Source organism: Vicugna pacos, chromosome 23, assembly GCF_048564905.1.
Source record: "Vicugna pacos chromosome 23, VicPac4, whole genome shotgun sequence".
Classification (NCBI taxonomy): Eukaryota; Metazoa; Chordata; class Mammalia; order Artiodactyla; family Camelidae; genus Vicugna; species Vicugna pacos.
The window spans coordinates 10829160-10900985 of record NC_133009.1 but is presented as its reverse complement, the minus strand read 5'-3'; the positions used below and the strand labels follow the sequence as shown (position 1 = coordinate 10900985).

Below are 71826 nucleotides of genomic sequence, written 5' to 3'. Positions count from 1 at the left end.
GCTGTGCTGTGAAGGATCTTTGGTCCCTATCTGCCTCTCTGGGTCCTGGAAACACAGGGCCGCTCCCTCTGCTCTGCTCTCTAGATTCATACCTGACTGTCACGCCTTTGGCGTTTGAGGAAACAGGGAAAAGACAGCAAATGTTCCCGAGGGTTCTAGCACCTGATTAGCACTAGATTTACCCACCAGTCCCTCCTGACTAGACTCTGGTTATGCGCTCATCTGTCACAGCTCCTCCTCCACGTTTCACGCTGTGCCTCAGGTCCTCTGTCAAGGTCTGTGGAATCAACTGGAATTCTTTCTGCTGGGGAGGAGCAGCAAAGGAGGAAGCACTGAGGTTTCCAAGAGCCCCGCTGTGCAACATTTGGAGTAGGCTGACCTCTTAGCAGGATATAGGGAGGACAGTGTGACACAGAGACAGCTTACTCCCAGGAATCTCCTGGGGACATCAGGGTCTATGTCTGGAGGTGGGGGAGCCCCCCTTGGGCTGCCTGTAGACTGGAGCCTTCGTTATCAGCTGTCCACTGGTCCTGGGCCTCCAGCTCTGCTCACATATTGAGGAACCAGGAGGACCTCTTCCTGAGAGATTTCTCAGAGCCTGGAGCCAGAAGGAATACATGCTAATTCATCTGTCACTGTCTAGTTCTGTACTTTGGCCCAGAAAATAATTGCACTAATATAGGATGGGGAAGATGTGGTTTAACAGCAGTGCAAATAGAAAACAAAAACAACTTACAGTTTGAGCTTTTAGTAAGCTTTATGGAACTCACTGTTGTGATGTGGCTGCCAAAGGAGCAAACTCTATCTTTGGTTGTATTACTAGAAATATGAGATGGAAAACAAAGGAGGTGATATTTCTACTCTGTACTGCTCAGGTTATACTTGGTTTCTTATGTTCAGTTATGGACTTTGTATTTTAAAAGGGGTCAGTACAAGTCTGAAAGTGAGATAAAGTGATCAGAATGGTGAGTGGACTTGAAAATAAGTCACTCCGAGAAAGGATTAAGAAACTGGGGCTGTTTAGTCCGGAGAAGTGATGACCGGGGAGTCCAGGGAGGGATATGAAAGCTGTTTTCAGGTGCTTGAGATGCGCCACGTAAAAGAGGTTTATATTTGTTCTTAGTGGTCTCCTGGGTTAGAATTAGGGGTAATTTCTTTTCCTATCACCACTTCCTCATAAAAATACCTTCTTAGAAAACAGACTGCAGAGGACACAGGCAGGCAGCAAAAGAGAGCTGATGGTCTGGAGTCACTGTGGCCCCTTGAGAGAGGGTAAAGTCTCACCCCCCAGGGGGAAGGGGAAGGACGAGGCATTCTCTCTGCATCCACTCACCAGGTAGTACAGAACACACCTGTCTGAACAGGTGGGGCCAAAGCCCTACATCCAAGTCAATAAATCAAATTGAAGCCCCTTCCTGCCATCGTGAGTGTGTCTCCTACTTCACTGTATCTCTTTAGCTGACTCGCCTGGTACAAGTGTTGTGCTCTCAAGAGTTTAGTTTGGGGTTGGTTTTCCCTTGCCAGCCCCTTGTACCTTGACTGTTTCCTGATGTCACATCCTGACTCTGCACGTGCAGTCCCGCGATCTGTGCACAGCTCTATAGTACATCACTTCATGGTTATTAATTTCTTGTCTCTCTCTCGACCATGAACCTCTTAAAAGAAAAGAAAGCCAGCACCTAGAAGTTCCTGGCATGTAGTAAGTGCTCAGTAAACATTTGTGAACTGGATGAAGGTGAGGAGAGGCCCAAATGGGGATTTCTGAGCCTCGGTTACTAAGGAGACGTGGGGTCTGGAGCTAGCTCCCTCTCCCCTCGCTCTTCCGGCCCCACGCCCCTCCAGTATTGATCAGAACTCTCCCAGAGTCGCAGGACCTGCGACCAAATGGTTTCCTGCTCTGGGGGGAGGCAGGGGTGGGGAGGGGGCTCTGACAGCTTGTCCATTCTTCTGTTTCCAGGCTGGGACTGGAGGCCCCTCATTCCTGAGGTGGCCGCATTCTCCGGAGACCACAGAGCGAGTGAGGCGGGCTGAACCCTGCCCTGTTTCAGGTCTCCTCTCAGGCCCAGGCCCCTCCCTCCTAAGGCCTAACCGAGTCCTTCCCAAGAGAGAAACAACTTCCAGGCCCGCTCCTGCGCCCCGCGTGCTGAGGGCAGAGGAGGGAGCCCGGGGGCGTTATAGCGCGTGGAAGCGAAGTCACTTGTCTTCGGCTCAGCCACTCCGGACACTTCCTACAGTTATCCTCTCTCTCTCTCTCCCCCTGTGTGTGTGTGTGTGTGTGTGTGTGTGTGTGTGTGTATACATCTATCTGTCTATCTATCTATCTACACACACACACACACATATAGTTTGTGTATATGCTCCAAACAATCTCTCCAACTTGCCTGGAAGTTCTCTGAGTTAGAGAAACTTCCATTTCCATGGAGAATGGTATTTGAGATTTTATTTTTCTACATTACCTTAGGAAAGCAGAGGGGTTGGGGTGGCATCCTTAATAGAAGAGGCCTTGATACGCTGAAGCAGTTCACGTTATTAAACACCAAGAGGGGAAACCCAAAAATACTGAGCTAAAGATAGCATGTACCGCCTTCAGTCCTTGACTCCCGACCCTCATCATTTGGAGAACTAGAAGGTTTGGAGAATGCAGAGGAAAGACAAGGGTCTTTTGTTCATATCTTTACTCAACCTTTATTGTGCACCTACTATGTGCCAGATATTCCACCAGATGCTGGAGATCAGTGGATAACTGAGATTCAGGCCTTGGACACAAAGACTTCACAGTGCATTGATGGAGCCAGCATGGTGACATGTGCTACAAAAGGGAGGGGCAAGGACATAGCCCCTGTACTAGTAGGTAGGAGCTAACAGAGGAGCCTCTATCCCTGCCTTGTAGACCAGGAAGGTTTCATGGAGGAGGTGCTACCCAGATGAATTCAGAAATGCAAGAGGAAATGTGTCAGCTGGAGAAAAGAGAGAATCTGGTGTGAGGACTCCTTGGGGTGGCAGGGCTGAGCAGGGGTGGGCACGTTGCCTTCTTCCTAAGAAGAAGATTGAAAAACGCAAGCTCTACCCTGGGTCACCGCCCAGATGCAGGTTTACCACCTGGGGGGTCTGGAGTGAAGGGTGGGAGGGGATTGAAAGAGCCCACCCTGCCTAGGAGGAAAAAACATCTAAGCCAAACTTCCCCATCAGCACCTCTGTAAGATGGATCTGCTCGGGTAATCAAGTTTGGCGATCTCTGCTGGCTGCCTCACCGCGTGTTTTTGTATGTTTCATGAGACGCCAGTTAGAATTTGCTAAATAAAGAGGGCAGCTCGGCAGGAGAGGGACAAGTTTTAATGGGAAGATCCTGACTGGTGAGCTGGTAAAGGGAGATGGGCGGACTTGAGGCCACCAGGCTGCTTAGCTCAGCACCGGGCAGGATTGGGGCGCGCATGCATGTGCGCGTGCGCACGTGCGCCCTTGTACCTGCCGTTAATTACAAGGTCAGGGTATTTTAGCCTGGTTTGCCTTCTAGCGACAGAAGGGCGATTAAGTGGGCCATATGGATGAGCGAGAAAAAGAGGAGGAGAGTTGAGTAGTTGCAAAACTTTTCTGTTAAAGGTTCCAACGCTTAATGAGCTGTTAGTGGGGGATGTAAGCCACGTTTGGGTCTTTGTTCTCAAACCTTAGACAAAACAACTAGAAACCAAGCCTTCAGGTGGGGAATCGTTTTTGGGGGGCTCAGAGCACAGATCTCTGCTTTCAGACGCTAGCGGGTGCCAGCTCATCCATCTTGGCTGAGTTGTGGAGAAGCAAGCGCTGGTGCTGAGCTCAGCAGTTCTGAGCAACAGAGCAATAAACCAGTCCAGGAGCCCTGTCGCTGCAGTGGGATGAGATAATCCTACAGTTTAATAAGCAGGAGCATGCAGCAGGACTGAAGCAAACTGTTTCTAGGTGATGAGACTGTGTACCTTCCTGGGCCGGAAAGAAGCATGCGAGAAGCAGTTTGGGGTTTGTGTTACTGGGTAGGGGAAGGGATGATGGAGAGCTGAGCAAGAAGAGGGCCCGAGCTTCACCGGTGACCGTGGGGATTCACTTTCAAATGCTGGGGGGACCGATGACCTAATTCCACTCAGCATCGTTGGAAACTCAGAACGGGGAGGAGCATGGGAAGGGACTTTCATTCTAACTGAGCTGAAATGAACCAAATGTTAAATGATGGGCTCCTCTGGGGTAGGGAGAGGGATCAGAGAAGTCTGAGCCAGACTCCATTCATTGCTAATTGTGCAGTTTAGTCAAGTCACAAGTCACTGTTTCCTCACCTGTAAAATGGGCATAATTGTAATGCCTGGATAATGCATAGAAACATTCCCCTAAGACTAGGATGAATCTCAGAATCGTTGTGAATGTTTATCACAGACGAGATTCCAAAATGGTAGAATGCAGAGTTTTATGGACTCAGGGGTTGCCAGGTGCACTCTGTTTCTGGGCTCCGTGTCTGCTACTGAGGACTTGGCTGGTGCTCCTCAGTTTTCCTCAACCCAACCCAGAGATGTCCAGCAGCTGGCTAACACCTGCTTGTGACAGCAAGTTGCTAACATTTCAGGACACAGTTTCCCATCTGGTTGTTGAATGTGTTGGTAGCTTGAAATCAGCCATGATGGGAGTGCTTATACCAGCCATGCCACGAGTCAGGGTCCTCCTGAGAGCCGGGGGGCATTCGTCAGCTCAGCCCTGACCCCACCCTTCCGCCTTCACTGGTTCTCCCGCTGCTTCGCTCGGGCTAGCTCCCCTGCCCACTGGGTTCCTCAGCAGCACTCAGCATGCTGGGGCTGGGATGCTGAGGGCCCTGGTTCTGGTCCTGCAACCCAAACGCCAGTCTCACTGGGCTGCTGCTTGTTTCCCGGAGCTGCTGTCCACACGTGCCTTTGCTCTGTGCTTTTGATCACACTCTCCTCTCCACAAATGCCTCTCTTAGGACGGTTGTGCCAGGGCTTCCCGAATAGCCCTCACACACAGGTGGTTTACAGATATGGACGCGGAGGTTAAGTAACCCCTATGAGGAAACCTAACTGGGAAGTGTTAGAACCGAGATTCGAGAACAGGTTCTCCTGACTCCTTGGCCAGGGCTTTTGCCATTGCATTTTCCCATCACATTTTCCTACTCTTAGTCATTTTCCCCTTCCCCGCAGAACCCAGCACGATGCCCTGCACAGTGTCAGGGTTTAATGCCTGTGCGATAAATTGACGGCGACTCCCCTTCCTCGCAGTCACGTACTTTGTGACCAAAGTGCGGTGGGGATTAGGAGGGAATTAGAGTGCGATATTACTTGTACAGAATCAGCCTTGTCCTCAGCACAGCCCCGAGGATGTTTCTCCCCCATAGGTACTCGGCCCCAGAGTGAAGCCTGGAGCTGGTGTGAAGGCAGTTGAAAGAGTTTCAACAGAAATGGACATGTCTGTGGATTTTCAGCGGAAGAATGTTATTTAACGGAAAGTGCAGTTGCAAGACGGCCCCCGTCAGACCTTCCAAGCTTTAGGAAAGCTCTTCTGCCTCTTAGTGGTGGTGTAGCCGGCAACCACAACAGTCCCACATTTCCCTCAAATCTGAGGACCATGGCTCCACGTAAGAATGGAAAATGAACAAGGAAACAGGCTTCCTGCAATGAGAGACACTTCTAAAGGTTCTCCTTGCAGATTAATTAATTAAATCTTGGTGTGCCCTTCATTACCATCTCAAGGAAAAAAAAAAGCAGGGGATGGTAACGACTTAAGGATGAGAATTTCCTATTTCTCCATAGGTCTAGTGTCTAATTCTATTTGGGCTTGGGGATATGGGTCCACCCTTATTCCTTGGCCAGTTTGAAAGGAAATAAGACACATCTCCTTGCTATTGTCTTTTTTTTTTTTTCTTCTTTTTTTTTAATTGAAGTAGAGTTGACTTACAATGTTATGTTAGTTTCTGCTGTACAGCACAGTGATTCAGTTGTACATATTTATATATATACATATTGTTTTTCGTATTCTTTTCCTTATAGGTTATTACAAGATATTGAATATGGTTCCTGTGCTGTACGCTAGGACCTTGTGGTTTATCTAGTCTATACAGAGTCATTTGTATCAGCCAATCCCAAACTCCAATTTATCTGTCCCCGCCTCCTTTTCCCTTTGGTAACGGTAAGTTTGTTTTCTATGTCTGTGAGTCTATTTCTGTTTTGTAAATAAGTTCACTTGCCGCATTTTTTCTGAACCGTCAGAGCTGCAACGCCACACAGTGGGGCGGGGCACTCGCTGGGTTGTCCTCCGATGGAAAGTCGAGAGCTACGTGTATCTTCTTTCCCAGGAAAGTTTTGGCAGGATGACAGTAGTGAAATTATAGGTTTACCTCCAGCCAACGTTTTGAAGAACTGCCGTGTTCCTATTCTTTTCCAGCTAAGCTCTGATGTGTGTCGACTCCCTGTAATTATGGTATAATTGGATTTAACTATAGGGGTAGAAGCAGTTTTCAACCAAGACCCCCTCAAATAATTTGCTGCTTATTAGAAAAAAGGGACCTCTTGCTGGCTTTAGTGGCATAGGCTGCCCCCAAGTCCCCAAGGGAAGAAAAGAATTGCTGCCGGTATGAGCGCCAGCCCTTTAGTGGGTTGGCTGAGTCACCGCGCCCTTGCACCCTAGCTCTGAACATTCCAGAAGGTTCACCTTCTCTAAAAAGGAAATCAGATTCGAGGCCTTCCCCGGGGTCCCAAAGTGAAACATTTCAATCTCTCTCACTCCCGTGGTGAGGAAATTATTCTCAATGTCCAGAGTTTGCAAACTTGGGTTGCACCTGGGCGTGGTCTTATGTTATTCAGCTTGTGCAATGTTTAAAGTTTTTATGAGCTAGGTGCCGCAGATATAAATTAGGTGGCTTTACATAAAATTCTGAATTTCAGCTTCCCCTTAAAAAAGAAAATAAGTTGGTCAATCCTGGACTGGAAGTCCTATGTTACCACACTTTGCTGGACCTTGAATCTCATGTCCTTTCAAGAAGGTCACATGTTTACCATTTGCCTTCCAGACCTCATCACTCATGTACTTAACCTTCCTGACCATTAGCATGTGAGTGATTTGCATCCTTGGGTCTCTCTCAGTCTCTCAATTTGCAACCCCCCCATCTCTCAGTAACATGAACCTGTCTTTTATTGAAGGCAGTGTGATGTAGTGCAAAGAGTAAGGGCTTCTGAGTTAGAGAAATTTATTAAATCCTGGCTCCCTCGTTCACCAACTGTGTTACTTTGGACGAGCATCGTTAAATTTCCGATCACAGTTTCTGCATCTGAGATTTCCCTGATCCCACGTCATAAGCTGGGGTTAGCCCCAGCAGGACCCTTGGCACATGGAGGATGTTCCACATTGGTTTCCCATGCTCTCATCCTGCCCTAAATGGAATCAGTGAAGGACATCAGTATCTGCCAACGTCACAGACTCCTTACACCGAAAGGCACCTAGGGAACTTATGTTTACTTCTCTGCCTCCAACGTAACGCTCCCACACAGGGGAGATACAGAGAAGTAAAAACCACTTGCTCAGGGTTACTCAGTGAATAACAAACCCAGGTGTCCTGGGCTATCAGCCAAGTGCTCATTTCACTCAGGACAGCCTGCCTGACCCACACAGATTCTTTCCAGCAGAACTGAAGATGGAGTGAGCGTGGGATTTCTGTTGCTTGCGGCTTGACAAAAACGGGTGGAGACAATGAGTGGTTTGACTGTCTGAGAAGACGCATCAGGGAGTGATCTGAATTAATCACACGATTGTTGCAAGATAGAACCAGGGTGTTAAGAAGCTCTGCTTTGCCATTCTGCTCTTTAATGATGCAGTTTGCACAAACTTCCCTTTAATGTGCCTTTCCTTCCTCTTTGAGGTGACTCTGCAATAAAGGTGCAAGATCTAGGTCAGCACCTTAATCAACCCCGGCTGAGTCTTACAGCGAAGGAAAATAATATTGCATAGCTTCCCCCTCCCAGGATCCCTTGTGGACCATGTGGACATCAGACATGAGTTTCACTTGCAGATGGCTCAAGGGATATGGTTAGGTGGGGGCCAGGTAGGACCTTGGGCAATAATACCACCTTTTCATAAAGTGATTCAAACTCCCTGAGGTCTGGGAGTTAGAAAACCAGGCTACAACCTGAAAACCAGGTTTCCAGCCTACACCCACACCACGAAACTGTGTGACCCTCGACAAGTCACCTCACATCTGTAGATGTTAGTTTTCTCATTTGTCAAGTGATGGGGCTGGAGAAGATAGCCTTTAAGGCTCCTTCCAGGTCTAAGTCTTCAACAACAATTAATGTAGAACTTAACTCCTCAGAAGAAGAACTTAACTCCTTAAAGTTATAAATAGACTTTGAAGAGGACCCAAATCCATTGGCTGGAGGACAGTTGGAAAGTTTGATGCTCAGATGGATCATAGATGGGGGGGGGTGTCAAGGAACCAGATCCCCCGATTGGTTATTTACAACCCTTGGGAATCCCAATGAACTTGAACAATGCCAGGCTGCCGAGTTGCTTTGGCTGAACGTGGTGCGGGGGTCAGAAGACAATGCCGTGAAGGTAGGTGATGAGGCGGTGAGGCCATAAGCAGAGGGCTTTGCAGTTCCATCCTTAGGTTTATAGACTGAGCAATGCCTCCTTGGGAAGTAGATTTCACTCAGCTTTATCAACCTCAGAAATGCAGATGTGGGAAGATGTTGTGTGAGGCAGGGATCAGATTTTAACAAGGCTCACTCTTGCTCTTTAGTGGGGGTCAGCCCAGAGATAGGAGTGAGTAGCAAAGACATGCTGAAGGATTTCTCTTTCGTAGTTGACTGGTTTCCAACAAAGCATTTAGTGTCTCTGAATCTCCGGGCTTGATGCTTTCCCTGGGATTGACTTGATTCTATTCCCTGGGTTTATCCAAGTCTTTGAATAGAAAGGCTTTAGCTAGAGCCAGAAGTAATGCATGGCTATTGATTTTTTTGACATGGTGACCTTGAACTTGGATCAGGACCACCACGAAGAGAAGCTCAGCGTTTCTCCTGTTGCCTGTATCTTGCAGAACTCTTGGAGTTGCCCAATCGCTTGAGAAATTAGAAAAGCCCTTAGGAAATACAGAGGTAGATGTGAACTGAGCTGGATGGATTGGATCAGCTGTGGATCTTCTAGGAGTCTCATTTCAAGGCAGCCAAGCCCTCCCTTGCTCTCTTGATGTAATTCATGCTGCCCCCCTGCATATGCTGTTTATAGCACCCACGGGTTCCCCTGACCACGTGGCTCACCACCCATGGCTTATTTCTCTCCTCCTGTCTCGCGCTACCCAGCCTTCCTGCTGCCGTGTGGCCATCCATCACACTCCCCCCACATGCTCAGCCAGTGGTGATCTCTCTTGCCCTGACCTGCTGTGGCTGTTACATTCTGAACTCTTCCGTCTAGCTTTTAATTACATGCTGTTTTGTATTGTTCTCTAATTGTTTCATGTGGATTCCTTACCTCTTCACAACCTCTCCAGATTATGAGATTCTTGGGGCCAGGGACCACGTCTTCTTGAATCACGCCCGGGCCCAAGCTCGCTGGCCTCAGAATATCTGATCTTTCAGGGTCACAGGTTTTGGACTAGACATTCCCCCTGCCTCCATGCACTTCCCCCAGCTCCGGCTTTACTCCTGCCCGTGACAAACTTTCCTTTTCAGCTGGGGCCCTGCAGCTGCCCTAGCATGCCTGCTGCAAATCAGCTTGAAGGAAGCTGTCTGGAAGTGCCCTGGTGAGTCAATTGGGCCCCTCCTTGGAGACAAGGAATTTGGAGGTCTTGCAGGCACATGCCTGCCCATCTGTGGCACGATTCTACAGCCAACCCGTCTTGCCTCTGGGAACGCTTCTTACTTTTACCTTGCTTGAGTAAGCTTCTTCCCTCCTCCACTGGCTGTCCTGACTTGTCAGGTGAAGATGGCAGGACAGCTCTGAAGAGCCAGCCCCTGGTGGGGACGGCTGCCCTCTGAGAGCCAGGCACTGTGGGATGCTGGTGGGCTTCCTTAAATAAATCCAAAAGAAAGAGGGGAAACCACTAAGTCATGACTTTTTAAAAAAAAGTATTCCCCCAGAGAGAGCAAAAATAGGATGGAGAAGAAGAAAGCAGAGCTCTGATTTGGCTCGTTCACCAATTAGCTGTGTCATCTTGTGTGACTCACGTACCCTCTTACTTTCAAACTCCTCTTCTGTAAAGTGAGACAGTTGGACTAAAGCTGTAGCTTTCAAGCTTATAAAACAAAGGAAATCTTTTAGCCAGTGGAATCTTAATGAAGGATTTCAATTTCTACAGCAGAAAAGAGAGCCATTCTGGTTGAAGCTGGGGTGCAGAGAGGCTCTTGGTTTCTTACTGGTCTTTCAAATTCTCCCCCAAAACACCTTGTGAGAACTTCCTAGGAACCCAGCTCGAAGAGCACGGAGAAAGATGATCTCTATGTCCATTCTAGCTCGGACATTTTCCACACCCGTGCCACTCACGGCGTTGTCCTCGGGCCAGCAGAGGCACGTGGGGGCTTGTGAGGAAGGCAGCATGTCAGGTCCCCCTTGAGACCTACAGAATCAGAATCTACATCCCCTGTTTCACAAGATCCCCAAGTTTGAGAAGCCCTGGTCTGTCCAGTTCTACGACCCAGAGCACTAGGCGACCTGAGAACCGAGGGGGCATTGTGTCTCTCAGTGTAGTCCGTGAGCCTGGTTAATGTTTTAATGGCCACTTCTGAAAAAAAAAAAAAAAAACACCTCTTCCCGAAAACCTAAAAGCATGTTTGTGCTGTTGGAGGCGGTGGGGGAGCTGTTACAGGAGATTTGTGTATTTCTAGTGCTTTTTGTATTGACAGAAGAATTTAAATGTCATTTAATAAGACCTTTAGGATTTTCTTCTGATTTCTCATTTCCTCTCTCTTTTTTGAAAACCTGGACTCTTTCTCAGCCAAGAATAAATAAATTTTAGCCCCAAAGGGGTGGGTTTGGCTTGACATCTAAGCATCTGGAGCTGAGGGAGGCTCATAACTTGGCAGGCAGCTGCAGCCCCGCCCTGGCTCGTCATGCCCTGCGGTACCCCACCCTTCTCCCTTCTCTGTGCCCCGACCAGCCCTGCTATTTCATCCCGCCTCACTTACTATGGTCTTCTTTCCCAGGGCACTCACAGAGATTCTATGCCTTTAAAAGAATGCTCCCTTGATGTCCCCAAGACTTAGGGAGAAACCCTCTGTTTATCGTGGTGCTGTTACATGGACAGAGGCAAATCCAGGACAGTTTGGGAAGATGTTAAGGCTCTTGGGATAAAGCCAGGTCAACAGCCCTTAAAAAATAATTTTAAAAAGTACTGAGTATCTTTAAAAAGTACTGATAAATCCCTACCCTATGAAACCATTCTGGGGGAGCTGGGTTTGGGGGTGCTCTTCACTGAGCCCAGGGGACTCTACCTGTAAAGTCATCTTTACCAGGACCTTGTGTCATTTGAAAGGTCATGCCCTCACTGGCTCAGCCTGGCAGGGTGGGGAGGTTTTGTGCAGCCACCTCTTCCCAAGGTTCAGCTGGCCTGTTTCTGAAAGATGCTGACTCTGTGGGCCAACCACGGATGCCTTTAGTGACTTCACGGGGTTTTCCTCACTAATTCAGCATCTTTCTTTGCAGTCTAAGCTAGTGATCCATTCCCAAGGCACTGTGTATCTTTTTGTCTCTTTGGGGGCTGGAAAGATACAGACACCTTCTCCATCCCTTCCTTTCTTCCCACTTTACAAATTGCCTTATGCCGTGCCCCCAACATTTGTGTCTTTAGCCCAGGTCTTTGTCCTAAGCCTAAGACCTTTGGTCCAACTTTCTTTAGAACATTTCTGCTTGAGAATCCCACATGCAGTTCAAACTCAATAGGTCAAAATTGAATTCATCATAGTTTCCCCCAAACTTGTTCCCATAAACACTCCCATGTTCCCCTTCTCTGTAAAAGGCATCACCTTTCACCCAGTTGCTCATGCCAGAAATTTAGGAGTCACCCCTGATTCTTCTCTTCCCCTGCCTCCTCACTATTTGTCATCAAAACCTGTCTATTCCACCACCTTAACTGGCCATGAATCCAACCATTTTTTGGTCCATTCTCATTGCTGCCACAGTGGTGCAGACCACAGACACAAATCACCTGGAATAGAATCAAAAGTAGAAGCTTTCTTTTCCTTCCTCCCAGTTCCAAGTGTGGAGACTGACACAAGAGATGCTGAAGAAATGATTGCCAAATCAAGACATGGAGAAAGGAGGGAAAGAAAAATGAAGCTATTACCAACTACTGCCTTCTGAAAGCACGAGGCTAGATACAGGAGAGAGATGAGGAGATGAGATGAGGTCTTCAAATAGTAAGACTCCAGATGAAATGTTTCATAATGTCCCTTTGTTGCAAGACTCATTGCCAATAACTTTATTATCTAACCTGGGTCCCAACTGCTACAGTATAAGCCTGTTTTCATTGGCTCTGTCCTTAAGGGAGAATAGCTCATCCCATTTCTTCTGTATGTGACAGAAGAAGCTATGGGGATTATAACACCTTTATGCAAAGCCTGGTTCTAATCCAGGCTGGAGACCTGAATCCATCTGCTGGGAGAGTAGCTGCCCCAGTGGTGGCTTCCTATGCCAGATAATTAGCAGAAAAAAGAAATAAATCTGAGGGTTGGGTTTAATTTCCAAAATCTTTAAGGTAATCATGTACAGCTCAGCTTCTCCCGTACACTGTCCCTTCACTCTTCTCTGTGTGGCCCCCAAGTCCTTCGCAGTCATTTCCTCTTCCCACATCCAGGAAGAAAGGAAACAGCATTACTGGAAGAGCAGCCAAGAGTCTCAAAGCCCCACCCATTGCAAAATGAATTCTCTTCTCTCTTTGTCTCCACACCAGAACGTGACATAACACGTTTTGCTGATGCTAAATCCTAGAACTGCTGGGAAGGGAAGCCTGACAGAATGCATTGTTTTAAAAGTACTCCTTCCTATTTTTCACCCCCTACCAAAGGCGAAAACAAAAAAAAAAAAAAAAAGAAAAGCTAAAGAAAAAAAAAGAGGAGTATTCAGTTCCACAATCACCTCTCTCTGTCTGGACTAGCTCAGAAGCCTTGGAACGTGCCACATATTTTTGCAGGAGGGTGGCCTTCTGCTTGGAGGGGAAAACGCTTTCTGCCCATGTTGGCCACAGAGATCCCTCCATTGCCCTGGAGTCCTGCGGGTCCTGCTGATAGGAAGACAGCCAGCCAAGACTCTGGCTTTCCGTGGGTGGTGATGGTGGCAGTGTCAGTGGTGCTGATGAGGGTGAGGGAGGGCGCTGGTGTGTCTTGTGGGGGAAGGTGGGGACAGGAAGCTATTGCAAAAGGGGAGGATGAAAAATAAGCTTCCTTGGAAGGCACAGTGTTGATGGACTAAATTCTTTGCTCTGAAGACAAGTTCTGAACAGGAAGATCTTTCTCCTGGGTTTGGGGAAATCCTTTTGATCTGCCGGAGAATTTCCAGGTTCAGGAGAGAGTGAAAAGCCTGTCAGGCTTTCCCTCCTTTAAAACAAAGGAAGACATACGGCTTTAGTAGTTTTCTCTTCTTTGTTGTGATACTGTGATACAAATTTGTCAACATTTTTATTCATCTAAGCTCTCTATCCAATTGACTTGATTCATTGTGTACCATGTTTTCTGAATGTCTAGATTTGTAATTAGTCACTCCTGCTAATTTAAAAAAAAATTGGATAAAAATGTTGCGTGTCTGCTGAAATTGAATAGACTATTTCATCCAGAAAACGACTTTCAATAATGTAATATGTTATTGACTAAAACTTAATGTAAAGTTATTAATGATTTAAAACTTCAATGTCTCCGTCTGCAAAGAATTATAGACTCAGAAATTCAGAGCTGAAAGGGGGCATTAAAGATCATCTGTCAGTGGGTCTCAAGCAAAGGCAGTTGGAAATGTATATGGTTGATTTGAAATGTGACAATGATAATGATTGAGGGGCATAATTAAATGCAGTGCTCTGAAATTATGGATGCTAAGCATTCTACTTGCATGCTTTGCGGTGTGCTTTGCAGTGTGATATAGTGCCACACAGCCAAGAATTTCTCTGTCCAAAGTGGGAGTGCCCCTGTTTAGAACATTGAGTCCAGCTCATCATGTAAGTTATGGTGATACTGAGGCTTGATGTTCCCCAGGTCAACAGAATGTCAATGAAGGGGGCCGGTTATCATGTCTAACTTGGACGCGATCCAATTTCTTTTGTCCCCTTATGCCAGTTTCAGTAGTAGTTGCACAGTTAATATGAAGCGAGTTTCTCCATTAGAGAATGGAGGAACCAATCCAAGCCTGGTGTAAGTCTTGGTATTTGGATTTCCATTTTTTTCCTTCTTATCCACTGTGGACCACAAATCTTATTTTCCTAACCAACAAAAGAGCTTAAAAGTGCAAGAAGAACAATGAAAATTACAATTTCCAAGAATAGATGAGCCAATTGCTCGGGAAAAATTGTCATGTTAACAGATGAATGAGAGACGATGGAAGCCCAATGGGAGTTTCAGTTCATCTTTGTCAAGAATTGGGAGTCAAATAAGAAATGGTAAAATATGGATTAAGGGTGGATGGGGAGATATTAACATGTAGTCATTTTGCAACAGATCACAGTCTCCAAGTCCAGGTGGTGGCACTTCGTGTATTAAAGACATTTGCAGATGAAATCTTAAAACTCATTTTCAGCCATCATGAAGAGTAGAAAAGTTCCCAGAATACTAGAAATAGAAAAAATATTCTTCTAATTTTCGAAAAGAGAGAAAAAGTAGTTTGCGAAGCCAGTTCCAAGGGAACTTGACATTAAATCTGATGGCTCCTCAGCAGTACATTAAACTCATGCTTTACGCAGACTTAGGAAAGAATGAGGTGATCTCAGGCAGCCGCTATGGATTCCACTGCCATAAACTGACCCAATATGACCAGCGTCTTTGGCAAATTTGTGAAGACCCACATACCAAGCATATCTTGATTTCCACAACATGTCTTCCATGATATCCTAGTGGCTAAGACTACAAGAGCCATATTAAGCAATAGTTCAATTAAGTGAACTTCCAGTTGGTGGAATTTACATATTTAAAGAGTGTTAATAAATGATAACCTGGAAGGAGAGGTCAGTGAAATTTGCCTTTGCCTTTACCATGTGGTGTTCAATAATTACACTAATATTTTGAAGGAATGTAGTAACAAATATGATTTCTAATTTCTTTGTATGATGTGGAGTCCTATGGGATAACATTCAAGTGATCTCAATAGCCTGGAAGTCTGAACCAAATTCAAGAAGATGAGATTTACCAAATATAAAATATTAATCTGTTGTATCGAAACTCAAAATATCAATTGCACAGCCACAGCCTTAGGGGACCTGTTTTTGCAGATGTTGACATTGAAAGGGAGAGGGCTTCCTAGGTGAAGGGCTTTTTACTGGACAGTAAGCAGAAGACGAATCAATAGTGGGATATAGTTTCCATGAAATTTATTGTAATCTGAGATGTATGCAGAGAAGCACATTACTTGGATGAGACGCTTGGAGAATGCATCCTATGAAGGATGATTGGAATAACAAAAGACTTTGTAATAATTGGGTTAAAGAAGAGGTAACGAAAATGTCAAGGCTGTCTTCCAATATTCCTGGAGAAAAGGGAGGGGGTTTGCCTTGTAAGAACTTAAGGTAGTAGAATGAAGACCAACAGGCAGAAGTTGCAAGGAAAAAAATTTTAGTTGAGTATAAGGAAAAACTTACTAGTAGTCATGAAGAAATGGGCTTCCATCCACGTTCACAGCAGCATCATTCACCATCGCCAAAAGGCAGAGGCAACCCAAGTGTCCACTGGTGGGTGACTGGATAAACAAATGGTGTATATACATGCAATGGACTATTATTCAGCCTTAAAAAAAGAAGGAAATTCTGACATACGCTAACAACATAGATGAACCTTGAAGACATTATGCAAAGTGAAATAAGCCAGTCACAAAAGGACAGATATTGTATGATTCCACTTATATGAGATACCTAGAATAGTCAAATTTATGGAGACAGAAAGTAGAATGGTGGTTGCCAGGGGCTGAGAGAAGTGGGGAATGGGGAGTCATTTAATGGGTATAGAATTTCATTTTGGGAAGATGAAAAAGTTCTGGAGGTGGATGACGGTGATGGTTGCAGAACAATGTGAATGTACTTAGTGCCAGGGGACTGTACACTTAAAAATGGTTAAGATGGTGAATTTTTATGTTATGTGTATCTTACTACAGTTAAAAAAAAAAAAAAACAAGAGCTCCATTGCGTATAGTATCAACCCTAAAAGGCAAAGAAGAGATGGGCTGCTATGAGAGGTACTGAGCTTCCCATAACTGTAGGTAACCAAGCAGGGGCTGGACAGCCCCCTGTGGCACTAGAGTGAATTTCATGGTTAGAAGGGATAATGCCAATGAGTTCAGAACTTCAGTAACTCTGTATGAAAACAGAGGCGTCCTCCATGACACACTGAGTCAGACTGCATGCTTTTAAAAAACTTTGTCTTATTAAATGTTTTTTATTTTTTAATTGAAGTATAGTTGATTTATAATGTTGTGTTCATTTCTCAATCTTGTATTACAAACACAGCAGTATTCATATATAACATATCATACAAACATAAGACCATGTTTTATAACAAATATTCATTTCAATATACACAATAATATTATAATATTATTATACATATAATATTAATGAATATTTAAAAAATGGGTACCCATTTAGGCCCCATCCAGTTTCAATATTGGAACATTGTCAGTATCTTAGAAGCCCCCGTCCCCCACCGTGTGCTTTTTCCCAATCAGATTGCTTCCCTCCTCCCTGAGATGATCCTCTCCAGAGTTTTGTGATGACCTGTTCCTTACCTTTTAAAAAATAGCCTTACTACCTATTATGCAACACTAAACAACATAGCTAACTTTTGCTTGTTTTGAATGGTATATACACATATATATATATATCATATGATAAGTTTTCATTCGTTACTTCCTTTGGCTCATTATGCTTACAAGATTTATCCACGTCGATACAGGCATGCAGCTGTAATTAATTTATTTTCAATAGATCAGAATATTCCCTTGTGTGTATATGCCACCTTTTATTTATCGTTTCTGCTGTTGATGGCCAGTTTGGGCTGTTTCGAGCTTTTAGTTTTTATAGACACTGCTGCTAGGAACATTCATGTGTGACTTCTGGTACTCATGTGCAAGAATTTCTCTAGGGAAAGTATCCGGGAATAAAAATTCCAGCTTATAGGGTACACGCATCCCCAAATATTCAAGATACTGGCAAACCATCTTCCAAATGATTGTGTTGTTTTATACAACCACCAGCAGCATACGAGGGCTCTCGCTGATCCACATGCTCGTCAGTTTCAGACTGCAGTCTTTACATAAGAACTAGAGAAGGCGGTGAGCTTGGCAGCTTGGCTCTAAAATCCATCATAAAGTAGGAAGATGTACTTGCGTTGCACCAAGAATTTAGATTCCAGATCAGTATGGGTTCTTCTTTTGAGTTAAATGGCTTAATAGAGATGGGCTTCCAATTCCACCCTCAGCACCTGAAGGGCAGGAAGTACCACATGGCTTTTGATCAGCTGGCGGTCCCCACTTTGCCCCCTCAGCCCTAGGTTTATAGTTTCTGCTCATCAGGTGCTGATGACCTTAGGTCCGAAAAGCAGCCTTCCAAGAAAGAAATTTCAAAGTAAGACATAATTTTCTGAATTGTAGTTAAGTCACCATTTGGTGAGACTGAATTGAACTGAAATGAACTGGCCTTGAGGAGAAAGTTGCGGGCTACACAGCATTGTGTAGGCTTGAGCTCCAGCACTGATAGCCTGAACTTGAACTCAGTCCTGCCCAGCCCCTTTCAAGCTATGTAACCTTGAGCCAGTTAGTTGATCTCCCCAACCTCAGTTGTTTCAGCTGTAAAATGGGTAGAGTAATAGGCCCTCCTGTATGTGGGAGAATGTGTGGGTTTGTGAAGATGAGAGAATTCACGTAAAGTGCCAAGCTCTGTCCCTGGCATTCGGTGTTCAATAAATATTACACGTGTTATTATAATCTGTGTCCCTGAGGAAGTACTTTTATCACAGCTTCTTGGATAATCTAAGCATGAATTTGCCTGGGCAGATGGGCCAGGGTTTGACCTCTTCAGGTTTTTTTTTTTTCTCCCCCAGTTCCCCACCTTGGTAATTTTCAGCTGCAAACATTTAGAATAAGCTCTGGTTTTACTCTCATCAAACCCAAAGTGACAGCAAAAACAGACTTTTTTTCCCAGAAAGAAATTAATCTCCTAAACAGGGTGATTTTACCCTTTTCTTTAAATACTTCTAAACTCATGAGGGAAAGGCACAGTGCACATTATCCATCAGAATGAGACATCACCCGGCGCTGCTGGGTTTCATTGACTTTAAGATTGCCCTCTGAGCTATAGGCCTTTTTTTTTTCCTTTCCCAGAGCACAGTTAGCAGGGATATTTTTCTTTAAATGGCCCCATTTCATTTGCATTTTTAAGCTTTCACTGCAGAGAGTAGAAGCAGTTGTAAATGGTTCCAAGAAGGCGGCTGCGATTTCAGCCAACTCTGAGCCGCCTGCCTGAAGCTTCGGAAATTGAGTGTCAGTTTCCCTCAGAGTAGAAAGATATTACTTCATATTTGTGTGCGCGGCTCGCCGCTCTGCTCTGGGTTTGATGGTCTCATTTAGCCACAGGCATTCTCTCGCAATGATCCGTTCTCCCCAATAAAATTAAATATCACCTTTTTCTTCCCCCCAGCCCACCCCCCCTTTTTTTTCAATAAGACTTTTTTTGTTTAGATGGAAACGACACGAGGTGATGAGAAACTGTGAGTTCTTCTCTGATTCCTTTTATTACTCTTTTTTTTTTTGATAAGAAGAGAAGAGCAAAAAGGTAAAGAGGAGGAAAATCTGTCATTGGAAATCTGAATGGAAAGCTGTACCAAGATCACAGATCAATTTGAGCTTGTTTAGGATTCCATAGCCGGGTATGGAGGGAGCAGGGGTACGTTAAACTGTTGCAGAGCGAGGGACCAACTGACCAGCATTCTCTCCAGGCTGATTCTTGAGTTCACACCTTATACCCCAATAACCCTGCAGGTAGAGACCAAAGTCTGCAGTGAAGCCCGCAGGTGTCTGTGTCCATGGGGTCCTGACACCTCCCAAGCCATTTCAGGAGGAGGCTGGGTTGAGTCTAGAGAGGGATGGGCTGGTAGCTCTTTGTAAGCTGAGCAAACATCAGGGGAAGAGGCTTTAGTTTAAAAAGAGAAGGGAGCCTTTGATGCATCCATAGTTATTGTCAGAATGTGGAAGCCACGAGGCCTTGATTGATGGGATCCTTGAACAAAACAAATGGAAACTCACACGTTTTCTCACATCTGGTTTAATATATAGGCAGTTTTCATGCTGCTGAGCTGTGTGCTTGGAGTTTACGTGTGGGATGTTTAGAACCCGGAACACAATACATTTGAAAATGGTCCATTAATGGGATGGTCAAGTTTCTTGACCTGCTAAAAAAAATCCATTTAAGACCTACAATTTTGGCTGAAACGTACTGCTAAGAATTTTACTGGGATGGGGACATGGATCCACGTGGGGAGGGAAGAGGAGACAGAAGAGTGTTCATTCCTTTGTCCAGGTTCTTGAACCATGCTCTGGCGAAATTTTGAAGTCGATTTGGCATTTGGGTTTCTGCTCAACGTGCTGCTTCTTTCTCTCCTGGCCGGCAGGACCTGTGCTGCCCGCAAGGTGACTAAATGGCAATGCTGTTGGGGATTTTAGAAAGAGGACTCTTGCATCAGATAACGGCTGTGTTAAGTCAGCCGAGACTTCTCTTACTCAGACTCTGGGACCTGTAGACAGAGAGGAAGAAAACAGTGATTAGAAATTCAGTTCGATTCATTTCTTGGTGATTTGGTACCAAGACCACTCTGTGTGTTTCTGATCTGTCCTGGTCGGGTCTTGCTGGGGTGACTTGAGTGCCCAGTGTCCAGGTGCCCAGTGTCCAGATCAGTGACTCCACCCCAACCACCAAGTTGTTCTCAAGAATCATTAGTTAGCAATGTCTGAGGTTTCACAATTGATGCTTCACATCTTCAATATCTCTTCCCAGGGAACTTCCAGTCACCTGCTTTTTCAAGTACTGCTCTGTTTCCTGTCACCTGGCTCCGCGTCTTCCAAAAATGTCTGTCCTCTGGAATTTCCGTAATCAAGAAATCCATTCACAGCCTCCGACTTCTCACTGATCACTCCCTCTGCCTTCTTGTCTGAACCTGCCCCTCCCTTCTCCGAGGGAGCTGTCCTCCTTCTGTCTCTCAGGGCCAGCAGACAGCACGGGCACCATCTCTGCTCCCCACTACGACTCCCCTACGTGACTCATGTGAAAATTTCTGCCCCTTTAAGCTCATGCTCTTTGGCATTGCCTGTCCTAGGGGTCGCCCGTGAAATACCCATAAGGGCAGGCTGGTATCTGAAATGGGTGAAGCAAGCTTGTGGGTGCTGTGGTGAACCGGAGACCACAAGATACTCTAAAAGGGCACGGTCGCTCCTCAGCTCCAGAGGTGACAGTGGAGGGAGAGGACCCCTGTGTTGCTAGAACTTCATAGTTTTTAAAAGCAGCCTTCCAAAGAATCCAGATCTTTATATGAACTCTTCTGAATTTTCAAGTGATGGGAAGCAATTCATCAGAAAACAAATAAGCAAGAAATCTTGCACCGGCCAAATAAAACCTGGCTATTTATCCAATTGGCCAGTAAGCCTCTGACTTGTAATTTCTACTCTGTATTTCTCGATCAGCATGTGACAATCTCTTAGTCATCCTCCCCTGTTCACTAAAGACGTCAGCACGTGGCTCACAGTATCCCTGCATCTTTGTCTTGCCCTGGCTTAGCTCCCGTGTTCACAGGGGTGCACCCACAATGCTCTCTTCCTCATTTTTGGATCTTCTCACATACAGTGACCTCTGCTTTCCACCGTACTTGAGCCCCCATGTGCATGTCCCCACCCTGCCCTTAACGCCTGAATCACATCCTAGTCTCTGACCACACCTCCTATTTTTCTGCTTCTTTTTACTTAGTCATTCACACGACTTCTGTCTTTTAACACAGGGGCTCCCAGATCATTGCTCTCTTTCTCTCTGTTCTTCAGATCTATAAGCCCCACCTGCTCCCTCTCCAGCTCCATGTTACTTCAGTCTCGGTCTAGCCAAGAGCATTTCTCCATGCCTTCCTTTCACACCTGACTGACCAAACCTCAACCCAGGATCTAATTAGCTATCAGCCCTCTCTACCGGGGTTGCTAAGTGCTGGAGAGAAACCGGAACTAATGTGCAGATTAATTGACCACTGCGTCAGAGTTCTGACGCTACTCTTCCCTGCTGCCCTGTCCCCATTCCATGGTCCCAATCTCTCTCGAGTCCTCTAAGCTAGCATTTTCGTGGCTTCTTCATTTCCCTCCTTTCTTCAAATGTTTGACTTTCACACGTTAAGCCAAGGCCATTCTTCCTACTTCATGGAGGAAGCAGAAACTGTAGATGGGAACACTCCACCACCCTCCCCTTAACTTACTGCTACCAAACCTCCAAATTAGCTACTCCTACCTCCATGCGTCTGTCTTTCACGGCTGTTACAATGGAAGAGGGGCAGCCCTGTCTGGGCTGATCCCTTCTCTTGTCCTCTGGAGCCCTTCTCCCCAGTCCTTAGCAGCCTGGCTTGATCGATGTTCCTTTTCTCTTCCTTAGATTGTCACCCTGTCCCTTTCCCTCTTGGTCTCTTCTTATAAGCACGTGAACATGTTTAAATCGTTCATCCTGAATATCCAATTACTCTCACATCCCACAGCATCTTTCAACCACTGCTTTCTCTGTAGTATTTTTTAAAATTAAAAAAACAAATTGGGGGGAGATAGTTATGTTCATTTATTTACTATTGTTATTTTTTTTTAATGGAGGTGCTGGGGATTGAACCCAGGACCTCAAGCATGCTAAGCGCTGCACTCTGCCGCTGATCTATACCCTCTCCCACCTTGCCTTCTCTTTAAAGAGACATCTATATTTGCTTCTCTACTTCCTTGTTTCCCATCCTCTATTCTACCCACTGCAGTCTGGCTTCTGCCTTTATCGTTCTACTGAAACGGCTCTCAGGAAGGTCATCCGTGACTATTTTATTGATGAATCCAATGGAAACTTTTAAGCCATTTTCTTCCTTGACCTCCTGGTAGTAGCTGACACTGTTGGTCCTTCCCAGCGTGTTGAAAGCGCATTTCCTGAATCTCCACTGCCGTATGCAGGGGCGGAAGCCCCCTACCTCTCCAGGCTCCTTCTAGGCTGGTCTTCCTCTGTTCACTCTGAAATATTAGAGACAGTTCTGCCCTCGGTCCTCTTCTCGTCTCACTGTCCTTGCTTCCCAGGTTATGTCAGAATTCCATGACTTATCTGGGGAGGCTGAGTTGGAGCAGGAGGGGTAGGGTATGGATTTCCTGATGGGAAATAGGAGAAATGAGGTTGACCAGTCACAACAGCACCAGAAGATAAAAAGACTGAGAAAGGGAGTGTGTGACTTGCTTAAGTTGGCAACAGGTGAGCACGCACAGGACGTAGAGTGTGAGCACTGAGTGTGTCAGAGCTTAGGCTCCTTCCTGCTGTTGTACAACAAAGTACTGGTCTGGTCTTTGTCCTGCGGAGCTTTGAAACCCTTGGAGTTTCCAAAATGATGGGAGTATCTTTGTTATTCATGGCGAGCCCTTGGGGTCACGCTTGAATTCAGTGTGAGGCCCTACCTACTTTCAGGATGGGGATGGCTGTGCTGAAAAGACCAGTCCTATGATTCGAGTACTGGGGTTTTGAGCCACGTAATATTGGCCTGACCTTAAGGAGTGGAGGGAAGCTGGAGACTGAGCTCAAATCCATGGCCAGTGATTCAATTAATGATGCCTACTTCATGAAATCCCAATGAAATCTCTGGATACTGAGGCTTGGTGGAGCTTCCGGGTTGGTGAACAGATCGATGTATCAGCAGAGTTTTGCATCTTTCTTCCATCAGGGAGGACACAAAGCTTCACATTCAGGACCCTCCTAGGCCTGTGCCTCTGTTTATTTGTCTGGCATGGGGGGGTTGTATCCTTCATGATAAAGCTTTAGTCGTAAGTATCACATTTTCCTGTGTTCTGTGAGTCACTCTGGATACCTGAACTTGAGGGAGCTGGGGGAACCCCTGCATTTCTAGCCAGCTGGTCAGAAGTGCAGGGGGCCTGGGGACCCCTGAACTTATGGCTGTTGTTCCAACTGAGGGCTGTCTTGTTGGAGACCACCGTGTCCTTAACTCGTGAAATCTGAGTAGTTGTGTCTGAACTGCATTACAGTAATTGCAGCTCCCCGGGAGAAAGTGTGTGGACCCAGTGAGGGAGTGAATGCCCCATCACTAAAAGAGATATGGTTATAGAATTCAGAGAGATACAGAGGACTACCGAGTCACAGGGGATCGGAGGTAGAACTGACTTTATTTAGAAACAGTGTCTTTCAGTTTTTGGATAGGATAGCAACAAAGACACTTTCAAAAAGGCAGGAAGATTGTTCAGTTTAAGTCTGTTCATGCTTTCCTGTAACAGCCTTTGTGCATCTGGGTTCTTGGATCTGTCCCTCAAAAATTCTCGAATACTATACATTTCCAGGTTAAAAAATATGACTGTTTCTTTTGTCCCCTAGAAAAGGCAGAGAGCAGTCCTTGGGGACAATAATGATGCCATTTATGCTGCGCTCTCTTGTAGTTAAAATTGTGTCAGCCATTTTGACCCCTGGTGGGATTTATGGTGGCTCAGATCTCTGTTGGAAAAATGAGTTTTGGTCGGTAGACAGGAGGAAAAAGGTCTCAGGCTTGGAGCGTATTATTTTAGTGAAACAGAGAGAAAATTCACTTGAGCCTTTTCCCTCTCTTTTTAGCTATAAAATCTCACTGTCCACATTCTGCTACTCCCGTGTGCACCCTGATCTCACTGGACTCATTTGCCTGGGATGCTGGGGGCTTCTATTCTTAATATGAGCTCCTGTGATGTGCTGACACCCTGCTAGGTGACTGGTCACTTGACCAGTTCCAGGACCCTCACTCTGTTCCTCCCTTCCACATTTGCAAATCAGAAATTTTATAGATGTCCATTTTATAGATAAGGAAACTACAGCTAATTTTTTTAATTCTTATTTTTTCTTTGAAGTGTAGTCAGTCTACAATGTTAGTTTCATGTGTAGAGCAAAGCAATTCAGTTATACCTATACATACATATATATACATATTTTTTTTTCAGATTCTTTTCCATTGACAGCTCATTATAAGAAATTGAATATAGTTCCCTGTGCTACTCAGTAGGTCCTTGTTGTTTATCTGTTTTATATATAGTAATGTGTACCTATTAATCCCAAACTTCTAATCTGTCCCTTCCCCTTTTCCCCCTGGCATCCACAGTTTGTTTTCTATGTCCGTGAGCCTATTTCAGGTTTGTAAATAGAATTTGTATCTTTTTTAGATTCCACATATAAGCGACATTGTATAATATTTGTCTTTCTCTGTCTGACTTATTTCACTCAGTATGATAATCTCTAAGTCCATCCATGTTGCTGCAAATGGCATTAATTCATTCTTTTTATGGCTGAGTAGTATTCCACTATATATATACCACAACTTCTTTATCCAGTCATCTGTCAGTGGACATTTAGGTTGTTTCTATGTGTTGGTTGTTGTAAATAGTGCTGCTGTGAACACTGGAATGCATGTATCTTTTCAAATTAGAGTTTCCTCCAGATACATGCCCAGGAGTGGAATTAATGGATCATATGGTAAATTTATTTTTAGAAACTGTAGCTTACTGATGAAGTTGAATCTCTCTGTCAATGGCACCTGTTTAGAATGGCACAGAGACTGGAGCCCAGGTCTGCCCAGCTCCACTACAGAGTGCCTCTTCGGGGTGGTGCCGAACTGGGCGCTGGAGAGCAGTGATGAGAAGGACACTGTGCTTATGCCTCTGAGGAGCCTGCAGTCACATCAGAGAGACTGACCCGTATGTTCTGATCAAGGTGCTGGCTTGGGAGAAGAGTCGGTAGAATGAAGATTTTAGTTAAATCCATGGCCTGTTGGTAAGGCTAAAAAGATTGTCAAGGAGGGTCTCCAGCAATAGCTCAGTTTAGAAATAGGTTGCCTCTACTTCTCGAGCCTTCTAATGATCATTGCGTACACTTGAACTTGAATCTTCTTGCCTTTCCTTTGTAACCAAGCCGAATTCTACCTAGACTATGCCGTGGAGATGGAAGACAATAGTGTTTTTTCAAGTTTCCACATCAAGAGACAAGAAAGTAACATTTATTGACATTCACTACATTCAGAGACTTCATACACTTAAATTTAAAAAAAAAGTTCTTTTAGAGATCAAGATACAGAAGTTCTGTGTTCGGCTTCCCTAAGGCCTTATAGCTTTTAAGAATGAGTCCATGATTCAACCTGACTCGAAGGAAATATTGGTCACCCGTCTCAAGTTTCTCCTTTTTGTATTGCCTGGATAGTAATCATGTCATGTCAATGGCACTTTTAACTTTTGCAAGCATCTTCTACTGACTGTTGGCAGTAAATATAAAATCCCCAACTTTACGAGGCAGGGACCTGTGTCTGCATTTGATAGAGGAAATGGAAGAGAACGCATGGTGTTTAGCAACTTGTGAGAGGCCCCTAAACTGCTAAGAGAAGAGACAGAAGGAGAACACAAGTCCTTCTACCCCACCAACCTCTAAGTGGACATCACCTTTCAATTAAAGATGGAAAAAAAAAAACAATACGAACTTCAAAACCTCCCAGGAGCAAATCACTGCACTAGACAATTTTTATTCACTTATTACAACCACCATTCCAGTCAAGGGTGACTATCTTTGCTTTACAGATGAGAACTGAGGCTCAGAGAGGTTCTGCAACAGTCCCAGAGTCACACAGTATACGTGACAAGTCTGCTTGTATCATCACAGCACACTATCCCACATGGCTAGCCTTTTCTACCGGATTTTTCAGTTGAACACATTTTTAAAAAAGTACAAATCTAACTTATCTAAAAAGAAAAAAGAAATCTAACCTCCTCTTAGCCCCATTACCGTCACTACCATGTCACCTCTCGCCTGCCCTTTGAAGGCCAAGTCTCTTGACAGATGCATCTATGTTCCCAGCGTTCCCTCCTGAGTTCACTGCCATCATGTTTCTCCCTTAGCTCTCACATGCTTGGCTTTTGCCAGATTGCTAGTGACCACCTCCTTGTTATCCAACAGCTGGCTTTTGTGTGTTTCCTTTGCTTCTTTCCGGCCTTTGATACTAGTCCCCTGTTTCTGAACACTCTCCTCCCTTGGTTTCTGGGCCACTAAATCTCCTCGTTTTCTCCATCTCTCTGACTCTGCTTCTCTCTGCCACTTCTCTTTGTTGGCCTTTATGTGTCCACATCTCCCCAGAGCTCTGTCCTCAGCCTTCTGCTTGTTTTCATTTATCCAACCAATAGTTGTTACAAGTTTATTATGTCAGTCTCTGTGCTCGGAGCTGGGGATCAGAGGCAAGTGAGTGGTGACCAAGGTTTCTGAAGTGTGAGAAACTCATCACACTCTGGTCCATCCCCACTGACTGTCCAGCCCCTTCGCTGCCCCCAACTCTTCCCTGCACCACCACTGCGGTTCCCAGGCCTCAAGGAGCTCTCTCTTGCCTTGGGGCTTTGCAGGGGTCGTCCCCTCTGCTAGGAATGTTCTGCATAGCTGTCCCTGTGTTTGCTTAGACCTTTCTCGTCTGTCAGAATGTGGTTTGGGCACCGTATCACCTGAAAAGGCTTTTGTGACTTACCAGAGGGGTCCAGGAGCTGCTTCTGTGCTTAAGTTCATTATAGAACCTACATACAGAATAATTGCACTTGTCTCATCATCCTGTCTACCCTTTGATGGCAAGAGCGAGCTCTTAGGCAGCTTCATATGTCCACACCTCACACAGTCCTTGATACACAGCCCTCCACTGAGTGAATCAAGCCATGACTGGTCCCTGCGCCTTTCCAGCCTGGACTCCTGCCTCTCCTCCACCTCTGTTATTCACCGTAGCCCATGTTTATCCACCTTGACTGCGCACGAACTTCACTTGCAGGGGGTAAAAATGGGAGGCCTGGACGCTAGCCCATTTCCATTGAATTAGATGATTTAGTGATGGGACCTAGTCACCTGCATTGTTTACAAACTCTCCAGGTGCTCCTGATGAACAGGAAATAATCACATGTTGGATCTGTTTTGGTATTTCAGCACCTAACACAAAGCGTTGCCCGTAGTGGGTATTCAATTTCTAGAATAATTTCCAGATTTCTGGAATAATTGAGTAGATGCCTAAAAGCCTACCTTTGCAGATTAAGATTTAAGCCAGTCATTTCCAGTCTCCACGCACTCCCCTACAGAAAGCCATTTCTCCAGGAAATTTTGCTTTGGAAGGATTTGCCTCCCTAAATGTGTTACTTAGTGTTTTGTCCTCTTTTTACAAAAAGAAATCAAGTTTTCAAAGCCTAGATTAGCTGTTGATTTGTGTAATTATGCGACATATCATTTTTGTTTTAACCTCCAGTAAGACAGGAGTCAGGTAGGTGAGGTTTGGGTGAGAAAGGAGCAGATGGAGATCATTGGCTTTCGTTATATAAGAATTTAGAAGATTTGCCATGGTTTCTGGTAAATGCTGGCAAGTTCATTTTGCCCCAGGCCCTGTAAAAGCACTAACCTGCTTCCTTTCTGATGTTACTGGCTTTTCTCCGGCAAGGGAATGAGACATAGCTGAGTCTGGCAGGGCTGGAGCAGGGCACCAACAGGGTGGGTGCAGCCCCTATCTCTCTCTGCCCTGTTTCCAGGTCATATCTGCACCTTGAAGCTCTGAAAACAACTTGAAATCTCAGTGCTTGCTGCTGCGTTGTGAGGGCAGATACGTGGGGGCTTTCCCCCCACCTTCCAGTTGCCATCCCACCTCCGAGTTCGGAGGACAGAGTCCGGCTATCCGGGGGCTTGGTCATTGTCATTGACCAACTTCAACAGCTGCTACCTGTGCCAGACACTCTATAGGGAAAGTTCATGGCCATGAACTTATTGAAGCTTCACAGAAAACACTATGAGGGAGGTCTCATTATCCCCATTTTAGAGACGACAAAACTGAGACTCAGAGAAGTCCGGTGACAGTGTCCAGCTACTAAGTGGCTTGTGCTGCATTGTCATTCCAACCTCCCGGCTCTCCATCTAGAAGAGCTCAGCCCACTGCCAGGAAGGTGATCTCCCCGGGCTGGGGCAAGAGCAGGGCACAGACTGGCCAGGAGACGACTCTTCTTGGAGTGGACCCGTGAGGCATGAGGGGCGGCACTGGAGCAGACAAGCTGAGGTTTTTGAGATCTCTAGACAGGCTGACGTGCTGGGAAAGCTTGGAACCGAGTTTACTGGGCAAAGACATGAGAGCGGTCCTGCTGGTCCTGCTGGCTGCCTCGTTCCATTCCTGGAGACTTGGTAAAGACGTCCGAAGGCTTCTTCCCTCTATTTGGAGTCTGGGGGAAATGCAGAGGAAACAGGCACATGAAACCTCCCTGAACGTGTCATTATAATCCCATAAACGGTTAAGAAGCAGTTGAAGAGTGGGAAGAGAGAAATCAAGCGACCTCTTGGTGCCGCTGGCTTGTTCACTGCTGGCTTCTTATTTATCGGTGCAGCGTCTGCCATTTGTCAGGCTCTAACGATAGCAGCTTTTATGAGTAAGCATTTTTTTTAATGAACTTGTTCCAAATGTGTATTCCGTTCTTGGAACTCTCTGTGCTCTGAAGCAGCTTTATAATTATTGCCTCTGGCGGAATAGCCAGGCTCTATCTGGCTTTCATGTAAGCAGTTTCACTCGGTCTGCCTCTTCCACTTCTAGCTTCAAATAAGGAAGATGAAGGGGTGGAAAAATACAATAATGATAGCTTTTTAAAAAAGAGTGCTTATTATATGCTAGGTATTGTTCTAGATGTTATGCATTCATCTTTTTATTTTATCCTAACGTTACTTGAGTCTAAGGTATTTTTTATAGCCCCCATTTACAGATGAGGAAACGGTGGCTCAGAGACACTGAACAAAGGGTTTAAAGTTACTCAGGTCGTAAGTGGCAGAGACAAGATCTGAACGCATGTCTGTCTGACCACACAGTCTGTGCTCCAGGCCCCACTGCGGCCTGTGTGGGCTGCTTGTGCCAAGGTGGGCGGTGGGAGGAAGACCTTAGGACACATTAATGCTGTGGAGTCATTCGCCATGTTGGCCCATGCAAGAGATGTTGCAATTCTGTGCTGAGGGCTCTGTCATTATGGATCATTTTCTTGTCTTTTGCTTTTGTAAAGGGAAATAGAAGAGTTTAGAGATCACCCTACACTTGCTGAAGCCCATGGTAATGCCACTTTTTGCTTGGCATAAGGCTGCGTCATTTATCTCAAAGGTCAAAAAACGTTCATATCATAAATTGGCCTCTACTTGGCGACGTGGACTGTTACCATTGTATTCAAAACCCTGATCCTGCCCAACCAGGCTGAGGCTGTTGTGAGTCCCCTTCCTCTCTGTCCTGCATGCTGCTCCAAGTGGACAAGGACAAGGAAAAGGACAAAGTATTCGTCCATCACCTCCATCGGCTACTCAAGTGATGTCGGCCATGGAAGACCTGCTCTGGGGTGAGCTGCAGCCCACATTTCTGCTCCACCACTTTCTCTCTCTGTCACTTTGGATCAGTCATTTAACCTCTCTGAGCTTCTATTTCCTTGTTAGTAAAATGGCAATAGTAAGGAGAAGAATGTCTACATCATAGGTTTGTTGTGAGGATTAAATGAAGTGATGCCTGTAAAATGATTGGCTCGATATGTTTTTTTATATAAACATTTTTATTGAGTTATAGTCATTTACAGTGTTGTGTCAAATTCCAGTGTAGAGCACAATTTTTCAGTTGTACATGAACATACATACATTCATTGTCACGTTCTCTGGCTCGCTATGTTTTGACACTGTTCTTCTCTCAGCTCCTATCTAAGTATTGGGAACCACCAGTAAATCGCCCCTAGTATTTTGCCTTATTTCAACAAATGTGCACAGAGTGCCAGGAGCAAGGCTATCTCTAGGACCCTGTGTCTTAACGCATCGTTATTCCCAATGTCCCTTTACGAGGTGAAAATGTGCAACAAGCAGAGTTTGTTTGGAGAAAGCCCTTCGATCTTGCATTCATCATCTCTTTCCTCTTGTTGCAAAGGTTTCCTTCTTTGGCACCTGGTACCTTCCCAGTGCCCCTGGGCTCCCCAGAGTGCCTCACAGGAACACGCAGGCACCTGGACCGTTACCTCTTGATTAAGACAGAGCCAGGCCCTTTACAGAGAAGGGGAAATTTGCTTGGTTTGACCCAGGAGTGGATTTGTTTCCCTCCAATTAGTTGGAGAATCGAATTTGATCTACGAAGAAGACAGATTTATAGCCTGAGCTGATGCATGGCTGCCCTCGCTTTGCTGTAATAAAAGATGAAATCACTCCAGTGGGGGCTTAGGTGGACACCAGGCTGGGGGTCTAATGACTGATTCCTTCGATTTTCAGAGCCTGAGTGAAGCTGGCCGGGATGATCAAAGAGCCCTTCATAGTAGATAAAAGATAATTTGGGGCGCTAGAGAGAGGAAGGAGGTTGGAGAGTTCTTTTTTTTCTTTGTTTTCCTTTCCATCCCCTTTCCGTGGGACTGGATGATGCTCCTCTAGGTGCAGGAAATAGATGTGTTCCGGCTGGTTTTCCACAGAAGTCTGTTGTAGACCCCGTGTCCTCAGGACGGATGGCGGCCAACATGGCCTCCACCCTGGATAAAGGCTGTTTCTCTCCACTTTGCGTCTGAGCTTCCTTTTCTCTGCTGCTTTTTAGCTGTTGATTCTCTTCTGTTCCATTTTGCTGCACCCTCCTTATTGCTTCTGTCTTTTGCTCTGTCTGCTGCCGTCTGTCCTGATAGCCTCCTGCCTCTCTCCCCCACCCTTTGTCTTCCCTCCTCATCCTCTTTGCCTCTGCTTTGCATTCTCTGCCTCATTTGCCTCCCTTCCTTTCATGGTCTGATTTCTGATGCTCCCCTTTACCTCCTTTTCTCTCTCTGATTCTGGTTCATAACATCTTAAAAGAGCGTTTGATAACGTTTGCCTGACCCGGCCTGACATCGGGTGAGCGATTCTCCTCAGGCAGCTTTTGATGTGGTCTGTGTGTGATTGATGAAAGCTGTTCAATTTGCTCTTCAAAGCGCTGTTTATGGAGAGCTTGGCTGCATCTCCTCGGGACTTCACTCTTTTTCTCTTCAGAGACAAATCCAAATGATAGGATGGAACCGCGCCACTGCCCATGTCTTCATCATCCTCCCAGATCCCTTAATGCTCACGAGAGAAGGACCACGATGTACAATCCAACTTTTTCTTTAACTGTTGTTATTCCCAGCGTTCTCATGTCAGAGATTTTTACCCACAAAGGAAGTTCCTTGGGCAAACTTTAATGTGAATGCAACCACTTGCAGCCCCGAAAAGGACACTTGGGTTGGACATTGAATTATAAAATAGAAGAAAATGCCATCACTGTTAAGACGAGCATCTTAGCACGTTAAAGCTACCGACCTTGGATGTGGTCAGCGTAAAACAAGAGGACCTATCATCAAAAGAACTGTCTGCAGCTTCTGGTTCTAGAAAGAAAAGTGGGTCAGGTTCTTTCCAGGACTGACCACTCTGGATAAAAGCGTATGGGAAGATGAGGTGTATTTTTCACCCAGCTCCGGGTTCCTGTAATGCTGTTTCCGTTTTTCCACCTAAGAAGAGGATTCCAGCACCTCTGCCACAGGCTTCCACATTCAGCAGCTGGAAGAAAGAGGGATGAGCAAAATAGCCAGTAGGAGATCTTTCTAGATCTTAGATGCGCCGATTCTGAGAATCCAACACTTTAGGAATGGTACATACAGTGCATTGACAAGATTACTGAGTTTTGTGCTAGAATTCTTGAGTTGATATGCAGATTTGGACACTTATGAGTTGAATGATCATCAATAAATTTTTAATTTTTTTCCTGTTTTTTAAGAAGTGATTTACTGAGGAATAATATGAAAGTTAGCCATTGTCAGTGTACAGTTCAATGATTTTTAGTAAATTTATAGCACTGTGCAACCATCACCACAATGCAATTTTATAACATTTTCGATAAATCTTTGAACCTCTCTCCATTTTTTTTCCTTCATCTTAAAATTGGACTCATGTGGTGGATTGATTACAAAAATGACTGCAATCCTAATCCTTCCATGCATTGCAGCGTGACCGTGGTGCTCCTTCCGCTGAGAGGTAGAATTGATTCCCCCAGCCCTTGACTCTGTGGCTGGCCTTGTGACTTGCTTTGACCAATAACGTGAGGTTGCCGTGAAGGCGTGCCCGTACTGAACCTAAACCTCAGAGGACCTTGCAGGCTTCTGCTTGCTCTTTTGGAACCCTGCTATCTCCACCGTAGTATCAGGCTAAGCTAACATGCTGGAAAATGAAAAATCATGTGGGGAGGGGCCCCAACCATTCTTGCCTCCCCAGCTCAGGCCATCTTAGATCAGCTTCCCCCAGCTGCCCTCCAGCCGGCTACCCACCCTGGATCAGCCGCACTGGGCAGCCACCAACGAGACCCATAAGGTAGAGCAGAAGGGGAGTTTGAAGCCACTAAGCTTCAGGATGTGATATTGTGATTTATAATAGGAATATGTATTTGGTCTTAGACCCTGCTTCTGGCACAGAACTCCTAAAACCCTTCCTAAGTGTGGAGAACCATAAAGGTGTCTTTTGTTATGTTAATGAGGTGGTTGACCGTAGCGCCAACCACGTGGTTGTGGTTAGAGGGCTGAAACTTTCAGTCCCATCCCCCTGACCTCTAGGGAGAAGTGAGGAGCTGGAGGTTGAATCAATCGTCAATGGCCAATGAATGATTTAATCAATTGTGCCCATGTAATGAAGCCTCCATAAAAACCCAAAAGGACAGGGTTCAGAGAGCTTCTGGTAGGTGAACATGTGAAGTTGCGGGCAGAGTGGCAGTGGCACACCTGGAGAGGGCATGGGAGCTCCGCCCCCTTTCCCCACGCCTGCTCTGCGCACCTTTTCCATCTGGCTGGGCCTGAGCTGGATCCTTTTATGGTAAACCGGTGATCTCATAAGTAGAATGTTTCTCTGAATTCAGTGAGCTGCTCTAGCAAATTAATCAAACCCAAGGAGGGGATTGGGTGAACCTCTGATTCACAGCCAGGCAGTTGGAAGTATCGGTGACAACCTGGCTTGTGATTGACATCTGAAGTGGAGGACAGTCTTGTGGAAATGAGCCCTCAACCTTGGGATCTGATACTGTCTCCAGGTAGATAGTGTCAGGATGGAGTTGCATTGTAGGACATCCAGTGGGTGTTGCAGAATCGCTTGGTTGGTGTGAGAACCCCACCTCAACACACACACACACACACACACACACACACACACAATGGAGTTGGAGTCAGAATTGTTAGGGTGGCTTGTAAAACATCACTAGTATGGCGATCAATAACTGATGGGTGGTCATGAGAATCAATTTTTTAAAAGCTATGAAAACATTTAGCCCTCTGCCTATCATATAGTAGACTCTCACTAAATTTTAAAATATTCAATGTAACAAACATTTATAGCAGCCTTTTATGTGAAAAGTGGTACGTTTGGGGTTGTGAGGGATGCAGAATTGAAGAAAAGGCATGATGTCAACCCTTTGGGAGTCAGTCCCATTGAGACAAAACAGATACTTACCCAAGCAGTTATAATATAGGACATTCTGTCCCTCTACGATAACATTTATGTCTAAGTGGTTCCTCCATTGTCTACAAATAACCACATTCTCTTCTTGGTAGTTCACTTTGTTTGAAAATGTGTTCCAGGAATATGGTTTATTGAAAAAGCCTCAAATAGCACATGGGCCAATATTAAGTTTTATTGGTGTGTCCAAAACAGTGTTTGCATTTACAGGAAATAGTCTGTATGGAAGCCTGGCCGTGTGAAATGTCTCCTGGAGCTAAGAAAGCAGAAAAGTAGACATGAAATCAGAGCCAGGGTGGGGAAGAGAAAGAGAACGGGAGAGAGAGGTGGGTGGGAAAGTCTTAATGTCTAAAATGACCAGGGGCTTTAATTCTAAGGATGCCTAAAGAGTGGAAGGCAGGCTGGTTTTGCTTGCCTCCAAATTATTCTAGAGGTTTGAGAGGCTGGGACTGAGATAAGGAGGAGAGGAGGAAGGAGTGGTGTTTGCAGACAGGATCTTTGGAACCCATGAGTCTTGGGGTTGGTTGGGCTCAAGAAGATTGTTTGATCCATCCTCTTCAGGAAGCCAGCTGTCTGGGTAGTCTGCCAGCACAAAGAGCACTGTACAAAGAGTCCTGGCTTGGGAGCCAGTGGTCCTAGTTCTAGTCCTAATGCTGACACCAAAGAACTTTTGTTGGTGACCAAGGGCAAGTCACTTCCCCTTCCTGGGTAGTTGAGTTGGGTGATTTCTAAGGTTCCTTCTAGTTCAGAGAGTCTGTAACTTCAGGTCTAATTCAGCCACTAAGTTGAAGGAGGCTATTAAAATCAGAGCAAACTGAGACCGATGGAAAGGGCTTCTGACAACATGCCTGGACCTTTGGGAAGTGGGGCTGTTCAGAAAACCAAAACAGGTCGACCACAGGTGAGCTCTGCAGATCTGGGAACACACCCTGCCAATTTCTCCACTGACTGTATAGAGGTCTGACCATGCCTGTCCTCAAGGACTCCAGACGTCCTGGGTGCTCCCCAACGTGGGCCCTGACTGCTGGGTGAGCTCTCAGGCTCCCACCTGGGCCCGCTGAGGGACCTCCTCTCTTTCCTCCTAGAGCAAGGGTGTCAAAGGTCTTTCTTAAAATGCTCTTGAGCTCTACTAAGGGGCTGTTTAAGCAGGATAAAAATTCCTTGCTGTCTGGTGGGAGGGATGCGGGGGGTGAGAAGGTGGTCTTTTTTCTAAGCAGTGGAAATGGAAGAAACTCAAAGAGTAGAGAGCTTTTCAGTAACCCCTGGAAGCTGGGATGAAATCAGCACTTTCCATGCTGGCTGGGGTCTCTTTTAGGATGGTGACTGTCAATCATCTCAGGGATAACTAAGCAATTTCTGGGACACGTTTGGAGAGACACAGTCCTTGTCACCTCCTCCGGAAGCACCCTTGGACGGCAGTGAAGGAAAGAAACTGCAGAAGCCCCTGCCCAGGTCTGGATCAGCCGGAAGCGACCTTCCTCTCTTGTTGTGAAGAATGAATTCCTGACTGCAAGTTTCCAAATTGGGTTCACAGCAGCACTGAGGTCCCACTGTGAAGTCATTTGACTTCCCTCCATGGGGGGCCCTCTGAAATGCTTGAGGCTCCTGTCTTCCCTGAGTGGAATGGCAGGAAGGGAGGGGCCATGCCACTGAAGACGGTGGACTTGCAGGCGTGAGTGCCCCCTAGATTATTGCAAAGCTGGGCCGCCGGAAGTTAAGCCTAGGGATGGCTCGTGAAATGTGATTACATTCTGTTTCCCTTTCCACCTCAAAAGAGAAAACAGTACAAACAGCATCGTTCAGGTCATGGTCCCCGTCTCATCGTGTCATTCTCTTGTTTGCATCTTCTTTCTTCTTTTCTCTAGCACCGTTCACTTGCACCTCCAAGATCATTGGATCTCTGAGGCCCAGCCACTCGCTGCAAACTGCCCAGACTCCATGGCATCAGACAACCAGTTCATTCTGCTCATGGATTCTGTGAGCCAGGGATTCAAACAGGGCATGGCAGGGACTACCTATCTCTGCTCTGCCACGTCCAGAGCCACAGACTCAAGGCTGGGGGCAATTCAAGGCCTCGGGGCTGGGATCATCAGGAAGCTTGCTCATCCATTCACAAGTCTGGCCCGCGCTGCTGGCTGGGGGCGGGGACCTCAGCGCGGCTGTCGGGCAGAATACCCACACATGGCTGCTCTGCATCCCTGAGCTTCCTCACAGCATGGCAGCCTCGGAGCTGCACAGTGGCTCGGGGTTCAGGGCTCAGAGTGCTGGTGTTCCAGCAAACAAGGTGAAGGCCGCCAGGCCTTTTGCCAACTAGCTTCAGAAGTCACAGAGCATCACTTCTGCCACGTTCAATTGACTACAAGCAAGTCAGAAGCCTGCCTGGATTCAAGGGGAGGGGCTATAAACCTACGTCTCCCCGGGAAGACCACATGAGTGTTTTAAGACATCTTTTAGAACCTCCCAAGTTGCCAGATCCAAACTAGACCACACCATCACTCTCTGTCGCTTTCCCTAGAAAAAAGTTCCGTCATCTTGACATCTGGGACCCTAGGACACTCAGGAGGTTACCATAGGGAAGTTATTTCTCGGTTCTCTGGCCATGGTTGAGTGGCAGAAATTCTGTAGGAAGCCCTCCTTCTCTTTGCTCTTCCTTCAGTCCTTGACCCTCTTATGCTAACTTGCCATCACACCCAGGCTCTGCTTGGGTGGCTGTTTGGTGGGTCCCTGAAAGCAGTTTGGCACCCCCTTGTGCATCCTTGGGGAATGAGCTGGATGGTAATGATTCACTCCTGGTTCAGCACAGCTCTCTTCTTTGGCAATACCTCCAGGCCAAGCCCTTGTCTCACCGACTTTCTGACTAAGATGCTTTCTCCGCCATGGAGTGGTTTGGAGAGGAAGGCTCTCAGGCATGTTCTAGAAGATTTGGCGTCCAGGGTCTCACACAGACCCTGGCACTGGCACTTGCTCAATAAAAGACTATTGAATAAATTAACCCTGACTGGCATGGGCTCCAGATGACTCACAAGGTCTGATTCAGCCTGATTTACCAGAGGATTTGGGCGGATTTATCCAGTGGAGGGCCCTGTGTGTTCCCAGAGGGAGGCAGTGTGTGTGTGTGTGTGTGTGTGTGTGTGTGTGTGTGTTTGGGGGGAACTCGGGGCACGTGGGGATGGTCTTGTGGCGTGACGTTGTGGGCCAGGCCGACAGCACTTGCTGCCATAGCAATTGTCTGCTTCTGCTAAGCTGCCCCTGCTTCCTTATGTCCATTACCAGAAAACTTTTCTGGACACCTTGAGCAAATCCTCCAAATGTCAGGCCACTTATCAAATTTCCAGGAGGCTCAGGCTACTGCTGCTTCCTCATTTCCTCCGCAAAGTGTGCAGATAAATCACCAGAAGCTCTCTGGGTAAGCCTGACCTCACCACCTGAAAGGATCTATTTACAATAGAGTTGCAGGTTGGGGAGTTTGGGTTTATCAGGGCCCCACATCAATGGGAGAAATGACAACAGTAACTGCTAATCAGCCAGTCCAGCAAAAGGGATGATCTTTTAGGAATGATCTGCTATTTCTCATTTAAGAAAAAGCAAAAAAGACTTCCAGGCTTCCTTGCAGTGGGGGAGCCACTGGTTGGGACAATACATGCATGAAAAGGGTCGCAGACTGACTGTGGGAGTCTTTATGGCTCTAAAACGAGCTTGCTTCTTTTCCTTCCCCTTTCCTCATTCCCTGGCAGATCCCCAGACTATATGTAGCAATTCTCCATGCCCGTACGTCAGCACTGTGCTAGGTCTTTACGAATGTTACCTCCAAATCTGAGCAACAGCTCAGTGAGCAGTGGATTGTTATCTCCAGGCTATCGATGAGCAAATGGAGAGCCAGAAAAGTAATTTAAATTTCCCAGAACTGCTGCTAATAAGCGGATGAACCAGATCATGTATTCATTCAATAAACATACTAGATTATGCATTAAGCTATGGAGAGAAAAAAGATGAGCAAGATGACTTGGTTCTAGTGGACAAGAAATTCAGAGTCTAGAAGAGGAAGACAGCAGTTATACAACAATATGGTGAGTGCAATGACAGAGCTACATACAGGGCATTGGGCTGAGTAGCAAGGGAGCATCCAATACAGCTGGGGAGGGTCAGGGAAGACTTCCTGGAGGAGGTGATGTTGAAGCTGCGTGTTAAAGATAAGCAAGAGTTAGCTCAGTGAAGAAAGGCTGTGGGGTGAGGCAGAGTATTTCAGAAAGAATAGGCAGCACAATCAAGGCGTCCACTGTTCAAAAACAGCAGAGTATGTGGCACTATGAGCAGTTCCGTGTTGCACTGGCGTTGGTCGGACTAGAGTTTATCTGACTTCAAAGTGCAAGCACTCTTCCCACTGCTGCATCTTCTCAAGTGGCTGATTTTGGAGGGCGTGGCATGTGTGACTTGATGGGGGCTTTGGATGCCCAGTTTTTACTCTTTCAAAGCCCCGTATGGAATTAGCAGAATGTGGGAGGTTTTCACTAGAGCTTCTATATTGTGACTTCTCAGGAGCTCTTAAGAGGGATCAGGAGGGAGCCGGGCCAAAGCCCGATGACTAGCTGAGAGAAAGCAATTCACCCGCACTGTGCCATGACTGCCCCGCAGCATTTTGGAAGAAGTAGTTCAGAGATCACCAAGAAACAATGGCTGCTGGGTTCACAGCCACAAAGCAAGTTGTGATGAGTCAGAGTGAAGCAACAGTTACATACATCAACAGGTCTAGTTGGCAGCAGATAAAGATATTACCTCAGTGAAAGAAGATCGGGGCTGAAAATGGGTGAGGTTTAGCCGTGCCAAAGATTTTGCTGTGTTCTTTCTTCTTCTTTTTTTTTTTTTGGTGGTTGTGGTGGGAGTGGGGTGGTAAGGAAGGGCATGGGGAGATACATATGCGCTTATGTTTTAGCTACTACATAAGTGGATCCTTTTCCTACAGGCAGGCCCCCAGGTTGTCCTCAGTTTTGGCTTTTTGATCTCCTTTCTTTAATGCGTCTTTCTGTGGATCACTAGGAGAAGACCTGTGGATAACCCTGAGGTCTGTTGGAAATATTTTATTCCACAACCCAGACCTCCTGCAAACTTGTGGGTTTTCTGTCCTGCTGTGACCAGGTATATAGGAATGATAAACACGACCAGATAAGCTGATTAAGTCAAGGGAAATCCTTTAGAAGTCCTCTCTGAGGGTGGGGGAGGGATAAATCAGGAGCCTGGGATGAACAGATACACACTACTATATGTAAAATAGATAAACAACAAGGACCTACTGCAGAGCCCTGGGAACTAAAGTCAATTTCTTGTAATAACATGGAATAGAAAAGAATCTGAAAAGAAAATATGTATGTATGTACATGTATAACTGAATCGCTTTGCTGTATACCTGAAACTAACATTGAAATCAACTACGCTTCAATAAAAAAATACAATGAAAAAAACAAAAAGAAGTCCTTTCTGGTATGGGGCCCAGGATCATAGCGCTAGGAGCTAGAAATAAACTTGGTCATTTTATAGGTCAGGAAACTGCACTGAAGGTAAGAGGAAGGTGACTTGCCAAAAGAAAGAGTCAAATTAGACAAAGAACCAGGATAAAACCCAGTCTCTTGACTCTAAACCTAGCGTTCCCTGCACACACTGGTCTGCGCCCCATGCGGCTGTCACAAAGCCTAAAATACTGTTTAATTACCCTTTAAATGAGCACTGCTCTTTACCTTTTCTATACTAAAAGCTGCATGAAGGACCATATTTTATTAACATTCGTACGTTCAGTCTACCACACATTGTCTAATAGCGATGTCCCTGTAATATTTCTACCCTTGAATATGTACACAGGGGCCTCACTGGGAGCTGAGATTTGGGGGATCATTTTGATTTAAATAAGACCTCGCATTGCGCAGGTCTTCCTGTCCATTATCTTGCCTGGCCCCTGTTCAAATAGAGCTATATTTTCTGAGTTATTTTTGCATTCGTAATTCTTGACAAGAAAATCCTCCCATCTAATCTTTGCTTTATTTCTTTGTTTCAGGAGATTTTCTAGCGTGTCTAATAGAGCAACAAGTCACGTCCCGCGGCTCTGGGCCTGCAATTCCTCAGCATACCAAAACCAACCGCAGGACTGTGCCTCCAACCTCACCCAAGTCAAGGGCGGGGGTGGGGCTGCTCTCTTCCCCCCGGGGGAGGCGGGAAACTATGACCAAATGGGTACGTTCTTTCTCGGTTTTTCCCGGGTTCCCTGGAGAGGTGGCGTTTCTGGATAATGGGGTACAGAGGGCTCTGAGATTAACTCTCAATGAAGCAACGCCAACTCAGACCTAGAAAAGAACTGCCCACCTGAGAGTTGCTGGAATATTGGTGAAATATCACTTCTTGCTGTTTAATTCATTCATCTGGGATAGAAAAGACATCTCTTGGGGCTGATTTAGGTCAGTGGTGTCCAGCCTTTTTTAGTATAAAGAACACATTTTAATCTCAAAAAATTTATAGACCTGCAGACAAAAATACTCACACTTTAGCAGTGTGTCGGTAGAGCAAATACTTAATAACAGAGGCTGTCACCTTTAAAGGAATTTGAATGCTGTTAATCACCACCTTATCTACATGCCAGCCCAAATCCGAGTTACTGCTGTCCCTCTGTGTTTCTGTAACTCTCTGTGCCTGTCTTCACCACTGGACCGGAAACTCCACAAGGCTGTACTTGATTTGCCTTGTTCACCATCTATTGTATCCTCAACACCTAGCCCAGTTCCTTGCACAAAGTAGGCACCTTATGTATATTCATAGAACAAATAAATATGGTAGAAGTATCAGAATAGATGTATATGAATCATACTATTTGGTCAATTGATAGGTAATGATTCACACAAATGCGGTGCTCCCATGGGGTCCTGGGACCCACAGATTGGAACTCATGGATTTAAATCCACATCTTTGTGTCTAATATTTTGTTCCATTTTTTTTTTCTTAGAGAGCTTAATGTTCAGTGGTCCACAAACAGCGGTCTCTGGGTTTAGAGACACATGATGACTAAAGGTGGGAGTCTACACCAGTTGACAGCTCAAAGTCCAAATGGAAAGCCTATGATGAGGACAGAATGTGCAGCTTAAAGCAGGCTGGGACTTCCCACCACCCACAGAAGCCGGGGGGTTGGTGACGGCTCCCCTCAAGCACTAGTTTCCAACATTTGTAGGAGCAAAAAGTAGGCTCATCTCTGGGAGCCTCTAGGCTGTCTGTTATTTAAACCCCAAATAGGCTTACAAAGATACTTTGCTTCTTTCTAACTTGAGTGGAGCATTGATAAACAAAGTGACACGCAGTAAATACTCTTTGTCTTGTAAGACATTGGCTGGAGTGGAGATGAGGAGGGAAATACAGAAGTTGAAAGACAGAATGCTTTATTTGAAATATGTACGTGTCCACGCCTCATAGAGTGTGTGTATTAATATTTAACTGCTGACATCTCTCTTCCCTCTTTACACAATGGCTTCTTCTCTCGGTTCACCCTGCTCCTTTCCATATGCTCCAAACAAAGAGAGGGTGCTATTCCAGGTGTGAACAGATCAAGGAGGTTTCCTGCTTAAGATTCAGAGATTCATAGCCCTGAGGAAATGAGTACAAGAGAGGAGGGGAGAGAGCAAGAGAGATGAAAAACAGAATCTTCGCCACCTGCTATTTAGTGATTAGCCCCCAGATAAGGAAGGCAAAGATGCATTCCAGGAGTGCAGGACTTGCCCAGACAGAACTCAGAGTAAAGGAGGGCTTGGTGAAAAGGGAAGCCAGCAAGAGGGGCAGTGGGTGGGCCACTGAAAACAGCATCTGTCAATTTCTCTCAAAGCCCCTCCATGGCATGAAGCTCTTAGAAATTTAAGGCCCTCGTGTTACCCTCTTTTTCATTCCCCGCTACCTCCCCTGCTCTGGTTTATGTAGAGGAGTCTTGTAAGGGCTAGCTGTGCCACGAACTGTGTGACCCTGGGCAAATCACTGACCTCCTTAGATACGGGTCTAGTGGCTGGGATCTCTTGAGTTTAAAAAGCTTCAGCCAACGTACAGGAAGAGAAGTCATCAATCACAGCCAGACAAGCAAACCCCCATCCCCTCACGCTGGGCGGGAGGTGCCCCGGTGAGTTTGGGGCGAGCAGCCTGTGTTCTGGTTCTTCCTTTCGTGTACACTGGGCAGTTGCATGAAACCACAATGAGAGGCCAGCGCTTATTCATTCCCTTACGGAAAAGCAGGCAGCTCAATCGTGATGTTTTCCTTTCTCAGTAGAAAGGGGTGAAAATAATTTCTGAGCAGATTACCCTTCCGCACGTGGTACCTGTGGCCACAGACGTGACCCCAGTCTCAGCAGAGAAGGCAGGATGCTGTGTGCTTGTCGGGGGTGCCCGGCCTCTTCCCTCATTAGCCTTTCCTGTTCCCTTTGTTCTGTCTGAGAGGGTCTTGTCCTTGACAATGGCCGTGTGTTCACTTTTTCCAACACGATGAGGTCAGCACACCGGCTTTTAGCCTCTAGAGCAGGTAAGAGCCGTTGAGCCTTGACAGCTATAAGGTCAAGATACCAATTCACCCTGATTTTCATTTTGCACAGCTCCCATCAAAAATAAAAGTGGAGCCATGGACAATTATGTTATGGTAGAAAATAAACACTCTGGTGATTAAAAACCAGAAATCACTAGCTTTGAAATTTTGCCAGAAATACAGCCCCAGATGTCATGCAAACTCCAATCAAACATGGGCTGTAAAAATCAAACCGTAGACATTGCCTTGTAAAGTGCTCACAGATGTAACAGCTGAAGACATTCTCACAGCCTTGAAAAGCAAGACTTCCGCTTTTTCCCTTTCTTTCTGTCTTTTTTTTTTTTTTTTGGTGGCTGGCAGGGTGGGGCAGGTGATGGAGCGGTTGTGCATCAAACTGTTCATTTCAATATGTAATTTGTCTCAAAGAACTTCTGACTTAATTTATTTTCTCACCAACCTAGATCCAATTCAAAAAACATTTATTGAAACCCGAACAATCTACTTTTGGTTGACGAGTGCTAATAGGTGCAATGTTACCCCTGTCAAGTTCTAAGATCACGTACTGAGCTTGGAGCTAAACAGGAAAACGGAAATTAAACTGGAGTTTGAATTTGTTTCCTTCTGAATTCTCCGCCATAGTGGGACACATCCAGTGCTTAATGAGAAACAAATTGCATTGTGGGCATTTCTGTATTAAAAAAAACCAAACAATTTCTTTTTTTTAATTTGGAAGATGTTTATATCTTAATGCCAGATAGATCTCTAAGGCAGAGGGGATATAACTGTCTGAAAAAAAACGATATCAAAAAGGCTGTGTTTTCAACATTTCTTTGCTAGTTCTTGGACTAAACAAATATTTCCAGGGAAAAATGACAAATATAATTGTTTGGGGACCCTATTTTAGTTTTTCCTAATAGACCAGCCTCTCTACTTTCTTGGGTTCCATGGAGAGGTGGAATCCCCTGAGATTAACATGTCATTTTTAGCTTGAATGTTTTTCTTAGAGTATTTAACAGGCAGGAGGCAATAGGAGGGTGCGAATGAGTATCCATGTTTGGGCATACTCCCTGTGTGCATGTGTGTAGTGCCAGTCACAGTGTGCCCTAACTGGACTAAAATTCCATAGCAGCTCTTTGAATAAATCAGACAATGAGGTCAAAATGTGTGGCCCGACATTGTCTCCTTTCCCCCCTTGATTTGTAGTTAATGGAGAGAATGTGGCCACTGTGTTAACATTCTAGTCTTTGCTGGCTAGTGGGGCCCATTTAAAAGATCACTTCCTCCCTCCCTCTGTGTACAGCCTATTCCTGTTTATCTGTAAGTGACAGCCAGAGTTCCATTGCTTTCCATCCATCCATTCACTCATTTACATAACAGGCACTAACCAAATACCAACTCTGTGCCAGGCAGTCTTCTAGGTGCTGGGAACACCACAGAGAACTAGACAGAGGAGGTCCCTGACCTCCTGGGGCTTTCATTCTGGTGAGAGAAGACTAAATAAACTAACCAAGTAAATAAATACCATAACGTCAAGTCACAAAAATTACCCCGGAGATTGAAAAATCAGAGAGTTATGATAATCAATGGCTGTGTGTATGCAGGGCACAATTTCAACAGGGACCCCGGAGAAGTGCTCTCTGAGAAGCTGATGTGTGAAGACAGCCAGGTGGTGGGAGGTGGGCGGCGTGCGGGGGAGGGTGTTATGAGCGGAAGACTGTGGCAGCCCTGCACGTTAGCAGGACGAGTCTGCTCGCCCAGGTGAGCTGTCCCTGCATGGACTACATTTTTACGGAGGGGACTGTCTTGATCTATTTGTAAAGCAAGTGGGAGGTTGTACTCTGATAGGGATGGACGTGAGGATCTGGGATGCTCGACACAGGAAAATGAACTATGCTTTCCTTAGAGATGGAGGACTGGTTGGAGATGCTGAAAAGCTTTGAAGCTCTAGTCCCACTTTGGCCAGTAACTGATTAGGTCCCTTTGGGGATGTCCTTTCCCCTCTCTGACTTCTGTCTCCTCCTGAAATAAGGTGTTGGATTGAGTGATCTGAAACTCTGTTCCAGCACAAGCCATCCTTGAGCCCTCTAAGAACAGAAGCTGGAATTGAATTTTCCTGCTGGAGAATCCCTGTTAATATGGATCCACTCACTAGGATGTTCACAGCCAAGGCCTGGGTGAAAATAAGCATATGAACTGGAGTCACACCTGGCCAGTTCCTCCTAGAGTCCAAAGGAGCCACGTCCAGACACTGGACATCTTTTACTGTCATTGATTTGATCTGGATTATGACTTCAGTCAGTAGGGAGCTCCTGCAACAGGCAACCAGTAAGAGGGAATTCTAGGCATAAGCCAGATCCGCCAGTGTACTCCGAGCTAAGGCATCCATCCTGTCCACATGCAACTGTGTGAGAAAGGGCAAGTCTGACAGCAGAATAAGGCCAGACGGGGGTCCCGGGGTGTCAATAAAAGATGATCCCTCTGAACAGAGGTCTCTGGTTAAGGTATCCATTTGTTGTGATCCTCTGCTTGCTGGCATGGAAGCAGCCTTCTTTAGATCCTACTGAAAGGATCAGAGAATCCCATGACTAGTTCTTCCTCCGTAGGGTCTGTTGAATGATGTTCTATCAGTTCAGGGTGAACAACATCCCAAAGTCCAGTTAAGGTATAGGATGCGGTGGGTATTGTTATATACGTGTTCTGAACATGCTTGCTATATGGAAGAAGACAACTTCAGGCACATAGTGGGTCAGACATAGTCCTTGACCTCAAAGAACTTTCTCAACACAGATCCATCTGCAGATACCTAACGCCAACATAGGTCAGAGAGAAGGGAGTGTTGGATGTAATGAATAGGATGGTAGATGAATTGACACTTAGAATTGGTCCTTGGGGATAATTAGGACTTCAAAGTTCAGAGACAGGGGTGAAGAAGGGCAGTCCCATCCAAGGGAACAAAGCAAGCAAAAGCTGGGCACCGACGGACTTCCCAGGGAAAACATCAATGTATCTGGGCTTCAAGGGGAGGGACCCTCAGTTTAAATTTAAACTCCAAGAGTTGGACACAAAGGAAGCCAGAGCTCCACCCTTTTGGAACGCAGCTACTTTTGGGCCTGGTGTTTCCAGTTTCCATTCCAGGAGAAGCATCGCACCCTCCTTCCCTCCTTTCCTCCTCCACCCCCTTCCGCATACACAGGGAGCCTGCAAGGAGAGCAAGGGTATGTTTTTCAGTAATTAAATTTGCATCATTTAGGATCAGGGAAATATTTGAAAACTCCATCCATTTGGGCATTCTGATGATTTGCTTCACAGTTGGCAATGAACTTCAGCCTCAGGATTCTTCACTGGTTCTTTGCTGTGACCTCTAATTGCCATTTCTGCCTCTGCTTCCTCGAGCTAACCTACTACATCTCAGACACAAGCCTTTGGAAGTTTCTTTTTTCCTCTCTGATTTCAGTCCCCAGATCTTCCACAAAGATAGTTACCTGTCTGTGTCCCCACTCACCAATCCTCACCATCCAGATGCCTCTGAGAAACAAAACCACATGCTACCTGGCAGCCACCCTGGTCTGATCATTCACACATCACCGTGGCTTGGTCCCAACTTAATTCTACCTTGTCATTCCCATCAAAAATCTTTCCATCATTCTGGATGTCAACCAACTGATTCATATTTACTCTGGACATGTTTCTTGATTACACAGAATTTTACCAGCTAGTTGTTTGCTGGGCTACTTAGTTTGTGGTTTCCATATTCCTTCTCTTAACAGTAGCCATGCTGTTAGGTAAACCAAGTTATCTTTTATTATCATAACCTTGTCCTTAGAGTAACAATAATGGTAACAAGGACTAACATTTTTAGAAGACAATCACCTCCTCGAGGCTCAAGGCAACCTGTGAAACAAATGATCCCACTTTATACATGAGAAAACTGAGGCTTAGGGAGATTGACTTCTGACTGTATTAAATGATTAGGTTTAAGGTCACTCTGGTGGTTATAGAAAGAAAGGGCTGGAAAACAAAGACTACTGAATAGAGCTAGGGTTTCTTGGGATATGAAGCAAGCTCTGAATTCTGTCCTGGTCCACCTATACTTCCCGGAGACCCTCCAAACCAGAGGTTCTCAAATAGCAGTGAGTTTTAGAATCACCTGTGTGCTTGTTCAAAATGCAGAGTCTCTCTGTCTCCCCCATCACATTCTAATTCTGATTCTGAAGTCATGGGGCCCTAGAATGTTCTTCATTAACACGGTCCCTTGGTGTTATTGATGTAGGACTGTATGTTGAGAAATTGTTGAACAAAGTAGAGAAGCTTCAATCTAATAGCCTAGAAACGCCCTCTTTTTCTTTTGCCTTCCATTGTATGCAAATCTGAATTCATCCAGGGAGAAGCAGTTTGTATTCTGCTTTAGTTCTTATAAAATATCACTTTAATCTTATTTTAAATGGCTGCATTTCTGGAAAAGACCATTTTATCCCGAAGAGAATTTCATTTCTGATAGTTTCAGATAGGTCTCTTAATTCTCTTTTCCCTTTTTTAAACATGACATCATAATCCTCTTTGCACCTAGATTTTATGTTACGTTGGTGTTTTTCATGGAATATCGTCAGAGCTGGCATTAGTGATGGAGTTGTCAGGATTGTATTCTAAATGAGAGTGAAATTCAAATAAGGACTCAAATGGAAATTATGCCAATAAATATTTGAAAAGACCTCCCTCTCCCTCTTTTGGCAGTTTTCCCTTTGAGCAAAGGAAATGTTGATTTATATAAATATCTTACAGGATGTATTTTATAGTTATATGTTCCATCTTAAGAAATATTCAGCTAAATTCTGCCTGTCAGAACTCTGATAGAGGTCAGAGCACTGGATGAAATACGAGTCCAGCTTTGATTTCCTTATGTAAATATTTTCTCTAGGCATGTCCATTATGCCAGATCTAATGGTTCTAATAACCACTCCAGACCCATCTAATTCAATTTAATTCTCCCCGATCAAAAAATGCAAAACAACTTTTTGAAAGACGGAAATTAGCTCAATTTCAACCACTAAAGTAAATGAGAAATGTATTACAGAGATGAGATCCCAGACAGGGCTTCAATATTGATCTCATCTCCCCTAAGTTTGGTCTCGTGTACAGTACGTAGAGTGAGATTTGGTGTGAACACATGCATTTGTAAAGCCCAAGGAAACCGGAACAGATCATCCATATTCATCTCTTCTTTGGTGGGAATAATCCTTTCCTTAGGATCAGTACAAAATTTGAGCTCATGTCTCTCAAGATTTCAGATCTTTGCCCAAGAGCCATATTTTCTCACAAGCGATGCCTTTGGCCTCTTGCACAAGACGTCATATTTTACAAAAGTATCTCCTTTCTATGGAACAAAATGTAAATTCTTCTCCTTACATATTTAACCCTGTCTTGAGAAAACTAACAAAGGTGAGTTCTGAGCAACGCATCTGAAGCCCCTGCACAGTCTAATGGAAAAAGTCCTTTGGTCATTCATCCTCCTGCTTGTACTGATGCTCTCTTTCCAACCCTCACCTGGCTCTTAAACCATCTTTAGAAAGTTGGTGGGATATTTTTCCCACCCCTCCCACTTGTTGGTTCCATCCGTGATGCCAAGTGCAAAAGCAATAAAATTATCTCACAACAGCCCTTTATGTTAGCTACTGTTAGTCTCATTTTACACATGAGGAAATTCAGGCTCTTGGTTGCTCTGTTTTCCAGTGAACCGGGGTCAGAATTGATATTTGAACCTTGTCTTTCTGACATCAAAGCCTCTTCACTATGTATTTGCTATTTTGGCTGAAAACATAAATAATAGTCAATGACTGAAGAAAAGGTCAACAGAAGAAGAAATTCATCTCCAGGGTCAGAAGGATTAAACTAGAAGCTGGAAGGCTTTGTCCATTCCGGTGCAACAGGCCTCCTTTTTTAATGATTTCCCCTTGCAGGTGGAATCCCCTGGAAGAATCCTGTTGACAGCCTTCAGTGCATCATAAATAACATCCCAGGTGCTTTAACTACCCCCTCAGAGAACCTCTGTAAGGACCCCTCCCACCCACATTCCTTCTCATTCCCTGCCCTGCAATTTGAACTCGGTGTCATTTGTTCGTGTTTGATGATTGCTTTGTAAGTACTCTTAATTTTTTTGGTGAGCAATTTTTAGTGCAAATTGAATGCTCCCTCCACATAGCCAGGATCTACTGCTTCTATGTCATTAGTATAGTAACAACTCCACCAATATTTTTGTTTGTTATTTGGTGAAAAAGAAAGGTTACCTTAGCTGCAGGTTCCTTTGAAGATTGGATTGTGTTTTCTTTTTCTTCCTTGGTCCCTAGCTGAATAGGACCCAGGACAGGTGCTCATAGAGGTTTGATAAGCTAAATCAAATCTGGAGCCAACTGTCCTAAGCTCTGCAAAGGAGAAATACAGAAAACCCTCCAGTAAGTTACGTTGTAATGAGGAAAGACTTGAGTGTGAAGATCAATTAAGACAAGTCTATTTCTAACCGTAATACATCGCAGAACAAGGTGAAGTATCATAAGAGGGATACTAAGTGGCAGGGCACTTCACAGGTTGGAGAGATTGTATCCACTTACCAATCACATCTTCGTCCCTGGCACCAGGGAGATGCCAGCTTGTTGTTTTTGGTAGTGGTGGTGGGAGATATGGCATGGAGAAAGCTTTTACTTTATGCTATCCTGATGTGAATGAGAATTTTTCACGTTGTGAAGGTCAAATATACCAGCACTGGATTCATCTAGCGTGGTAGCCTCTGGAGTTATCTGAGCTGTAAGGCATGGTCACGGCTGGGCTTTGGAGGGTCCTCCTGGCTTCTGCTCAAGACTTGGATTTGTGCTGAAGGAATTATTCATGACCTTAATGGCCTGGAGCTTTTTTTTTTAATTGAAATATAGTTGATTTACAATGTTGTGTTAGTTTCTAGTGATTCAGTTATACATAAATACATATATATACATTCCTTTTCACTATAGGTTATTACAAGCTATTGAATATAGTCCTCTGGGCTAAATAGTAGGACCTTGTTGTTTATCTATTTTATATATAGTAGTTTGTATCTGTTAATCCCAAACTCCTAATTTACCCCTCCTCCATTCCTTTTCCCCTTTGGTAACCGTAAGTGTGTTTTCCATGTCTGTGAGTCTGTTTCTGTTTTGTAAATGAGTTCATTTGTACATTTTTTTAGATTCCACATATAAGTGATATCACATGTTGCTTGTCTTTCTCTCTCTGACTTACTTCACTTAGTATGATAATCTCTAGGTCCAGCCATGTTGCTGCAAGTGGCATTATTTTTTTTTATGTCTGACTAATATTCAATTGTATATTATATATCACAGCTTCTTTATGCAATCATCTGTTGATGGGCATTTAGGTTGCTCCCTTGTATTAGCCATTGTACATAGTGCTGCTGTGAACATTGGGGTGCATGTGTCCTTTTGAACTAGAGTTTTCTCCAGATACATAATGACCTAGAGCTCTTGATGCCAGATCTGGTCTCTGCTCCATGTGCCAGTGAGCCAGTGCTACAGCCCAAAGGAGTGACCCATGGTGAGTCTTCCAAGAAGACTGACCAGAAGAGAAGATGATAGGCGTCATCACAGCACCCCTCAGATTACCCATAGGTCCTCTTGTCCTTCTCTGGTCAGGGAAAGTCAATGTGGACATTGAGCTTCCTCACTTCATATGGCACTTTTCGTTTCAAGAAAATAAAGCTTTCTTAAATATTGATATCCTTACCCTTCTCCTCCCTATTCCTTTCTCCTTCATTTAAATATGTCTCAAATATAAACATATCCACAGTCGCACACTCAGAGTATTCACTCACTCACTCTTCCTCCTCCCCCAGCTACCTGAGTTCCATTGAGAGCAATGAGAGCAGAAATTCAATTAATTTCTATGAAATATCCATTAACCACTTTAGTCAATAACAGACTTTTCATCTGTCAGGTTCTCCATCAGCCACCTCCTGGACTATAATCATTTTCTATCATTTCAGTCTGTTCCAGGACGTCCAGTCTGAAGGCCCAAAGCCCCTCCCCTTGCTTTTGTTTTTAATTTTTTTCCACTCTGAAATAAAAACCTATTACCTGTTTCTTGAGCCTAACCCCTTCATTGATGCACTTTTTTTGTATTTTAAAATATTGCAAAGTATTTGTTTGAGTAATCTATTTGTTTGGTCTACTAAAGGCCTTTTAAGCAAAAAGAACCTAACAGCAAAAAGAGGTGCCCTAGTGAATATGATTCTGTTGCTGGATAAGACACTGATGGTCTCTGTGATGGTTAATTTTCTGTGTCAAATAGGCTTGGCCATGGTACCCAGGTGTTTGGTCAAATACATCTGGATGTTGCTATGAAGGTATTTTTTTTAGATGAGTTTAACGTTTAGACAACAGAGACTTTGAATAAGGTAGATTGTTTTCCATAATATGGGTGATCCTCATCCAATCAGTTGAGTATCTAAAGAAAAATGCTGTCCTCTTCTGGGGAAGAGAGAATCCCCCGGGCAGAGGCAGACTGTCTTTGGGCTCAAACTGCAACATCAACTCTTCCCGGGGTCTCCAGATTCTACAGATTGGGACTTGCCAGCCTCCACAATTTTATGAGCCACTTCCTTAATCAGTCTCTGTGACTTTCTTTCTAAAAAAGAACCTTGACTGACACAGTCTTCACATCCATTTTTTTCCAACATGATTACTGTTTCTTCTTCTATTCAGGAACTACCTGTTGGAGAGCCACAAAGTGCCAGTAACACGGCTCTTCACCACATTGACAATAATCCCTTCACCCCCTCCATCTCTTTCCCCTGCGTGAAAACCCATTTACAAGAGAACCACAGATATCACCCCAAACCTTGTTACCTTCTTACCTTGTTTCATTTCTTTTTCTTTGCTTTTACCATCAGTGGAGGAAAGCAGAGTTTGGCTGTCATCGCTGATACCACAGACGTCACACCTTTGAAGACCCCTGCCTTCTGGTTGAAACCTTCATGGCTTCCTCAAGCTCTCCCTCCTAAGCGCTGTTTAGCAGTGCTTTACTCATCTTCATTTCTCTCCTCTGAGCCCTCTTCAAGTTCACTCTTTGATTTCATTGGGACCTTCACTTTGATCACAATCATAAATTTGATGGGATTACACAGTGTCCTCGGGGTGAAGTCAAGTCCTGGGGTTGCCAAGATCTCCCACTGAAATCTCCTGAAATCTATTCCTGAGTGAAGTTAACCATAGCAGTCATTAGCATTTACCAAGCACTACCTACATGCTAGGCCCTGAAGCAGATGATTTACAACTATCATCTCTTTTTGCCTTGTAAATTAGATGGGAGAGACTTTATTGACTATTGTCCCAGTACTGAACCCCTGCTTTTAATAAGAAGTGGAACTGGTTACATGGACATTAGGAATAAAAAGGAAATCTCCCAGTGCCTCTTGCATGGAGATGTAGCCATGTGACTAAGTTCTGGCCGATGAACCATAAGAAGGTGGGCTCTGGAGAACTTCTGAGAAATATCCTTTAAGAGGACATGGTGCCTTCCCCTTCTGCCTGATGACTGGACTTTGGACAGAGTGCCTAAAGATTTCAAAGCCATCTTGAACTATGTGGTGTAAGCGTGTGCTGCAGGAAGTTGGGGCAATCCGATAACAGGAGCCTGGAGCCTGGAGCCTGGATCCTGACGGCTTGTGGACCCACCCTCCTCTTCTAAAACTACCTGTATCCAGGTTATTTTTTATTCTCTCTAATGTCTGTAAGTTACTTGGGGTTTTAGAGTTTCCGTCACTTGCAGATGAATCTACTACAAATTGATACAGTAGGTGCAAAATCTTCCCATTTAAAAGAAGAGGAAATTGAGGCTCAAAAAGGTTAGACAGCTTTCTTAAAATAAGTAGCAAGTTGTAAGCGGTGGAGTCTGGTTCTCTCTGATTCCAAAGTCCACTGCAGTGTCTCTTCCTGCTACACCACCTCCTGTTAGTGAGTGCGGGTCTCTAAGGTGATTTTCTTGTCTTCTCTCCCAGTCTGAAGATTCTTCTAAGCAACCATTGTTAGTTGAGCTGCTGCTAGCTGGAGAGAGTTTCAGAGGCTCCTTCACTCTCTTGAAAGATGCTCCAACCAACCTCTGTACCCCTGACCATTCAGGGACCCTGGAGAAACTCATCCCCTAGCTACCTAGTGTTTGCCAAGTAGCTCCCTCTTTTAATGCAGGGTGGCGTGGGTGTCTTACACACCCTGTCAGACCGCTAAGCCTGCCTGTCCAAACAAATCTACTCTGCCATGACTTTATTCCCCCGGCGTGTTGATACACATGCTTCTCCCACTGGGGCCTGGGGCCCAAGCATGTCTGAGAGGTTGAATGGCAGCAAGTTTTCTTGCCAAGACCAGAGCAAACCTCCCTGGAAACAAGGAAAGGGAGAGCCTTCCTGTGAAGTGTCCTGGCTTCTGTGTGGATCTTCTGCCAGAGGATTCCAGAAACTTCTTTCAGGTAGGGAGACCCTCAAGAGCCTTCAGATACTCAACAGCAGTCTCTGCCACTGTCAAAAACACAATCCCAACAGGGAAAAAATGTGTCTGCTTTTTGCTTGTGTGAATACAGGCTCTGATCTAGTTTCCCAGGTGACCTTGAAGAGAGACAATGTGTCATGTGGAAAGAGCACAGGACTGAGTTTCTGAAAGTCTGGCTGCTGGTTACGACTCCAATCCTCTACTGTTCAGTTTTGGGCAAGTCACTTAACTACACCAAGCCTCTAATTTATAAGACAGGGATTCATTCATTCGCCCACCTCTCCATGCATGCATGGATCTCTCCATCCAACTCTGTTTTATAAAATGTGCAGTTTTCTGGATTCTGGATACACAAAGATGAACAAGATATAGCTTCTCTCCTGAAAGAGTTCACCTCCCACCCGGCAGCATTAGAGTCAACGTCAAAGTATAAATGATGGCACTTGAGCAAGCAGAAATCTGTACGTACAATCCAAGAGTTTTCTTTTTTTAAGTTACAACTTTAGTAATGTCAATTTCCTCTCTTCTAAGGTGGGAGCCCCAAAATGTGCCAAAGGGATTTAGCAGAGAAACAGGCATAGAATAGCGAACTGGCTATTGAGACTACTAGCAATCTCTTGATCGTAGATGGGGCACCAAATGCTGAATGTGGACTCATCCTAGGAAAAATATATATTGAGTAGCACCTTGAAACTCTCCATCCTCACAGATCTGTGCCCATGCTCAGTGGCTCTGTATCGAATGGAGCTACGGGCCACAGACTCCTATCCTTACGATTGGGCGATGCCTTTGTTGGCCAGGAGAGAAATTTCAATCTTTTATTGAAAGCATTTTGCAGTGGGAAATCCATTTTTTTTTCTTTTTGCCGGTGCCAGCATAATTTAACTGTGATTTAATAGCTTCTTTCATTTACTTGTTAAATTAGGCCTCTCCATCACCTTTCTTTGGGTTTTCCCGCCTTTTGGTCCTACAACCTCCCATTATTTATTAATGCCCTATAATACATGATCGAGGCAAGTAGAAAGCAGCCATTTCACAATGATTTAGGAGGCTCCTGGCAGTGAAACAACAAGAACAGGAGCATGTGTTCCGAGAATCTCCCCTGTACTCGCTTCCTAGGAACAGACTGGGATAGTTCTCAGCCATCCTCTACATTGGTCCTCCCTTCCCCTCCGCACCCCACCCCCTGGCCATTTTCCTGCCCAGAGCAAATTCAAAATACTTGGCTCACAACAACTAGTGAGTCACAGCTCATGCTTTTTTTCCTCTTTTTCTTTTTTTCTTTTTCCAAGTGCCAACTGCTAGAATGAGCATGTGCCTCAAGGTTGTGCTTAACCTAAAGAGACATGAAGAGGTAATTTTGCCTTCCCTCCAAGGGAGGAGCCCTATATGGGGTAAGGAAATGTCAGATCATTTGAATCTTTAAGGACTCAGTTCTTGGAAGGAGGGTTCAAACAACTTAGGGAGGTGGTCTTTGCATCTCTCACAATTCTTTTTCTGGGAACAGCTTGGACTGCTCTGACTCCTGGGACGATTCTCGTAGGGGATGGAGTTAGGACACACAGTCCGCAAGTACAGACGTGGAGGTGTTCCACGGCTCACTCAGGGATACAGACTGGGTCCCATCTGGACTTTCATCATGATTCTGCACCCCCACCCCCACCCCGCAGGCATTTGTGAGGGGTGCATCCATCTCACTTCCCTGACCTAGGTTTTCTTTTCCTCGTCTCTTCCTTTCTGCTGTGGACTAGACTGGTACTCATTCTGTGACTTGGTGGATGACACAGGGAGGTTCCACAGGTGACAGGCGCAGAGTAGCACCTACAACAGTTCAGGGACCAACCCACTGTCAGACAGTTGAAAAGTGGCAGAGCCACATGAGAGCCAAGCTTTCTTTTCAACTGTAAACTTCTGTTGAGGTAGGTTCGTATTTACTCTTTTGATGGTAGCATATATTTAAGCTCTCAGCACAGTGCCTGACATTTAATGTGTTTACCTTCCTTTACTGCAGATCTCCAAAACCAACGGCATTGCTTACTAGCAGGGGCAGTGTTGTGTGTGGACAGAGCCCTGGAGTGAGAGACTTGGGCTTCCAACCTTGGGCTGTTCTCATACTGACTAGGTAAACTTGGATGCTCAGCCTTGCCTCTTTGGGTCTCAGTCTTCTCATCTGTAAAATCAAAGATCGGGTTAGTCTGTGAGACATTCCTGCTGTAATTTTGTTCCTGAGACTGACCGCCCTCAGTTAAGGCTGTGAGTGGCAGAGCCTAGAGGGAGACTCTAGTGACCAGGGAATGAGTTGCCCAAAATGAATCTGGGAGTTATGCCAAGCTCAGAGTACTTGGGCCTTTATCATAGTTGTATTGGGTGATGGTCAGATCAAAGCAGGAGGATTTCTCCTACTTCTTGGCAGTTCAGCTCCTTATTTCCCTCCAGGTCCCAGATGCCACTTGGCATATACTGCACGGTGTCCCTGCTGGTTCCTTTTCCAGCTTTTGGAGGCGTGTGATGGCTTTAAAAGGCTGGACGTGCTTGTGATTCCTCCTTCATCCTCGAGTGCACTCACCTGGCTCACCCCTCCAGATGGCAGCAAGAGCCTTGGAGCCCGGGCAGTGCACCCTGGGGACTTGTTCTGACTTTCTCCTGGGGCCCAAATAGCCATTCCCCATCTGGTGATCTAGAGTGAGAGCCCGAGGACAGGAGAGGGGATCTGAGATAAAGTAACAGCTGGTCTAGAGATCACAGTGCCCTGCCGCTCCACGATGCTCCCTCTCGTTCTCTGCTCTGCCTTGCAGCGGGCAGCAGATGGAGAAAGTCAGTTCAGAGACTGGAGCTTTGGATTTCTCTCTCTCACCCCAAGTTCTGTTCTCTGCAGCAAGCCCGACTTTGTGGCGACCTCTGCAATCCTTCCATTTGCATTTCTGCAGTGCCCCCGGGTATGCAATGACATGCTTCATTCCTCCAGAAGTTTTCATTCTAGTGGCGCCAAAGCTGGGAAACTTTTCGAGGGCCAAGCTGTTCTGTAACTAACGTTCATGTGGAATCTGCCTAAGCCTTGACTAATGTATTCCTTGCATTATTAAACACAGATTAAATATATATGGATATTTAAATGTAATGTGTTATTTTCCTAAATCTAGCTTTACTTGATGTTCCTTTGACTTACGCCTTTTCATTGCTCATAACTGTCGCAGGGGTCATGAATTACAGGCAGGGAGGAGCCGGAGCTCCCTCAGCACCAGAGGCTTCGCTGTCCCATTACATTTGCCTAAGAGATGCAGCAGGAGCTCTCCCGCCCAGAAAATTACTGCTGGGGTTCTTCACCTGGGAATAAATTTTTTTTTCTTCCCATATAGAGCTTATTTCTCAACAATGATTCAAAGGCTAAGGCAGCCAGAACCTAGCAAGACTTGTGGATTTGTTTCTGCAAGAAAGCTTGTGTCTGGGGCAAGTCACTGAGTCACAAATTCAGACAGTCAGTGTCTTCATGCTGGTGGCACCTTCACCCACTCTCCATCAGCTGAATAGATGGTCACTTGTCTCCCATGGGTGCTTGGAGGTCCCCAGTGAGTTCTGACTTTCTTTATAAAAAAAATCTAGTTTATTTGCAAGGTTCCTGCTCAATACCCCAGCCTAATGGAAGGTAAATTAGACCCTTTAATGAAAGTTGAATGTTTGAAGCAGAGACTGTCTGCATCACTCCTGCCTGTGTATCTCGGTTTTCCTTCTGAAGAGGGAGGAACAGGGCACAGGTCTCGCTTATCTTCAAAGTCTTTGCAGGCTCTGGCCTCCAAAAGTTCTCGGTGCTTCCAAGGAACCAGAAAGGGAAATATACATACTGTGCCATCATTTTTCGTACTGTCTCTAAAACATGCTCCTCTCTGGGCCTTGGTTAAGGATTTTCCATCAGATGCCAGTCAGTCAGTTATCAATGAAGCCCCTGCCTGTGCGTCCTGTGTTGATCTGTCTTGGTTTACCAGACTGCCTGCTGTTGGTGTTCTGAGACTGTTCGTATTAACTAACAAGAGCTGATGGTGCACATTTCTTCCCCATGCCTCATGTTGGAGCTTAAATTCCACCTCTGGTGGGACTGTTTACACCATGGGAATTAGCAAAAGCTAGGAAAAGGGCTTTTCTCCCCCTAGAGAGATGGTTGTTAAAATTTGTAAGCACACGACTTCTGTAAGCTCCCTGTGGGCACTAATCAATTTCTGTTCCTTTTTAAATATTACTAAACACATATCAGAGTTTACTGGAAACTGTTAAAAGATGAGCACAAAAGATTTGTCAAGTCACAGATCTTTCCCAGTTGGACTATAAATCAGTTATAATCTCCTTTAAGTGCCACAGTCTCCATCCTTCCCTCCTTCCTACAGCATCCCATTTTTGGTGTTGTATTTTCTCAGTAGGGAGACAAGATTGATTCTACCACCCATGCCTCTCTGAGTGGATCCTCCCTCTCCTGGGGGTGCTAACCTGCCCCCTCTCCCGGGATCAAAGGGGTTAAGAAAAGATACTTGTTTTCCATCTCTACCCCCCTCCCCAAGACAATGACTAACAATCTCTCTCTTCTAACAGGAGAGTTACCAGAGCAAGGTGATCTAAGGCTGGTCTGGGAGGGAGGAAGAGGAGATGCTGGAAGTATTGGTGAGGAAGAAAAGTACTTGGCAGCACTGACTCCAGCAGACAGGCCACTTGTCAGCTGGACTGATGAAAACCCCGAAGCAGGAAAGGAAAGGGCCTATGTTCAACGTTGACGATATACACTAGTCGCTGTTCTCGGTCATACAATCAACAGTAGATGGGCCACCATGATTCTTGGGCTTCCTGACTTTGAAGTTCTCGACAGCATCTTGACTCTAGTTATCCTCTCAAAATGCCTGGTCTGGAGTCTGAGACATAGGACAGATTCAATAAACGTTTATTGAACCAGAGATTAATTTTCTTTGATGTCCGTGGATTTCAAGGTTGGGGAAATCGATGTGGCTTGTGGTTGAGGGCAGAGCGGGGGTGAGTGGGAAGAGGCTGTGTTCTTTTCCTGAACCCTGCTTTATTCTTTCTGATTTGGTCAACACGGTGAGCAGGCCCCTCAAAGGAAAGAGGGTCATTTTCAAGGTGTGAGGACTCCAGTCTGAGAGTAAGTTTGGGGCAGGAGAGATGGCAGGCGTTCGTGTACCACCAGCTCCAACTTTCAGAGGCCTTTCAACAGAACGCGTCTGCAGCTCAGGTGAGCAGGGAGTTAAGGGCTGCGGAGAATGGAATTTTCCTTGTGGTCGTACAGACTTGTTTTAACCACAGGAATGAACGCAAGCTTCAACTTGTTCCCTCAGCTATTGTCTGGAACTCGCTCCCCTCCAACCGCCGGCAGCTGGAGGTTTAATGTGGCATTTTTCTAAGTATTATGATTGCTCTCTGCCTCCTCAGTGTAGCTTTTTTGCTTCCCTCCTCCTATAGGCTCATCTCTCTAGTCTCCAAACACTTTCCAGTGAGCAGGTCCCCGCCGTTCTGCCTACAGCCAGGGGAAGACTTCTGGGCTTGGCTTTTTTACTTTTTCAAGATGTGTATCTTCTTTCTTTCCTGAACTACACATCCTGCAACTCCTCCTTGAAACCACAAGTCACCACCCTCACCACTTCCCAAATCCCCAAAGAGAGTGCAGAGAAGTCTGCAGGATGGTGAGTTCAAGTCATCTGCTGTGGGCAACATCCCAGCAAGTATTTCTCTACAGCCTTCTCCACACAGGGCCGGGATAGGCCCTTTTTCTCTCATAAATTATTGATGCCAGTCCCCCAGCACCCCAGCACGAAATACCTTCTGAGCCTTCTTCAGACATTTTATTTTATGAATTCTGCTTTAGATTTTCCAGTCTGTGTGTGGCTCTCTCTGAGGTCTCTACCCCATCCCAGCCCATCTTCATCCATTCCTCTTTAATTAAAAAGCAGAGCTCAGAAAAAGTTACCACCAAACTAGTTGACAAATTGGGGGTAGGAGAGATGGATTATTTCACAGACCTTCTCCCTCGATTGCCTTGATATTCTCGCCACATCGATTTCATCTTTTTGACTGGTTGTCTGAGCTCCCCCTGTGTCCGAGGATGACAAATGGCTATAGGAAAGTCAGCATGGCTTGGAACCTCAAGCCAGCTGAGAGCTCCAGGTTTGCCTTCTCGCTGCCAATATTGCAATGAAAATGCATTCTTGCAGACAATTATGTTTTTTCAACATTTTGTTTTAAACCAGCATTAGAGAGATTGAAACCGATGTCTTGCCAAAGCATTCCCCTTTGATGAGATGCAAAAGGGGTGAAACCAAAAGCCAAACTTTGGTTTCAAATGTAAGATACCTTTATTCTAATTATAACCATAATGATCCAATGTGTTAGGGATTTAATTATTTGGAATTAGAATTTAAAAAAAAAAGACATCCTGTAATTACCACTGAACTGATCTTGAGGCATAAATCTAATAATTAAGTACTTTCAGATGTCATTCAGTGACTCATTAAAATGAAGAAAGAAATACTGTGGATTCTTTCCCACCTTTGTAAGAAAAGTTTGAAAATTATCAATGGAGCTCAAAGGAAAGACCTGGATATTCTTGAGTATAAAACACAATTCTTAACAAAATTATAACTTCAGTTATTTATAGTCCTCTCCCTGGTGATCAGGGTGTTTGAGCAGGTGAGAAATGGCAGAGTTAGGAGCTGGCTCTGGATGAAAAATACTTCCTTCAGGAAAGAGAGCGTCCTGAACTGGGGCTTCAGTTTTATTGTCAGCAAGGAAAGGGAAGCAGGTTGGGGGCAATTTTTATGAGAACTGATTTCTGTTTCCTCATAAGTTTTGGCAAAAATTAACAGGCCATATGCTTTCCCTGCCTGGCAGTAGAGCAGTGGAGGGAGGCTTGGGAGCCACAGGTGACTGTCAGATCCGAGGGAAGTTCTTGGTAGGGGGTGCGCCTGAGGAAATGTAGCTCCTTTCATGGGACGAGGCCCCGGACGTGCCCAAACCTGATGCATCATCTTCAGACCGGGAAGGGGAGGAGCTGGCTGGTGGGGGGGATCTATCTGCTCGGGCTCCACAGTGTCTTTCCTTTTTAAATTTTTTTGATTGAAGTATAGTTGATGTACAATATTATATAAGTTTACGGGTGTACAATATAGTGATTCACAATTTTTTAAGTTTATATCCCATTTGTAGTTATTATAAAATATTGGCTAGCTTTCCCTTGTTGTACACTGTATCTTTGTAGCCTATTTTATACTTAATACTTTGTACCTCTTAATCCCCTACCCCTGTGCTGCCCCTGTCCCCTTCCCTCGCTCCCCGCTGGTAACTACTAGTTTGCTTTCTATGTCTGTGAGTCTGCTTTTTTTTTTTTAAATTTTTTTCCCTAGATAGTTCTGATATATAGAATTTTTTCAAATTTATTTTCCTTTTTTGTGGGCAGGGGAGGTAATTAGGTTTATTTATTTGTTTATTTTTTTAGTGGAGGTACCTGAGATTGAACTCAGGACTTTCTGCATGCTAGGCATGAACTCCACCACTGAGTTATACCCTCCTCCCTGAGCCTGCTTTTTGTTATATTCATTAGTTTGTTGTATGTTTTAGATTCCACATATAAATAATATCATACAGTATTTGTCTTTCTCTGTCTGACTTATTTCACTTGCATCATGCCCTCCAAGACCAGCCACGTTGCAAATGGCAAATTTTCATCCTTTTTTATGACTGAGTAGTATTCCATTGCATAGATATACTACATTTTTATTCATCCATCTGTCAGTGAACACTTAGGTTGCTTCCATATCTTGGCTATTGTAAATTATGCTGCTGTGAACATAAGAGTACATGTATCTTTTCAAATTGGTGTTTTTGTATTTTTTGGATATACCCAGGAGTGAAATCACTGGGTCATATGGTATAGTTTCTTGAAGCTGGGATGTAAGCACGCTGCTCTCACTCAGCCCCCTGCTGGGAACAGATATACAGGCTTTGGCTTTGTTAGAAGGGCAGATCAGAAAGAAGAAAGAAATAGGGGCTCAGACCCATCTCATGGATGAGCTTCCCAGCTTTTATATAACTAGGTTATCTCTCCCCAAGGAGTCAAACCACACTGACACTCCATTACCAGTAAATTCCCTGTAAATCACTGAATCCCTGGGATGGGCAGTACATTAAAGAACATCATAGATGAGTGATGCCTAAGAACTTGGACTTACAGGGAGACATTTGAAATAGAGTCAAGGAGTGGAGGGAGCTCAAGGGGAGGTGGGAGAGTGCCTGCAACAACAATAGCAGTGATAATGACAGTAATAGCACATGGATACTTATTTACTCTTTATACTGACCCTGCAAGGCAACCGTTATCTCCATCTGAAGGAGAGGTAACCAAGACCCAAGACTTAAGCAATTAGTTTGCATGTTGTCAACATGGAGGTCAGATTTGCTATTAACTACCGCAGTATACGGCAGCGTTCTTAAATTGGGTGCTCCCAGGATCACCTATAGAACTTCAAAAAAATAAAGATGTTTGAATTTTACCCCAGCTATACTGAAGACTAGTGAAAGGCAGTAGAACAAAGAAGTTAAGAGTTTGATTTTTGAAGCCAGACAACCTGGGTTTGTTTATTAACTAAGTCTTAGCAAATTAAACCACACTGAATCTTAAGTCTTCATATGTGAAATGGGTAAAATTAATGTGCCTGCATCATATGATTATAGGAAAGAGATAATACATGTAAAGTGCTTAGTACAGTGACTGGTGCCTAGTACATGCACAATCAATTCAAGCCATGAATAACTGTTTTGTGTAAGAATTATGTTAGACCTTGCAGAATGATGGTAATTTAAATAAAGGACATCTCAGAGAACATTGCAAATTGTGAGAAAGTGTCATATGCAGATCTGACAGTGTTTTATCTTGCTCCTGCTTCCCGTTTCTACTTCCTAAATAGCAGACATGATGTGGGGTTCTGTCCTTGGTCCTCTTTTATGCCTATACTCTGCCTTTGGGCATCTCATCCGTTCATGCAAGTATCATGATCTTATTTATGTGGATGAGCCCTCAAGCTTTATCTTGAGCACCATCACCATCATTTTCTTAACCTCCATTCTCCTGCTTCTAATGCCTACTGGGTGGTTCTTCATCCCAGTATGTCAATAAGTAGTCCCCTAAGGGTTTCTGTTTCCCTTAATGGCCCCAACATACTCCAAGTCACCAAGAATAGTCCCTCTTTTATACGTCCATCCCCCTTCTCTTATCCAGTCAAGTTACAATTTGGGTCAACGTTATTGCACCCAGAATTAAGGCTGTTCTTTCCAACAGGGATGACTGCATTACCTTGTTAACTGGCCAATGAATCTCTTCCAGACTGCATTGTACACAATCACCAAGTTGATGTTTCTAAAGATAATTCAAATGATATGCATGCTCAGAAACCTCTGGGTTGTTTTTTTTTTTTCAGATAGCTCTGATGGGGCCTGTAATTTTCTGTTTTCTGGTCACAGCTTGCCCAGACTTCCCTTAGTCAGATCTGTCCTTCCTTCCCACAAGCCTTACCTGGTGGGCTTTTAACCCTTCTTCAAGATGCCCCCCCTTTCATTTACTTTTTCTCATCATTTCAGATTTCAGAAAGACAAAGACCTCTTTTTCCTCTGTACTGTAGACACATTCTGTATCCCTTTATAATAGTGATATTGGCATTTGTTATGGTTTTACCAGTTCATATAAGCACCTGGAAGCCAAAAACTTGCTCCTATGTACTTCATGTGTGATCTCGTTTAATCTGCAAAATAACACCCTTATGAAGGTTAGTATATTCTCATCTTCCAGAATAAGACCCTGAAGCTTAGAACCATTAATATTCAAAATATTCCAAATGTACCAAGTGATTAGGTGGAAGAATCCATTTAAAGCCAAGTCCACTTGGTTTCAAAGCCTCTACAGAATCCTGCAGGGAAGATGGGGTTGGGAGGAGGAAGAGGAAAGAAAGACAGGAGGGCTGGAAAGATGTTAAGGAATTTAAATTAGAGGCAGATTTTGAGCTGAGCCTTGGTAATGATGTCTCCCTAGGTGGGCGCAGAGGAAGGCAATAGGAAGGGGAACGGCATAAACAAAGATGTGGCGATAGGCCATCAGTATCTCCTTTTGAGCAAACGCATTAAAAAGCAGGTGTGGTCCACTTCTCTACTTTAATGAGGGGGAGACTTAGCAACGGGGCTTTGCCCAGCAGATGCTCTGCTGCCATATGCTTTTGCAACCTGGAGAGAGGGGAGGCTGTTCAGCATAGTCTCCCCATTCCACAGAAAGTTCTGGGACTCAGATTTTCAGGTTTGCGGAGTCCAGTAACGCCCGTCAGGTGAGCGGAGCCCCCGCCATGCCAGCGTGGGCTTCCTGCTTCCAGCTGGCCACCAGCCCACACTCCGCAGGGAGCACTCGCTGAATGAGTCCACAGCTACCCCTCCAGGTGAGGTGAGAACAAAGCCATGTCTCCCCCTGAGCAGTGGGCAGCAGTCTGCGGGGCTTCTCCAGTCACTTCTTAAAGTTCTACTTTCTAAAGCCCTTCGTTCTCTGACTCCTCTCGGCTGCAGCCTAGAGCAGCAAAACCAGAGCCAAGAACCCCAACGGGTTTGGACCCCGTTTCATCAGATCTCTGCCCACCCCCCAGGGATCCAAAGAGCAGGAGAAGTAAATGACAAGGAAACTTCAATTAAACTGCTTCGCCATAAAGAGCAAGAGCGGAGTTGCACTTATCTCAACTGAATAGAACGAGGTGGTAGGTCCTCGCTCTCTTTGTGAAGGCTCTTCACTTGGTTTAAAAATCACAATGAGTTAGGACCTCAAGCATAACCCCAATTAGAGACCTGGCTGCTAAGCCTTTGGACACAGCCTCACAACAGCCTCGTTACTTAGAGCCTGACGTCAACCCTGCAGGGAGCTGCATCTTGGTGTTCCAAGTGGCTGCCCTAACCGAATCCTTTTAGGAAATGGCACTAATATATATTTTAGGCAAAACAGTCAAGATGGATTAATAACCTCACCAGGGAATATTTATATAATATCCAGATGGGTGAGGGCCATGGTACTCCAATGCCATGATACTAACCATGAAACCAAAGGCAGATGCTATAAATATAGATTTAACCACAAAAAAATTTTGAAATGTCTTTGCCATAAAAATTCAATAAAAAAGCACCAAGCTGTGAAAATTATTTGAGGCAGATATGACATAGGGTTAATATGTAGATTTATTAACATATGTTAAGGAAATTACAAACACTTTAATATAGACAAAAGGACATCAGATGGAAACAAAAGAACTGTAAGTAGAAATAAATATATGAAAAATGTTCAACATTGCTAGTTTTCAAAGGAATATGAATTAAACCAACTATAAAGTTTCAATCAATCAGTTGGTAAAGGATTAAAAGTCTGATCCTGGCCAGGGTTCCGGCCATGTAAGGTAATGGTCTGCTCTGTAAGGGCATCTGTGAATCGGCACTAACTCCCTGCAGGGCCCTTTGACTATATGTATTTCAAGTCTTAAAAGCAGCCACAACCATTGGCTTAGCAATTACATTCTCTGCGAACTCACTCTCAGAAAATATCAGGCAAATATACAAGTGTGAATGGACAAGAATGTTATAACATCATTATTGGTACATACAGAAAACTAGAAATCATCTACATTTAAAAAAATTATAGTGCAATATCATAACAGAACGTTGTACAGTCATTAAAATGCTGATGGATAGAGTTACATCTGTCAATGTGGGAGGATGATCACATTATATGGTAAGATGAGAAAAATGTGTTGGAGAATATTTAGTTGGGTTTTTTTTTTAAGAACAAGATGGAGATATTGTAAAAGGGTTTACATTCTGTTTTCTAATTTTAAACATTTCTGAATTTTCTATAAGGAACATGGATTATTTGTGTTAAAAAACAAAAAGAAATGACAGCACATGATAAACAAAATCAAGTCCCCCCTCCTCAAAACGTTCACGTCCTAATTCTTGAAACCTGTGAATGTGAGAGAGTATGTGGCCAAAGGGACTTTGCATGTGCCTGTGTGATGAAGTTAAGGATCTTGAGATGGAAAGATTATTCTTGATTATCTGGGTGGACCTAACGTAATCACGATGGTCCTTGTAAGAGGAAGCCAGCATGGTCAGAGGCATAAAGATTTGAAGATGCAAAGTGACTCATTTTGAAGGCAGAGGAAGAGGCCATGGGCCAAGGAATATAGGAAGCTTCTAGAAGCTGGAAAAAGCAAGGAAACAAATTCTCCCTTCAACCTTCTAGAAGGACCCTACCCTACTGATACTTTGGTTTCAGCCCAGTGTTGTTCGAAGCCACTGAGTTTGTGTTAATGCAGCAACAGGAAACTAATATAATCTGTAAAATCACAGCCCACAGTCAGGCCCTGCTGGGTGGAGGGTTCAGTAGAAGCAGGTGTGGAAGACCTTCTGGTTTAGGGACAAGCCTTCTTAAGCCAGACTTAGTTATGATTGAGGAAAGGGAGTGATTCCGGGCAGACTGAGAGAGCCTCTGTAAGAATTCTACTTCTTAAACTTGGCTTCAAGAATATTTTTAGTTGTTTAATCATTTACCTTCCTTTAAACCCTGAAATGTCAGGGATCTGTGTTTGCTTTGTTCATCCCTGCAGCCCTAGCATGCGTCCCTTGTCCAGCTGCTAGTCAGCCCATAATCGCTTGCTCTTGAATGGATAAACCCGTGGACGAGATTCCAAAAACTACTGTCTGCTCTTTGAAGGCAACCTTCCGACTGGTGGAGGAACTCAGGGCTGAGCTGCTTTTTCTTCTCCTTGTCCTCCTCCCCCTTCTCTCCCCCTTCTCCTCCCCCTCCTCCTTCTGTGTAGATGGTGTAGAATTTAAAGCCAACTGTGGTTTTTTCCCTTCACTTTCACATGGTCTTTCCTTCTAGATTTCAGAAGCCCAGGACTGAACTTTCAGCAAGTGGACACCCACCCACCCACATTTAAAACCACAAATAAAAACTACAGCACTGGAGTAGTAGTTTGGTACACGGTATGTGGCTGTAAACGGGAAGGAGTTTAGGATCCTGCTTTCCGATGTTTTAAGGATGCTACTTGGATGGCCTCTGCCAAGAAGAGTCTCAGGGCCTCAGAACAGGCCTGAGCCCCGGCACAAGTGCAGGGAAGAGCTTTGCTCGTGGTCGTCTATGCTCGATTGCCCTTGAGTCCATAGACCAACTTCTTTCACAATCGCCTGGACTCCTTGCAGGCATCTGGGGGGAAAGGATGGGGCTGGCTGCTGGCGTTGTCTCTCCGTAGCACGTAGCTGGTTCACTGTGGAGCCCTCAAAGGCTACGGAGGGCTCCCACTGGCAGCCCAGCAGAGAAGTGTCACATGTCCGCTCCCGGGCTCACCGTCCCTGCATTGCCTTGGTTTAAGTCTTCAAGGGAAAGTCAAAGGAAGAACTTTCTAGTTCTCCTTCATTACTTACAGGAAGCTGCTTCCCAAAGTGACAGCTTCCTTTCTGAACAGGTTAAGTATTGAGGCGGAGTCTGAAAGAGCACTTACTGGGGTGCTGCACAGAGACTCAGCTCCGGATGGAGCTCGATGCTGCTGGTAAGGCTCTGGCAGCTCTGAATCGTGTGATCCCACAACCCTTCCCTATAGGCTGAGTCGTAGAGGCTCGAAGTAAAATGCAGCGGCATATAGTTAATGGGGAAATTATGGTCTTGACCAGTGGGATTGAAGATAAAATTAAAGAGCTTAAAGAATAGGTAATGGAAGGAGGTAAAAAGGAGAGATTATTTCACAGAATAAAACCCCCTGTGTCCTAAATCCATAGACATTTTGAAACCACAAACGTGCAGGGCTGCGAGGTCCAGTCCTCAAGTTGGCCAAGATAGACTCACTTCGTTCTGTCAGAAAGCAACGGGATGGATTAAATGCTCTCTACAGCTTCTCGCAGGCTGAGTTTGTCACTCCTTTTCCTGGTCCCACTTGCCCTCATTTCCGCAGAGCTGGTTGTTTCTGTCTCCTGTGGGTTCGCCCCTGTGCTTCCACATCAGGCTCTGACTGACCCTGACAAGGGACAAGCCCCAGTGGGAAGCAGGGGGTTCACACTGGAACGTTGTGTCTCTGTTGCAGGAGCTGCGTGGGGCGGGGGGGGGGCTTCACCATTTATTATCTCGTGGAGTTAAAAGTCACTCACCACACCTCGGGAGGGATTCAGGGACTCAAGAGCAAGGATCTCCATGTGGGCTGCTTGCCTGTTAGCAAAGTAAACCCATCGCTGTGAGAGGGCAGGGACCTTTTGGGGAATTGCACTGGACAGCACACCTGACCAAGAGGTTTTTGGTTTTGTGATTTTAACAATGAAATCTTGGCACTAAAGTGTAGTAGACTCTGGCCATGGTTTGCCTGTGACTCTTCTAGATAAATTCAGCAGACCGAGGCTGCTAATTTACACAAATACAACAAAAGGATTAATACTTGCAGCATCAAAGTTGTCAGAGGCGATCAGATCCACTATTCCTCCCATCTTCTCTGGTGGTATTCCTCGGTTTTCATGTCTACCCGCAATAGCAGGGACTACAGGCACAGAGCCCAGGGAGCTTTTCAAATATTTCTGAGTTAGGGTGATGTTTCAGAACTCTTCATCTTCCAAAAAAAGCCCCTGCATTGAATCCATAATCCAAAAAGAAAATTGCAAAATCAAAAGAAATGTTTGAATCTTCCACAAAACAGAGCATGTCAGCCAACTCAAAAACTACTCAAGTCTTAGATGGTTACATGTCCATTTATTTAGTGTGGGATGTGGGTACATTTTAATATCTTTGATGTGATGTCAGAAGTGACCTCTGAAATAAGGTTGCCTGGGGCAGACTGACACTTTCCAGCATCGTTCTCTGTAGCATCCGGATGGCTCCAGCGCCTGCAGAGCCTGGGATGTCTGCCCAGCCTTCAGCTGCTGCTCCTGGCCCTGCGCGCTGAACACTGGGTGGCAGCACAGAACTTCCTAAGCTTCACCCAGCGTCTGGGTGCAAACCTGAGCGATTCCACCTTAAGACGGGCCATGCACGGAACCATGCAAAAAGTGCAGTAATTCTTGGACGTGGCTAATCTCTATAATTCACCCGATTGCAGATACAAGTGACAGCTGCAATAGGGGTGATGTTCTCTCATTCCCTGTGTCACCAGGATGCTATTTCAAATCTTCCTGAGATTAGAAAAAGGATTACAATTGCCCCCGGGGCCTTGCCATGTAATTTTTATCAGTCTTGATCTGTGAGTTCCCCCAGGCAGTGCGTGCGCTTCTGTGTGTGCGTGTGCACGTATGTAATGAGCAGGCGCATGATGGGAGGGAAGGCTCCTGAGGACCACATGGTCCATTCTCCAAAACTCTTGCCTTCTCCCCTTTGTTAAGCGCCAGAGCTGGGCCAGCCTCATGAATAACCAAGCAGTGCAGTTAAACAGGACCCAGCGCTCAGGAGGTTCCTGTCTTTGGTTTAATTCTCTGCTGTCACTGTCTTAAAATTCTTAGTAATTTTTGAACAAGGGGTCCTGCATTTTTCACTTTGCCATGGGCCCCCTACATGAACTAGCCAGCTCTCCAGTGGCAAAGTGCGGACAGAGGTAGCTTTTTCTCTAAGACTTGCATCCCTTCTCTCTCAGCCTCTTTCAGGGACTGGCCTGGGGTAGAAATGAGAATCTGAGTGCCGGTGGGAAGCCCACCACTCACTCCCCATGCAAGTCGGAGAACGTCTGTCAACTTCTGAAAGGTCTCCTCATCTGTGGGAAGGGTACAGCTGTCCTCACCTCATTTGGAGGGTTTAGCGGGTACTAAATGTTAGGACCCGGGCACAATGGCCTGGCACGCTCTAGACGTGCAGGAAAAGTCGCTTGCCTCCTTGGCTCCATCCTGCCTGTATTTCTTCCATGTCCATCTTCCCTGCCCACAGCCACCAGCTCCTGTTGGATTTAAAGCTTGGTTTCGTTTTCGATGAAACAGGTATAAGGCAAATGTTCCGTCTGCAACCCGATTCCCTGTGGGTTGCAGGTAATTTCTCATTGTGTTCAGGTCTCTGTTCTGGCCTAACCGATTTCCGCACCACAGGAAAAGCTGGCTTTACAGAGCCACCTACTGTTTGGGGAGCCTCTAAAGAGAACTTCTGATGGAAATGCATCTTCAAGAAACTTCGCCTATACTCATTAGCTTAATATGTTGCACTTTCATAACACCTTTTTCTCCAAGGATCTGCAGACACTTGGCAAACGACCATTAATCACATCCTGCTGCCTTGATGTCAGGTAACAGCATTTGACACATTTATCTCCCCACCCAGGTGGGGTGGCTGGGTTGGGGCGGGGGTTAGGAGGCGGTGGATCCCAACTCTGCCTCTGCTCAGGACTTTTGTGTGGTCTCCAACAACTGTTCTGAACCTCAGCTAATTCAGATGTAAATTGAGGTTAATAATTTCTGTTTGATCTCAGAAATCCTATAAAGACGAAATAGCCCCCAAATGGAAACACTCTTTAAAAAGTGGAAAGAACTTTCCAACGCAAGGGATGGCGATATTACGTTTGGGCAGTGAAGTTCAAGTTTAAAATCCAGTGCTGTACCAAACAATATACTCTTGTAGGCATTGAAATTTCCCGTTGCTCAAACTGGGGTCAGATGTCCAAGAGGCAATTGGGAAATTGCTGAGAAAACTGAGAAGATAACTAGCTTTCTAATAATGTTCCACGGGCAGTCCATTTGCCCGAGGCTAACAAAGAGCTAAGCACATACCAGAGGCTCAGAGAATTCTCAGACCTCCCTTAATCATCTCTATATCACTCTAAGGATTTTTGCCCCTATTTGCACTCTGAGGGAAAGGATTTTTCCCTTTTCTGAATTTTTATAACCGTCCATACCCCTCATACCCATGTGGCACTGAATCAGGCAAACTTGGGTTGCCCTTCATGACTTAAAACATAGCCCTATCTTCTCACCTTGATGGTAAGTGCCGAAGGACAGTATGGGGTAATTATATGTTTGCCAGCCCATGCCAAGCACAGTACTTTGCACTACTGTACCTTTGATAACGACTGTCAGTACTAGAGAGGACGGCTGAGTTCGCCGGTCGCTTCCAACTTTACAGACTCGACCAATGCCCTACAGTCGTCTAAGGAATAAACCTTTCAGTAGCACCTCCATGGGGTGCGAGCTGAAGTCTCCCATCGAGGAACATCACTCCTGTTCCAGGCTGACTGACGCAGCTTTCAACCTGCAAGGGTCTTAATTAGTGCAGACCGCATTTGGTGGTCTTTAATTGGTCTGAGGAAGGATTTTGGGTGACTTGCGTGAGAAAGTCTATCAAAAATATGTATAAACTCCTTCAAAAAAGCCCAAGTGCTATTATCCTATTAAAAACCAGAAGGCTCTTTGATGTGAATCTTGAGAGAATAAGAATGTACCTGGAGCTTCCCGTTATTAAAACAAATGACGGATCAGATCTCAGGCTGCTTTGTCACTGTAATTCATCACGCTGGGTATTTCTATAGCAATTTCTATTTCTATATTTTTTTACATCTGCATAGTTCTTAAAGTTTTTTTTTTTTAGTTTATACCTCTCTCTACCATCTTGCACAGTCCTTTCTATAGACACCATATAAGGAGTGAAACTGATATTGTATGTTGCAGCTTCTTAAAGATTGATATTATCTCTCATTTAATGAATGGAAATAAGTATTTATAATATTGATTAAGAGATGAGCTTAGTGTGTATCTGGTAAGTTATTGGAAATGTAAGAAACAAGACGTCAAGCCATCTGTCCCTGAGTAATCAATCTGCTAAAATCATTAAGGCCACAGTCTTTTTTTTTTTTATTAAAAAAAAGTCAATCTCTAAAAATGGGACCCGGGGTCTTATGGCATTAAATTGCCTCTGAGGCAAAGGCAAATTTCTTCTAGCCCCACATCATAAATTCCCTTCAGTCTCATGTTGTTCTTGTCCAAGTTGTCTTCCTTTCTAGCAGAAGGAGGCTGACCCTGCCCTGTTCCATAGCTCTCCAAATCTGCCACGGAGACAGAGCTGAATGCATCACTGAAATGTTTCCTGGGTGGGGCGAGGGATAAGCCATCTCCATTTTAGGCTGAGGTTGTCTGAAAACTGTAAAGCTAACGGTCCCTAGAAGCAGCTTGACTTCACTCCCAAGCTTTGAATAATCTATTTCTGGTGGTAGGAAGGAGCCATGGGAAGTCATTTAGTCCATCCCCCTGTCTCTGGGCTGTGTTATATATGAAAGTTCCAGGAAGGGGGAGTCATATCCTACCAATCCTCATGCTTGATAGCACTTTAGAGCTTACCAAGCATTTTATAGACATCATTTCATTTACTGCTTTCCCCCAATACTCCAAATTAGTTATCACGGTCTCCATTTTACAAAGCAAACTGAAGGTCAGAGAGGTTGTTTCCTGCCGAGAGTCGCGCTGCTTGCATGTGCCAGCGCCTGGGCACAGACCTTGTCAAATGTCCTTTCCACAGCATCACTGCGGATCGAGGTCTTCCCCAGGCCAGGAATTCCTACCACTTCTTTTGGGTCCAACAGCCCTCAGAGATGACGGCTCCCAGCTGATGCCTCCTGTCCGGAAACCCATACCCTTTGTTCTCTTCTGGTCTAATGCAAATGGGTTTCTGCTCTTGAAGGAATTGTCTTGGATTGACCCAAACTTTCCAAGAGCTGTTCTCTTAGTCCATCATCTTCTCCAGGCTGAACACTGCACGTTTCTTTATTTTCCTCTTCTATTGGCTTGGGAGGCAGCCGGTTCTGCCATTGGACGAATCACTTCCCTGACATACGTCTTCTGACCTGTCATTAGGGGATCATGTCCCATATCTGATG

General features: G+C 45.0%; 2 long non-coding RNA genes across 3 annotated transcripts; one reads left to right on the top strand and one right to left on the bottom strand.

Moving 5' to 3' along the window:
- Positions 1–19502: 19502 nt before the first annotated feature.
- On the bottom strand, positions 19503–51446 carry LOC140688727 (uncharacterized). Of its 2 annotated transcripts, none has more exons than XR_012063481.1 (4): positions 51322–51446; positions 49031–49289; positions 48710–48844; positions 19503–19928 (listed from the first exon to the last, which is right to left on the bottom strand). It is a non-coding gene; the product is annotated as an uncharacterized lncRNA (long non-coding RNA). The 2 variants fall into 2 exon arrangements; XR_012063482.1 differs by lacking the exon at positions 19503–19928 and adding an exon at positions 45105–45231.
- A 946-nt stretch (positions 51447–52392) lies between these two features.
- On the top strand, positions 52393–57850 carry LOC140688728 (uncharacterized). The gene is made up of 4 exons (XR_012063483.1): positions 52393–52928; positions 54241–54342; positions 54960–55070; positions 57527–57850. It is a non-coding gene; the product is annotated as an uncharacterized lncRNA (long non-coding RNA).
- The last annotated feature ends 13976 nt before the right edge of the window (positions 57851–71826 follow it).